The 72,089-nt window shown below is 34.8% G+C and overlaps 4 protein-coding genes across 6 annotated transcripts; 2 read left to right on the forward strand and 2 right to left on the reverse strand.

Annotated features, from left to right (window-relative positions):
* Positions 1-25,979: 25,979 nt before the first annotated feature.
* On the forward strand, positions 25,980-26,978 carry LOC103486179 (uncharacterized). The gene has a single exon (XM_008444050.2). The coding sequence runs from the start codon at positions 25,980-25,982 to the stop codon at positions 26,976-26,978; it is 999 nt and encodes a 332-aa protein (XP_008442272.2).
* Positions 26,979-41,155: 14,177 nt separating this feature from the next.
* Positions 41,156-48,329, forward strand: LOC103486008 (nuclear intron maturase 4, mitochondrial). Of its 2 annotated transcripts, XR_536972.3 has the most exons (4): positions 41,156-41,336; positions 43,713-43,831; positions 44,115-46,921; positions 47,015-48,329. XR_536972.3 is itself a non-coding variant. In XM_008443797.3 (3 exons), exons 2-3 carry the CDS (start codon positions 43,723-43,725, stop codon positions 46,409-46,411), a joined length of 2,406 nt encoding a protein of 801 aa, XP_008442019.2. In that variant the 5' UTR covers positions 41,156-41,336; positions 43,713-43,722; the 3' UTR covers positions 46,412-48,329. The 2 variants fall into 2 exon arrangements, 1 of the variants encoding a protein (XP_008442019.2); XM_008443797.3 differs by having other exon boundaries at positions 44,115-48,329.
* A 1,786-nt stretch (positions 48,330-50,115) lies between these two features.
* Positions 50,116-53,566, reverse strand: LOC103486009 (uncharacterized). Of its 2 annotated transcripts, none has more exons than XM_008443799.3 (7): positions 53,330-53,566; positions 53,108-53,197; positions 52,715-52,869; positions 51,664-51,784; positions 51,358-51,477; positions 50,567-50,637; positions 50,116-50,470 (listed from the first exon to the last, which is right to left on the reverse strand). In XM_008443799.3, exons 1-7 carry the CDS (start codon positions 53,435-53,437, stop codon positions 50,230-50,232), a joined length of 906 nt encoding a protein of 301 aa, XP_008442021.1. In that variant the 5' UTR covers positions 53,438-53,566; the 3' UTR covers positions 50,116-50,229. The 2 variants fall into 2 exon arrangements, with proteins under 2 accessions (XP_008442021.1, XP_050944417.1); XM_051088460.1 differs by having other exon boundaries at positions 53,113-53,197; positions 53,330-53,362.
* An 11,110-nt stretch (positions 53,567-64,676) lies between these two features.
* LOC103486007 (probable inactive leucine-rich repeat receptor-like protein kinase At3g03770) lies at positions 64,677-70,623 on the reverse strand. The gene is made up of 8 exons (XM_008443796.3): positions 69,518-70,623; positions 67,704-69,220; positions 67,028-67,161; positions 66,139-66,379; positions 65,825-66,024; positions 65,678-65,730; positions 65,401-65,512; positions 64,677-65,236 (listed from the first exon to the last, which is right to left on the reverse strand). The coding sequence occupies exons 2-8, from the start codon at positions 69,037-69,039 to the stop codon at positions 64,967-64,969; spliced, it is 2,346 nt and encodes a 781-aa protein (XP_008442018.2). The 5' UTR covers positions 69,040-69,220; positions 69,518-70,623; the 3' UTR covers positions 64,677-64,966.
* Between the last annotated feature and the right edge of the window lie 1,466 nt (positions 70,624-72,089).

The raw sequence follows: 72,089 nt of genomic DNA on the forward strand, positions 1-72,089 counted from the left end.
ATGTCAAACCCCATAAACTCTCTTCCATCATAATCTTTTCTCTTTCATTCCAAACACCACCAAAACAAATCTAAACAAGAGAAATTTTCATTCAATTTAACAAAAATGAATATTATAATAGGACAGATAATTTTAAAAAAAATAAAAGGAAGAGGAAAAATTTAGTGAAATGGTTAAATACCCGATTGCATAAGAAACTAGGTCAATACATTGTAGCTTCCAGAATTATCAATCCATCTAGTACTTCGTCTAGTAAAGAATCAGGCTATAATCCAGTAACATTCAAAAGTATACACCCACAATTTGATACCTTATCGAGTAACAAATCAGGCCATAATTCTCATGGAAAAGGTAAGACATGCGCATCAAAATTAAGGATAAAAAACGTACTCTAATTACATATAATCTAATTAGAAATTGACATGCATGGACATAATTAAATTAAATTAGGGTTTTTAGTAACACATACCTTTGTAGCTCCTGAATTGCTCGTGATCTTCTTACAAACATGAATCAGACTACCACTAATGTTAACCATCTATTCTTCGAACTTAGAATCGGGTTGTGGGATCCAATGAGTATAGGAATTGAGAGAGAGATAAATGGAAGTTTGAGTGAAAAAGTTATGAGATAATCAATATATCCTCTAGTTAATTCTAAAGTAATTGACTGATGTATTAGCTAGAGAGACAGTAGAAGTAAATAACACAGAAAACTTTGGTAACCCAGTTTGGTAAATAAAACCTACGTCTGGAGAGCTGCGCACAACTCAGATGAGTAATATTATTTAGATTCACGTAGTCAATATACATCAATAGAGTAAGTGATATTCGACTCAAGCATATGACTATATTAAAGCACTTAATGACTTAAGAGTTCATGCTCCCCCTGAACATACGAGTGAATCTACTTGAAGATGTCTTCATACTCCATCTGAATTGAAGATGATCTCTTGATCATTACTTCTTCTTTCATATTACTCATCATTTAGTTCATCACATATCAACACGTTGAGATCATAGATAGATAATCGCACTACCTTTTTCCGCTCACAGCTACTACAATAATAGTTTCGACTAGCATAACCAAATACTCTTTTTTTCATTAATCGTACCGAAACCCACAAGTTCCGCAGTGTATATATATATATATATTCTCAAGAATAATCTAAAAAAGATATCGTTACAAGATTCCTAAAATAAAGGAAGATCTTTTATCTCTTTGGAACTAAATAACTCATTAAATAAAAGATAATCTCATTAAATCTTTTTGACAAAATCTTAACAAAGAAGGATTGGTAAGACTTTAGGAATAAATTTCTTTTGTGTAAATATTTTAGAAAGTAAAATTAATTAAAAAAAACAAAAAATTTTCCAACATTTAAACATTTTACATGCAACTATTGCATGTTTAAATTCATCAAAGTTGAATACCTCCCGATCCATTAACTCTTAGTGGGCTTTAGTAGACTTGGTGTCAACATCTCATGCAAACACATATCCCACTAAGAAATTAGTGGGATTATCCAACAAGCTGTTGGATTTTGTCAATAACTTTAGTCAAAAGGTAAAATGATCTTTTCACTCTTTTAGTTAAAGTCAAACTTTGACTTTTGAAATCAAAAGTCAACATTTTGACTTTTAACCATTTTGTCTTCTTTGACTAATCTTGACCTTCCGAGCATGAATTTGCATTCACTCCTCTCAAATTCAAATCACATTTTAATATAAATTTGATCAAAGTTTGACTTTTCGAAGTCAAAAGTCAACCTTTGACTTTTTACAACTTTAACTATTTCCATCATTTTTGAGCTTTTGAATACGAATCCACATTCATATTCTTGATATTCAAATTAACATAAAACTCTATGATGATCGATAGCTATATCATATATATACTTGTTAGTTTTCTCTCCTTTATTAATTCAAATTATTCGAACTAGTCCAACATATTGTCTAAGTTTATTCCATATGAGCTAGCAGGGGAATCTAATGGACCTATAGATCATGGACTCCAACCATCGGAAATTAACTGGTTAAACTCTTTTAGACCAAGCTCACTGCTAAAAAAATAGACGCTCTTGACGTTTTTTAAATGTTAAGAATTATTATTCTTGACGATTTTAAAACTGTCATTGAGGCCAAAATTAAGAAAGTCGAAGTTTCTACAGTTAATAAAACATCAAGAATAGTGAACGTTGACGTTTTAAAAACGTCAAGTATACAAATATTCATGATAGTTAAAAACCGTCAAGAGTATAAATGTTTATGACATTTAAAAATCATCAAGAGTATGAGTATTCATGATATTGAATAACCGTCTTATTCTTTACTTGATACGGAGAAACTGTCAAGAAATTGGTTGTTTATGACATTGAAAAATCGCCAAGAATGTACTTGTTTGTGATATTTTAAAAACATCAAGAATGTACTTCTTTATGACATTTAAAAACTATCAAGCCTGTTTTGGATTTTTTTTAAAAAAATTGTAATTGAATTATATTTTTGTTCTTGTATTGTGCTTCCATAGTCCCTATATAGTGGTCAAGTAACAGTTCCATAAATATATATGAACAACAATATTCATTAAACACAGTTTCAAAAATCAACATAAATAAAATCTTTCACCATACATATATAATTATTTCCAAAACTTCACATATACATGAATATTTCAGATCCTTTATGTAAAGCCCTGATCGCATATCATTAACTTGATGAAGATCCTCCTATAAGAATAATGCACGAGGAGTCTCTTGTTAGTAAAGTGCAATCTCTAAATGAGTTATGTGATAAGAATCCCTACTCGGAGAAGGTACACGATGACCAAACGAATAAGAACCTACTTCACATAAAGAGAGTGATATGATGCATATAACAGTAGGTTGGTAATTGATGGTACCCAACCCCCCAATATGAGTTTAGGATAAGGGTAGACAGAGGTATGTGGCGTTTTAGGATTGGGCCATTTTTCGCTGTCGATTAGAGAAATCATTTTGGTATGGAAAAACTCGCTAGAAAAGTCTATAAATAGAGAGTTAGGGTCATTTGAGATTACTTTTTCTTACCCTTATTTTGCTAAGAGAGATAACTGGAGAACTTTCAAGCATTTGAGACAAGGAATGAGCTCATTTTCGATTAGAGATTTCATAACGAGCAGGGAGACTTTGGCCTGGAAAGCTAAGCTAGGAAAACTAATCGACCGTAACAGTGAGTGGTTTTTTTACTAAGTGTTTCCTAATAAAGAAATGAGTTTCTAAATTGTGTTTAGAATTTTAATGCCCCTCTCCGAGTCCATGAATCAGATGATTTTCAATATACTTTCCACTCACCAACGTAAGTGATTTTACCAATGTAAAGGAAGTATTTCAGGAATAGTTTGGAATAGAAGAAATGTTGTGATTATGTATTCCCTGAATATTGTGTTGCTTTATGATTAAAATTTTGAGATTTGATGTTATTTTTTGAAGTAAGTTGACCTTGTTCCCTCGATGATATGATACCTTATCATTGCTGTGCAATCTTGAATAAAATGCTTCAAACTTGCTGTGTGATCTGGTATGAGATGCCCCATACTTGCTGTATGATCTAGTATGGGATGTCCTTTGCTTACCGTGTGATCTAGAATTGGAAGATGCATCGTGCGTAGAGGAATTGATGGAACTTGCTATACACGTTGAGTTTACTTTGCATAGCTGCAACTTGGTAAAACAGTGTGGTAAACGCTTGAGCCGAGGAAAGGGTTCGCGGATGTAATTGAATATGCAAGATGATTTTTTGAAATGACTATCTGGTATGTGAGAAGCTTTCAGTGTGATAAACTGTAAAATATGAAGTTGCGTTTTGCTATAACACCTACATTGATAACTGATTTTGTGACAATAGAGCAAAAATGATTTATATAAAGTGACTGATTAAAGACCCTACTCACTAGGCATTTTCGTCTAACCTTTTAAATGTATGTTTTGTTCCCCCCTTCCTCTAGGTAGCGAAGGACATCCAGCGTTAAATTTGTAGCCTTGATCGCCTTCTGTGCCTTATACTCGCATCATTTTGGTAGTGACCATTGTCCTTCTACATCACATGTAGGAGGTAGGCGAGTAAAGTTGAGTCATTCTTTTGTACGTATTTTGTCCCTTTTGGAGGACTTGTGTACCAATGATCAAATGTACCCTGGCTGTTCATTAATGAAGTATTCATTTTTCTCTCAAATTCTACTTTCATGTTTAAATTTGTAATTTATGAAGTTTTTTTGCTTACTAAGCGTTCAACATGCTATCTCATGAGGAGACGCATGATGGGCGACTAGGCGGCATGCCCCCACTTGGTCGCATGAAGGGACCTTTGGAGCAAGGCGTGACAAGTGGTATTAGAGCATAAGTTCTTGGGAACAGTCTCAAGTAAAGTCATGCATGTACCGTTGTATAGAGTAATAGAATAAAAGTCTAACATACTGATGTGATATACGAACTATGGCACCACGAGGAAGGTCGAGACAAGTCAGGCAAGTAACAAGAGATGTTCCAACAACCAGGAGCTTTAATGAAGCGCAAGCATCAGACGAAGTGTCAAGTAACCCACACGGTTCGGTGGGAAAAAGGCATAAGGAAGGAATGGTGGATCGCCTCCTTCAGAAGATAGATAAAAGGTTTAGCATCGAGAGGCTAAAAGCATTGGGGGCAGAAACCTTTCAAGAATCACTAATCCGGCTGATGAGAAAAGTGGTTAAGTTTGATAGAAAAGTGTTTTGGGGTGATGGACTGCACTGAAAAGAAAAAGGTGAAATTAGCAACGTTCTTGTTGCAAGAGGGTGCGGAAGACTGATGGACTCTTTACGGGGTTGGGATAGGCAAAGAAGGTATTAGCGAATGGGATGATTTCAAGAAGGCCTTCAGAAACAAGTTCTACCCTCGTTCCTTCTGTGACACAAAGAGAAGCGAATTCATGAACTTGGTCGAAGGCAACATGATTGTCATAGAGTATAAGAAAAGATTTACTGAGTTAGCTAAGTATGCCTTAGCCTTCTAACCAATGAGCACTACAAGAAGCAAGGGGTATATCGACGCTGAGATGTGTTGGTAGAAGCCAGGAATGCGTTGGCAAAGGCTACGCAGACATAGAAATAGACATCGGCAAGAATGTCGTGAGACAAGCATTGTGAAAGGCACTCCTGACATACGATCGGATCGACATTGGCAAAGGTTACTGATGATGCAATGTTCGTCGACATGGTCAACACGTCGGTAGTGGGTAACTGCCAATGTCTGGCAATGATGTCGCAATTACGTTACTTCCGACGTCGTCATGTATGTCCGCATACATGAACCATCAACATGGCATCGAAAGACCTTCTGATAATGCAGCATCGTCAGAACGACCATTTGTGATGCGTAGTATGCATCGCAAAATCTTTATTATAATATATTTTTATTTTATTTTATTTTTTAGAATTTTGTTTGCAAATTGGAATGGAATTTGATTTAAATTCATTCAAATACTAAAAACAATAAACGTAAATATAATAAAATATTAAATAAAATTTATATTAAAAATAATTTAAAAATACATGTTCGTAGTTAAGAAATTACATACATAGTGAAAACGAAAAACTTAAAACTGAAAACATAAAACTAAATGCATAATCTAAGGCCGGTGTCCCATGAAAGTTACCCATGCTTTCGAACTTACAATGACACGAAATTAAGTTTAAACATATATCACCAATAATATGAAACTAAAGATTGTAAATTTGAAAATTACGTACCTCAATGAAATTAAGGTCCTTTCGAAGCCCGAAAGAGATCTTCAATCAGTTTCCTCATTTCTTCCATTTGTCGAGCATGTTCTTCCATATGGCAAGCCTAAGCTTCTATCAAGCGAGCACTTTCTTCGTGCGTTCTGTGGCTCTCTTCTTCTATTACCTCAAGACGAGTTTTTAGCTAGTTAACCTCTCTGACATGGGCCAACTCTCACTCGGTAGATGTAAATGAAGAACTGCTAGCAATGTGTCGGGACTTTGGCTTGGGGCCCCAACCAAGACCTTTTGAGTAGATATGTGCAAGCGATTTAAAGAAGGCATGCAGATCAAAATTAGAGCACCAGTTACGACCAGCCTGGATTGGTATGAATTTTCTAAGCTGGTCGAAGTTGCCATGAGAGTGGAAAGGTGCATGGCAGATGATAAGAAAAATAATTTTTTGAAAAAGAACTAAGGGGTCTGGGTTTCAGTGGCTCAAGAGGAGATGAGCTACACGACGAGGCCAGACGACAAGCATCAGGCGTCCAACAACGGGGAAATTTCAAAACTCGTTCTTATAACCCCTCCAATTCAAAGATCAATTATGCGAAAGGATTCTAGAGACAACAACGAGACCAAGGAAAATAGGGTACCTCAATGTGGACAAAGAATGGGCCTCAGCGAAGGCCAGCAGAGGGGCAAAATTGAAAATTTGAGGAAAAAATTGGCTTTCCAAGGAGTTGTTTTAACTACGGACAACAAGGCCATTTTGCCAGATACTGTCCAAATGTGGGAGCTTAAGGCAACCCACAGACTATGTCACAAGTGGTTAATCAACTCACCGACAAGGCAAAACTGAGGCTGGACCCAGTGGAGTCAAGGGCCAAAAAGGCCCAAGTCGCAAGGAAAAGTTTGTGCTATGACTTGAAATAAGGCTAGGGACAACCCTCACGTAATCACATGTTCGTTAATGTTTTGTAGTTCTTCTACTTCTATGTTATTTGACTCTAGGGCTATACATTCTTTTATTTTTATTTCGCACGTTAAAACTTTAAATCACCAAATAGAACCACTAGAAAATGGGTTGTTGATTAGTACCCCTTCCGGTAACTGTTCTTATTAGAACAAGTATGTAGAGATTGCAAAATACATGTTTGAAGTGTCACGATTAAAGCCGACTTATGTCTTTTTGAGCTTGATGAATTGGATGTGATTAGTACCCCTAAACTGGCGCATTTCCGAACACACGCAATCCAATGATCCCGTAGGAACATCTCTCGTCTTTCGTGAGCCCAAAGGAACACCTAGGACAAAACTGGTCTTCGATTATAACAACCCAACTTTCCAGACTAAGTTGAGGTCACTACTTACTACTAAGACTCGATAGTAAAACGCACAAACTCATAAAAGACATATTACGATTCATTTAAAAGCATTCAAAATATCACAAAAATAATTTCGGACCCTATTTTAGATCACTTTCCCAAAAGTTCCAAAACATAGTTCACAAAGTCGTCAAAATAAAACGGTAAAATAGATGTTCTAACCATGACTTCATCTGATAATTAAAAGAAATAGGAAGTAACAAATACATCAGCGGAAGCATAAAGAAAACCAGACGCGTCCATATGACCTTCACACATCCTTCTTACCTCTCGCTGGTCTGCCCCTCGCGTTACCATTACCTAAAATGTTAAAGAGAAAAGGGTGAGTATAAGAATATACCCAGTAAGAGACCCACTACTGGTCCCGTTAGGGTAATAACAATTAGCTTCCTATTAAGGGGTACCCTACATAAACAGTCTAGTGGTTCCGTAGAACGCAAATATCAATCAATCTAGGGATCCCGAAGGATGCACATATTAGTCTAGTGATCCCGAAGGATACACATATCAGTCGAGTGATCCCGAAGGATGCACATATCAGTCTAGTGATCCTGAAGGATACATATATCAGTCGAGGAATCCCGAAGGACACCATGCCTGCAAGGTACACTACCCCATAGATAAAGCTAACTGTTACCCCTCAGCCCATACTAAACCGTCTATAACAATCACATTACAATAACGTTCAAGCTAACGTTTATAAGCTTAGCTAGTCAGACAGTTTAGGTTTAATCAACAGTCTCCTTAGTCGCTATACGTATATCCAATTCACACGTCATCGTGACATTACCTAAATCCAGTCAACTAGTCAAATCATCACTTTATAAAATCACCTGACGGTAACTTCATCTCAGTTCAAACCCTAGCACAACTATAGGTAATCTATGTTATGCATAACGTCCATATTATGCATAACGGTCGTATTCAGTCTACAACATTGTCCAACAGCGAATACACAATCTACATATGAGGTTTTCAAACTCTTTATCCCTCCACAACCTAACTCAATAACTAGTAGCCCAATAACATACTTCAACTATACATAACATTACGAATTTTCACAATCCATCAACATTACTATTTCAGTTAACAGCACAGCCCATCAACATAACTACATTACACGGAACATCTGGGCATCTGTGCTCCATCCGCAGAACAACTCATTCACATATATAAATACGTAGGCTACAACTAACGATCATGTCACCTTTAATCAATCCAAGAGTGCATATTGGTAATGTTTTCTAGGCAAACATGTATCAATCAATTCAGTACAGTCGCTATCGTATAATTCCCATGTGGGTTACTACGTTTCCAGTCTTGGTCTGAGGTCTAGTAGTAAGAAATCCCTTACCTGAAATGTTGCTAAAGTCCTTGTTCAATTCAACGTCCAAACGAATCAACCTAAACACAAACATAAGGGTTTAAATGATGGCATTACCAACATCCACATTTAAAACGTTCCAAAGCAACATCCGCCGATTTACCCGAGTAAAGGAGCGCTATCTCCAACTAAGGTTGTCGTGAAACCCAAGAACTTGAGCGCCACTTCTCTAACACCTTCAAGGAACGAAAGGTAACACCACCCGATAAGTTCCACGTTTTATTCCAATATCTATACTTGAATCAGCTATAGCAACGTTAGGAAACTCACTAAATAATCCTTACCAAGGACTTATCATGACTCGACGTGTGGGGAAAGTACCTTCGAGGCTCGGTTCGGCTCGTGGCTCGACTTGGTTCAACTCGCGGCTTGACTCGACTCGGCTTTCGACATGGCTTGGTTCGACTTGCAGCTCGGCTCGACTCGAGACTCAGCTCGCGACTCGGCTTGGTTCAACTTGCAGCCAGCGCACGCGAACGACTAGTTTCGACTGCACGCGACGACAGACGAGAAGAACGCACGACGATGGCGGCGACTGTCCGCGATTCAACTCTGTTCTTTCGGGCTGCGTCGGACGGCGTACGGAGGAGGGGAACGTGTGGTTGAGGCAGAGACGATCGACAAACCTATGGACGGTGAGAGAAGGAGAGAGAACGTGAGATGGGCTGCCGCGGTAACTGCACGTCGTCGTTGCGAAGCCGACGACGAAGAAGACAGAGAGACTACCGCAGAGACGGAGATGGAGGCATGCGGACGCGGTCGATTTTCGGGGCAAGAAGACGACGATGGGGCGGCTGTGTGTGATGAACGAAAGAGAAATGGATGGAGGAAAGCGGCGGTGGTCGAGCGAAGGAAGAAGAAGAAGAAAACAGAGAGAAGTCGAAAGGGGGGGCTAGCGGCGCGGGAAAAGAAGAGAGATGTTTTAGGGTTTAAAAAAATAATATATATATATATATATATATATATATATATATATTAAATAATAACAATAATAATAATAATAGTAATAATAATATAATCTATTATTATTATTATTATATTATTTTATATTATATTGTATTATTAAAAATTAATACCCTTCATTTTCTTTTTCTTTTCTCTTCTGAACCAAATACATTTAACACCCAAAATTTTAAATCCCCAAAAATTAACATAAAAAATGTTAAAATTTACCTCAAAATTTGGAGCGTTACATCGATGAACTCGAAGGAACACCTATGACAAACTGGTCTTCAGTAAACCCGAAGGAACACTTAGAACAATTGGACTTTAAGTGACCTCGTCAGACCATTCATATACATAACATCTCATGAGGCTGGTGATTCTGTCGAACCATATAGTCATAAAAAAAGGTGGTGATCCCGAGGGACACCCATATGTGTACGACCCTAACAGACAAAGTTAACAGAATACCCAATCCATAGCATGTAGCACATCATAATATCATAAACATGGCACAGATATTAATCATAACGCTCTCAATTGGGAGATTAATATTTCATGCATCACCATTAACATAAATCAGTCATCATCATCAACATAACTCAGTCATAGATATTAGTCATCAACATATGTCATCAATACGTTATGCATTTTATGCATAATACAGAAATCACATGCAAACTCTTGACTTTAGTACGAGGGTCTAGTAAAAGAATCTTTTATCTCAAGATTAGCTTAACCAAACTATCTTAACAGTCACAATCAAGCTTTCCAAAAAGTCCAAGTCCTAAATAGTAAGGGAACCCAATAACTAAAAATAATAATTTCAATGGTTACTTAAAGTCCCAAAACTTACCAAAAAATAGGAAAGTGGCTCAACTTGGCTGGCTCAGTTAAGAACTCGGCTTGGGTAAAGGAGAGGTGGCTCAGGTGGCTCGGACACAGAGAACGGCTCACTAACATGGTTAGGAGGTGGCTTTGAAGGGTAGCGGCTCACGAAGAATCCACTCGATTGGACTCGGTTAGGATGCAAATAATGACTGGATGGATGGGTGAGCACGATGATTGGCGACAACCGACAATGATATTGCACGGCATATAAACATGGCGGAGATGACGATGTGCGGTAAGGGATTGACGAAAGAAGACGGCGACGACTATTAGTGACTAATAACAGTTGAGCTCGCGATTGGCTTCGATGGACGGCAAAATGGACGATAAGAATAATGACGGTGAACAACGGAGAAAGAAACAGGCGAGTGGACGTGCGGTGGAGGTACGCGACGGCGGCTGAATCTTGATTTGGCGGCTAGGGTTTTTAGGGACTCTTTGAGGAAGAAGAAGATGAATATGGTGGTTTTACTTGCACGCTTTTTGAGGGGTGTATTTAAATAAAATAATAATAATAATATTATCATTATTTTTATTTTTACTTTTTCCTTTTCCCATAATCTTTTCCAAAATAACCAAATCACATATTCTCTCTCTTCACTTAAATACCAATCAAATAATTCCTTTCAAAATTCAAATATCCTCTTTCCTCATTAACTCTTCCTATCAAATCTTCTTTTTATCTTCTTTTTCTCTTCTCCCAAAATAATATATATTTCCTTAAATAATTATATTATCTTCATAATATAGATAATATAACTATCTATAACCATCAAAATTTAATTAATTATATAATCACATATATATATATTTAACTACCCATAATCTCACCAATAAAATCAACCAATTAACAACTTAAATCAAAACTTTTTACAACACCAAAAATTTCAAATCTCTAAACTAATTAAATATTCTCCCAAAATATGTAATTAATCCTAATTTCCTTAAATTTTGAGCGTTACAAAGTGGATGTAGGTCGAGTTTGACCGAACCACTATAAAATTACGGTGTCTTCTTCTCTAACTCTTTTCTAATTATTTTTGCATTTAATTTTAATTACATATTCTTGTTGGTTAAGTTAATTTGATTGCATACTCTATTTCATACTTTTTATCAATCTTATTATTTAACATATTTTAGCTAATTTTCTTTGTTTAATTTAAAATTTATCTAATTAGTTTAATTTAGGCTTATTTGTTAAAAAGTTTAATTAAACCCTATTCACCCCCCACTAGGGTTGTCATACTAGTCCAGCAATTGCTATCAGAGCGAGGTCGCTCGTCTTGAAATTTCAATTTCTTGATAAACTTTATTGTTAGAGTATTATGGCAAACCTATTGGCAAATGGGATTGTTGAAGGCCAATCTACTTCATGGCCTTCTTATTTTGATGATTCAAATTATGCATATTGGAGAGCTAGAATGAAAATTTATTTGCAATCTATTAACTATAATATGTGGTTAATTGTTGCTAAAGGCCCTTATGTACTTATGAAAAAGATTGATAATGTTTATAAGCCTAAATTAGAAGAAAAGTATGATGAAAATGAAATGAAAAAGTGTTCTTTTAATGCTAAAGCTATTAATTGTTTATATTGTGCTTTGAGTAAAGATGAATTCAATATCCATGTGTTCTTCTTACTCAAGAAATTTGGAATACTCTTGAAATTATTCATGAAGGAACAAATTAAGCTAAAGAGTCTCAAATTAGCATGTTTGTTCATAATTATGAGTTGTTTTAGATGGATGCTAATGAGACTATCACCGATATGTTTACTAGATTTACTAAGATCATAAATGCTTTAAAGGGTCTTGGTAAAGTCTATACAACTTTGGAAAATGTTAGAAACATTTTAAGGTCTCTACCTAAGACTTGAGAAGCTAAGGTAACGACAATCCAAGAAGCAAAGGATCTCACTAAACTTCCACTAGATGAGCTTATTGGCTCACTCATAACTGAGATCATTATGAAGGAGCACTTGGAGAATGAGTCCAAGAAAAAGAAGAGCATTGCATTAAAGACCATCTCCTTAGAGGTTGATCCAAAGATGAGGATGACCTTGACGAAGATGACATTGCTTATTTCTCATGTAAGTACAAAAATTTCATAAAAAGGAAAAAATATTTCAAGAAATAACTATCAACCTAAAAAGAAACAAAAGGTGAAAAAAGAAAAAGGATGAGGTGATTTGTTATGAATGCAAAAAGACGGGTCACATAAGAACGGATTGCTCTCTCCTCAAATCATCTAAGAAATGCAAGAAGACGGCAATGAAGGTGTAACGCCCCAACAATTTGGAACTTAATTTATCGTCTTAAGTGTAATTATGGGAACGTTGGATGTAATTGAGGAACTTGATTATTTATATTTTGACTTTGTGATTAACTAAGTTTTGAGGAATATAATTATTTTATTTGGATGATAAAATGGTAGAAATATTGTTTTTAAATAAAGAGGTTTGGTTGGTTGGTTGAGGAGAGAGATGTGATGATTTAATTGGAAAAAGAAAGAAAAATTAATTAAAAGAAGAAAAAAGGAGAATTTTGGTGAGATTTGGAGGAGGTGAGAGAAGGTTGGGTTATTGGGTGTTTAAATGAGGCATAGGGACCCGTGCTCCATAAAAACCCACCATCTTTTTCAAAAAAAAAAAAGAAGAGAAAAAGGGAAGCTAACCCTATCATTTTGTTGGAAACCCTAGCCTCCGACGGACTCGTCGTCGCCGCCACTGTCGCCACCTCCCTTACGAAGTGTCGCAGCCACCGCCGTAGCCGCACCGCGTGTCGCCGCACGTCGAGCATCGCCTCCGTCTCCAGCCATCCGCGGGCGTTGGGTCGTCTAGCCAAGGGTAGCCGTCGACCTGCAGCCACAGTACGCCGTCGAGCGCCAACCACGGATTCAGCCGGATCGCCCAGTCGCCTACTCAGCCATGTCGTCGTATGTCGAGTGCCACCCGTCAAAGTCGGCGAAGCCAAGCCGCGATCGCACCTCCGCAAACCCCCCAATCAATCCGCACCGACTCGTGACCCAACTTGACCCGCACCGACCCGAAGACCCGCTCTGCATCGCCACCCGCGCCCGCTCCACACCGCGAGCCACGCCCGCGCCCTCCTTCGTAAGCCGATTCCCAGCCGAGCCGCGTTTCCCTCCTGCCGCAAGCCGAGTTGATTCTTGCTTTCTAGCCGATCTGATTTGTCTGTCTTTGAGCCGTCAGCCTGCTCCGATCCTCTGCACCTATTTTGGTAAGTTGAGTGGGTTTTTGGCACACCCAGCAAGGACTTAATATTTTTGGAAGCTAAATAATTTATTTGGATTAAATTAAATTGTTTTTCTTAAAAGGACAGCTTGGACCAATTGATTTGTGGAGCGTAAGATTTTTCCAGTTGAGGGCCATCTCCTTGTAACCCGACCACGAGTAAGTTATTCCAACTAAATTCTTGAGTCCTTGGTCGTTTAATGCTCAAGTTATGAAAATTGGCGTTATTAATCATTTAAGACCTCGCTGCGTGGAAGGCGTGTGATTTTACTGTTAAAATACGCCTGAGCAAATCTCCAGGTAAGAGATTTGTTCTACTAGCTCTACGATTAGAATCATGAGACTGCATGCATTCCTAGTTATGCATGTTAAGGATTAGACTGTATAACGATATGTCAATTAATGAGGACATGATGTGACTGATGATGTGATTTGATATGATGGCATGGTATAATGTAATAACGTGGCTTGTTATGACTTTATGTTTGGACATTGTGATGAGATGTGATATGATTACGTGATGATGTTATGCTATATGTATGGTTAAGGTGCATGTTAACTTACCCTATTAGAGTCGTACCTGCATGGGTGTCCTTCGGGATCACCACCTATTTGGGACTGTGTAGTCCGACGGGACCACCAGTCTAGCATTGGTACAGAGATGATTCGAGCGATTCGACGGGATCCTCGCAGCCCGATTATCTTAGCGCTTCCTCCGGGTACGCTACAGACTAGATTTTCCTAGGTGTTCCTTGGGGTTACCGAAGACCAGATTTTGTTCCTACGGGATCACATGTTGCACGTGTTCGGGAACGTGCTAGTTCTTGGATACCATTTTCAAGACTCTAATAGGAAGTTAACAGATACCTAGTGGGACTAGTAGTGGGTCCATTACTGAGTATTTTATACTCACTCTTTTCATTTCATGTTTTTCAGGTTGAGGCAGAGGTAAGGGCAAGGACAAGCTAGCGAGCGACCAGAAGTGACCGTGGCGAGCCATGGGATCTCTGCTTCCGCTTCACACCCCAGTTTAAACTTTTAGTATTTGAATTTTTATTATTCTTTATTTGTTATTTCGTTTCTTTAAAAGTAGATAGGACCCGAGTAGGATTTTAATACTTGTTTACATTTCGCACATTACCCTGATTTGGTTTTTAAATAAATAAAATTTTGAGGTTTGTCCGTTTTAGCCAAACTTTATAACTTTATTTCTGTCATTTACATTTAGTAATGGCTTCGACTTAGTATAAGGAGTTGGGCCGTTACAGAAGGTTACTTGTGATGATAATAGTGAAAGTGAAAGTGAAGTTGAAGAAATGGCAAACCTTGGCCTCATGGCTCATAGTGACAAAGAAGATGAACATGGTGATGTGGTAACTCTAGAACCTCCTTCTATTGATGAATTGTTTGAAAATTTTGAAAACATGCAAAATGACTTAGAAAAACTTAGTTCGAAGTATGTTGTGCTTAAAATGAAATACAATGTTTTAACTAGTAAAAATAAGTCTTTACTCGATAAAATTGCTTCTTTTAAAGAGAATGAAAATGTTGTGCAAATTGAAGAATTGAATGTCTCTAGTGATAAGCATGTTTGTGATTGTAACGAGAAAGATGCTTTGCTTGATAAAGTTAGATTTTATGAGCATAATAGTTGTAAAAAAGATAACTTGATTAAAATGCTTAAAGAAAATGAACTAAATGTTTTACAAGATATTGATAAAGCTACAGAGACTATTAAAAAGTTTATAATAGGTGCTCAAAAATTGGACAAAATTATTGAAGTAGGAAAATCATTGGTGATAAGAGAGGTTTAGGCTATATTGATGAATCACTACTCCTTTAAGTTCTAAAACTACATTTGTTAAAGCATCTCCTATTGTGTCTAAGCTTAATATGCCTAATGATGTGCCTAATCATTTTAAATCTAGTTTTGTACCTACATGTCATAATTGTGGTGTTGAAGGTCACACTAGACCAAAATGCTTTAAATTGAAGTATGCTCACACTACTTCTTCAAGAAGAAATTTTTCACAAAAAGCAAAGTTTTACAATTCTCCAAGGAAGAATTTCTCCGAGAAAAATAAAGTACATAAATTTGTTTGAAAAATAAATCCTTGCATAATGTTGTTTGTTTTTCTTGTGGCAAGTATGGACATAAAGCTTACTATTGTTACCTATCTAGATCCAATGCTTCTAATGTCTATTGAAAAAAGAAATGGATCCCTAAATATGTAAATGCTAACATTCTAGGACCCAAACAAGTATGGGCACCAAAGAATCAAACTTGAACTTGGTTGTTTTTAAGTTTGTTTGAAAGCCTTCAAGAAAAACAAACGGTACTTGGATGGTGGTTGCTCAAGACACATGACGGGAGATCAATCCAAGCTTATCTTTTTCTTCAAAAAGGATGGAGGCATGGGAACCTTTGGTGACAACAAGAAAAGTAAAATAATTGGTAAGGGTAATATAGAAAATGATTGATTGAAAATGTTCATTTGGTTGATGGCTTAAAGCATGATTTGCTTAATATTAGTCAATTGTGTGATAAAGGATTTAGAGTAATATTTGATAAAAAGAATTGCATTATTGAAAATGTTAGTGATAGAAAAGTTTTGTTTGTTGGAAATAGGGATGAAAATGTGTACACTCGTGATTTGAATGATTGTCTTATTATTGATAAATGTCTTTCGGTTTTGCATGATAATTCTTAGTTATGGCATAGAAGACTAGGACATGCTAGCATGCACTTAATTTCAAATAATTTCAAGAATTGTTTGGTTAGAAGTCTTCCAAATTTTAAATTTGAAAAGGACAAAGTTTGTGATGCTTGTCAAATGGGTAAGCAAACCAAGTCCTCTTTCAAATCTAAAAATGTGATCTCTACTTTTAGACCCCTACAACTGTTACACATGGACCTATTTGGTCCTTCTAGACTTGCTAGCTATGGAGAAAATTATTATGCATTTATGATAGTTGATGATTTTTCTAGATTTACTTGGATTTTGATGATAAAACATATGTATGATGCTTTGAAAAGTTTTATTACCTTTGCAAAAAGAGTTCAAAATGAAAAAGGATTTTTTTATTTCTAAAATTATGAGTGATCATGGATGAGAATTTGATAATGATGCTTTTAAAACTTTTTGTGAAGAAAATGGTTTGTCTCTTAATTTTTCCTCACCAAGAACTCCTCAACAAAATGGTGTGGTTGAAAGGAAAAATCGTACTTTGCAAGAGTTTGCTAGATCAATGTTGAATAAGTATGGTTTGCCTAAATATTTTTGGGCGAAAGCCATTAACACTGCTTGCTATGTTTTAAATAGAGTTTTAGTTAGACCCTCTCTAGATAAAACTCCTTATGAACTTTGGCATGACAAAATTCCAAATATTGGGTATTTCAATGTTTTTTGTTGTAAATTTTTTATTTTGAATAACAAAGAAAAACTTGAAAAATTTGATTCTAAGATGGATGTAGGTATTTTTCTAGGATATTCCTGTACTAGTAAGACTTATAGAGTTTAAATAAGAAAACTTTAGTTATTGAGAAATCTATGCATGTTGTGTTTGATGAATCTTGTAATAATGTTTCTAATGAGTCTATTTGTAGTGATGATTTAGAAAAAGATTTTGGAGATTTACTTGTTAGTGATAAAAGTAAAGAAATTGTTCCAAGTATGCAAGATGTGAACATCATAGAAAAGAAAGAAGATGATACTTCATCCTTGCCGAAAGAGTAGAGATATGCTCCATTCCATCCCAAAGATTCAATTCTTGGCAATCCCAAACAAGGTGTGAAAACTCGTTCTTCTCTTAATTTATTAAGTAATCTTTCTTTTGTGTCTCAAACTGGACCCAGAAGTTTTAAAGATGCCGAATGTGCTGAGTTTTGGACTTTAGTTATGCAAGAAGAATTAAATCAATTTAAAAGGAACAAAGTTTGAGAATTGTTCCCTAGGCCTTCTAAAACATCTACATAGGAACCAAATGAGTTTTTAGAACTAAGATGGATGAAAACGGAAATATCATTAGAAATAAAGCTAGACTTGTAGCTCAAGGTTATTGTCAAGAAGAAGGTATAGATTACGAAGAGACTTTTGCACCAGTTGCTAGATTATAAGCTATTAGAATGCTGCTTACTTTTGCTTCTTATAAGAATTTCATTTTGTATCAAATGGATACAAAAAATGCTTTTTAAAATGGTTATATTGTAGAGGAAGTTTATGTAGAACAACCTCCGAGCTTTGAAAGTTTTTATTTACCTAATCATGTTTATAAGTTGAAAAAGGCTCTTGTGGAGCTTGGTATGATAGACTTAGCAATTTTTTACTTGAGAATGACTTTAAGATGGGAAAAATTGATAATACTCTCTTTATTAAGGTTAAAAACAATGACATGCTTACAGTGCAAATTTATGTGGATGATAATATATTTGGGCTTTATAAATTCATCCTTGTGTGAAGAATTTTCCAAGTATATGCATAATGAGTTTGAGATGAGTATAATGGGAGAACTTAGTTTCTTCCTTGATCTTCAAATCAAACAACTCAACGATGGCATCTTCATAAGTCAAGAAAAATACACAAGGGATTTGCTCAAGAGATTCAAATTCAATGAGGGTAAAATTGCAAAAACTCCTATGAGCACTACCACTAAGCTTGACAAAGATGAAAAAGGTAAATGCGTGGATATAAAGACTTATCGAGGTATGATCGAATCCTTACTTTATTTGACCACTAGTAGACCCGATATCATGTTTAGTGTATGTCTTTGTGTTAGATTTCAATCTACTCCTAGAGAATCACATTTGCATGCCGTTAAAAAGGATACTTAAATATTTGCTTGGAACTATTAATGTTGGATTATGGTATCCTAGAAATGTTGAGTTTAATTTGGTAGGATATTTCGATGCGGATTTTGCCGATAGTTTACTTGACCATAAAAGTACTAGTAGGACTAGCCAATTTCTTGGTAATTCCTTAGTATCTTGGTTTAGTAAAAAAAAAATTCCGTTGTTTTATTCACTACCAAAGAGGAATATATTGCGGTTGCTAGTTGTTGTGCACAAATTCTTTGGATGAAACAAAATCTTTGTGATTTTGGATTCAAATTTGATAATGTGCCATTAATTTGACTAAGAATCCTATACATCATTCTAGAGCTAAGTATATTGATATTAGACATCACTTTATTAGAGAGCATGTGCAAAATGGTCATATTACTCTTGAGCTTGTGAGCTCTGATAATCAATTAGCGGATATATTTACCAAGCCTTTGAATGAAGAACATTTTTATAAAAATAGGCTTGAGCATTGTATTATTTGTTGTGAAGCATCTTGATTTTATATCTTACTTGATATCGTTACCGAATGCATGTTGATAGGGGAAGAATTAGACATTTTGTATGTGTGTTCATAATTTGTTAGGAAGAATTTACTTCCTAGTTATTCTTTTTTATGATTCCAAAGGGGGAGAGGTATAAGAAAAATATGTTTATTGTGAATTTGTTGCATAATTGTTTCTATTTAATAATGCATATTCCTTTTTAGAGGAAGAATTAATTAAGGGGGAGAAGTATCTATTTTCAATTATTTTCAAGTTTGATCTTTGTGGTGAAATAGATACATGTACATTATGGTGATATACATTCTTGATATACATAAACTTGATAATATAATTACTTGTTGATTATGTTTGTTCCTATGGTTATGTGTGTTTCAAGTTATTTTTCTTTAATGATTTGTCATCATAAAAAAGGGGGAGATTGTTGGCTTTTTGGCTCTTAATCTCAAATTAATTAATTTTAATTAATTAATTAATGTTTTGATGATAACAAATCTAAATCTTTTTATTGATAATTTTATTACTTTGAATAGTTCATTACGTAGAGCTCGAAACAATGATTCTAACGCCTCTTGAATCACCCAAATCGAAGTTCAAACGAAGAAAATATTGTTGAAAGAAGCTTAAATGGAATAATACTTGAGATGGTGATGTGGGAGCGAAATAATCAATTTGATCCAATTAGAGAAAGCCACATGGAGCAATAGAGAAATAACACGTGGTTTTTGTTTTTATTTTTGCTTTTGTTTCTTTTATTGGCTTTTATAAAGAAAATGAATTTAATATCGTTATTTATCTTTGTGTCTAACAACTAGTTTTTTTTTTTTAAAAGATTGTGAAGTTGTTTTATTCGACTTTAAACAAATTATTTTTAAAAGATATATTATTATATTATTATTTATCTTTGTGTCTAACAGCTAGTGTTTTCTTAAAAGATTGTGAAGTTTTTTTATTAGGCTTTAAACAAATTATTTCAAAAAATATATATTATTATACCATATAGCCTCGGGCTCAACATCTCAGTCATGTAATTAATAGAAATTTCAAAAAGTAATATGAAAACTGTTGAAATGTAGTTTGTCTAAAAGAATATCTTTTAAATTAAAGGAGAAGATATATTTGAGAGAAGATAATCAATGAATATTTGATTCTCCTATATTTATAGAATCTCTCTAATTATCTCCAAGAATATAATAAGTTCCTATTCTTTAGGGATCTCATTAAAGATACAAAGCATATACATAGCTGGAGATATATGTATATATTGGTGTCTTGAAGATCGGCTGGTGCACGCAGAAAAATAGAGAGAAAAGTTTTTGTTGCTGATACGAAGAAGTAACTTCCGATTTATCATTGAAGCGCCAGCTACAAAAGGTAGCTTGACCTTATGACTTCGAAAGCAACATGATTATCTAAAGTTGAGGTTTGCGGATGAGTAATATACAGAATGAGACTATGGTTAGTTTGATTAATGATTGAGTCACGCATATATTCAGGGGGAGCCTGACCATCAAACGCTGTCGACGAGAGTCTTTTTTATTCCAGGGGGAGCCTGGAGTCTGATGTTAATTCGCAAGTCATATAGCTATAGTATTGAGATGTATACATAAGCTATATTGATGTTTTGATGTTTATGGTGACTATTAATAAAATTACTCATCTGAGCTGTGGGCAGCTCCCAAACGTAGGCAATATTGGTCGAGCTGGGTTACCAAAGTCTCATGTGTTATTCTCTTCTGCTGTCTCACTAGTTATTACTTATATTATTAGTTGCAGTCGTAACTGAAGGGTCCTTGATTATCTTTTACTGTTTTTCATTTGGTATCAGAGCTGGTTGAGAGATCATAGAGATAATCAGAGGAGGACCATCTGCATCTCGTCCTCCTGTTTTAGATGGTAAAAACTACTCATATTGGAAACCTCGGATGATCTTCTTCATTAAGACGTTAGATGGAAAAGCTTGGAGAGCTCTTGTGGCTGGTTATGATCCTCCTATAATTACCGTGAATGGTGTCTCAGTTCCAAAACCTGAAGTTGATTGGACCAATGCAGAAGAGCAAGTTTTTGTTGGGAATGCCCGAGCTCTTAAAGCGATATTTAATGGTGTTGACCTGAATCTTTTCAAGTTAATAAATTCCTGCAGTACAGCCAAAGAAGCTTGGAAAACCTTGGAGGTAGCGTATGAAGGTACCTCCAAAGTAAAGATCTCAAGACTACAGTTGATAACATCTAAGTTTGACGCATTGAGAATGACTGAGGATGAATAAGTGTTTGATTACAATAAGAGAGTTCTTGAAATTGCAAATGAGTCCTTGCTGCTCGGTGAAAAGATACCTTATTCTAAGATGGTTCAGAAAGTACTTCGATGCTTGCCCATAAAATTCGATATGAAAGTTACTGCAATTGAGGAAGCTCGTGATATTACAACGCTGAAACTTGATAATTGTTTGGCTCGTTGCTTACGTTTGAGATGGCCACTACTGATAGAGAAAGTAAGAAAGGCAAGGGAATTGCTTTTAAATCCACACATGTAAGTGAGGAGGCTGGTTGCGATACTGAAGTAAATATGGATGAGTCAATAGCTTTATTAACCAAACAATTCACAAACGCCCTTTGGAATTTAAAAAGTTCGAATGCCACAGGTATGAATGTTCAAACTGCTAATCTGTACGAAGAAGGAATGATAATGGTCGTACCAGGAGAAATAATGAAATTCTGATAGAAGAAGTGATGGTTATCTTAAGAAAAAGGAAGGTGACAGAAAGATTTTCAGGTGTAGAGAATGTGGAGGAGTTGGTCACTATCAGGCAAAATGTCCCACATTCCTGAGAAAACAGAAGAAAAACTTTTGTGTCACACTGTCAGATGAAGAATCTATTGATAGCAGAGATGATGATGGCAACATAAATGCTTTCACGATACGAATTACTGATGAGAACACTGATGATGATAGTGAATGTTTGGTAGAAAGAAAAAATGATGAATTGTCAATTGAAAAGCTTGAAACTCTATGGAAAGAAGATTGTGAAGCAAGGGCAATACAAAAGGAAAGGATTCAAGATCTTTTAGAAGAAAATGAACGGTTGATGTCTGTAATATCTTCTCTAAAGTTAAAATTGAAAGAGATTCAGAATAAGAATGATCATATTTTAAAATCTGTTAAAATGCTAAATTCAGGAACGGAGAATCTAGATTCAATACTTAAAGCTGAACATAATGGCTCTCATAGATATGGGTTGGGATTTGTGGCCTCTGCAAGTAGTTCTAAAGCTACATCAGAAATCAAATTTGTTTCTGCCTCAATGAGAGTTGAATATGACACGATTCATACAGAGACTGACATTAGGACTCTAGTTAAATCTTTTAGGAGAACTTGTTACTATTGTGGTCGAAAAGGTCATATCAGGTCAATTTGTTATAAATTAAGGCAAGACCAGTTGCGTCAACAGAAACACTGAAATAGAAGCCGTGCTCAACCTCGCATGGTTTAGAGAATTAAATCTGCTGAAAGATGTAAGATTGCCTTTACATCCATTCAGACCGCAGATGATGCGTGGTATTTTGATAGTGGATGCTCCAGACATATGACTGGAAACAGATCCTACTTTACGAACTTAAACGACTGTGTCACCGGACATGTTACCTTTGCTGATGGTGCAAAAGAAAAAATTATAGCTAAAGGTAACATAGACAAAGATGACCTACCACGTCTAAACGATGTTAGGTATGTGGATGGACTAAAAGCTAACTTGATCAGTATAAGTCAACTATGTGATCAAGGCTACAAAGTTAGTTTTGATGATATTAGTTGTGTTGTTATGAATAAATAAAATCAAATTTGTATGGGTAGTAACGACAAGCCGATAGTTGCTATCATTGAAATTCAAATATGTCTGACACCTGTCAGTTGATAAGATCAAATCAAACATGGCTATGGCACAGAAAGATGGGGCATGTCAGTATGAGAGGATTGGAAACAATTATTAAAAATAAAACAATTGTGGGAATTCTTGATTTAAACGTCAATGGAAATTTCTTCTGTGGATGTCAAATTGGTAAGCAAACAAGGTCTACTTATAAAAGTTTGAAAGAATGTTATACCAATAGAGTCTTGGAACTGTTACATATGGACCTCATGGGTCAAATGCAAATAGAAAGTCTTTGAGGTAAGAGGTATGTGCTGGTTGTTGTTGATGATTACTCAAGATACACTTGAGTTTATTTTCTTAAAGGAAAAACAGATATGGTTGAAATATGCAAAAATGTGTGTTTGAAGCTACAACGTGAAAAAGAGAAGAAGATAACAAGAATCCGAAGTGATCATGGTAAACAATTCAATAATGAAGGCTTTAACAGTTTTTGTCTGTTAGAAGGAATACACCATGAGTTTTCTGCACCGATAACTCCTCAACAAAATGGTGTAGTAGAAAGAAAGAACAGGACATTACAAGAAATGGCTCACGTTATGATACATGCCAATTCATCTGACGATCCAGGCAAAAGTTTGAAAAAATCATCAGAAGAAATTATCACTAAAAAATCAGAACTAATCCCTTCAGCTTATGTAAAGAAAAATCATCCAACAAGCACTATCATAGGTGATCCATCAGCTGGGATGCAAACCAGAAGGAAAGATAAGATTGACTATTTGAAGATGGTTGCTAATTTGTGTTATACTTCCACCATTGAACCTTCAACTGTTGACTCTGCTCTCAAGGATGAGTATTGGTTAAATGCTATGCAAGATGAGCTACTGCAATTTAGACGAAACAATGTCTAGACATTAGTTTCAAAGCCAGAAGGTGTAAACGTTATTGGCACCAAATGGATATTTAAAAATAAGATAGATGAAACTGGATGTGTGACGAAAAGTAAAGCCAGATTAGTAGCTCAAGGGTATACTCAAGTTGAAGGTGTTGACATTGATGAAACATTTGCTTCTGTTGCTCGACTTAAAGCCATTCAACTTTTACTTGGTATATCATGCATACAGAAATTTAAATTGTATCAGATGGATGTAAAGAGTGCCTTCTTAAATGGGTACTTGAATGAGGAGGTTTATCTTGCTCAACCAAAAGGTTTTTTTGATTCCCAGCACCCGAAGCATGTGTATAAGCTCAACAAAGCCTTATATGGACTAAAGCAAGCTCCGAGAGCTTGGTATGACCGACTAACTGTATACTTGAGAGGTAAAGGATATTCCAGAGGAGAAATTGATAAGACTTTGTTCATACACAGGAAATCTGACCAACTGTTGGTGGCTCAAATTTATGTTGATGACATCATTTTTAGAGGATTTCCTCAGGATCTAATAAATAATTTCATTAATATTATGCAGTCAGAATTTGAAATGAGCATGGTTGGAGAGCTTTCATGTTTTCTGGGACTTCAAATTAAGCAAAAGAATGATGGCATTTTCATGTCACAAGAAAAGTATGCCAGGAATATGGTCAAAAAGTTTGGTTTGGAACAGGCTCGAAATAAGCGGACTCCAGCTACGACACATGTTAAACTTACAAAAGGCACTGAAGGTGCTGAAGTTGATCACAAACTTTACAGGAGTATAGTAGGCAGCCTATTATACTTAACAGCAAGTCGACCTGACATAGCTTATGTTGTAGGAATATGTGCTCGTTATCAGGCGGATCCCCGCATCACTCACCTAGAAGCTGTTAAATGAATTCTTAAATATATTCATGGGACCAGTGCTTTGGAATGATGTATTCCTATGATACCAATCCCACTCTAGTTGGATACTGTGATGCTGACTGGGCAGGTTCAGCTGATGATCGTAAAAGTACATCTGGAAGTTGCTTCTTTTTGGGAAACAATTTAATCTCATGGTTAAGTAAGAAGCAAAACTGTGTTTCTTTATCTACAGCTGAAGCTAAATATGGCTTTGATCAGGACACTATGACGTTGTATTGTGACAATATGAGTGTAATTGATATATCTAAGAATCCTATTCAACATAGTCGAACTAAGCATATTGATATAAGACACCACTTTATTCAAGAACTAGTTGAAGACAAAGTAATCAAGTTTGATCATATTCGTTCAAATTTACAAATAGCTGATATCTTCACTAAACCCCTGGATGCTAGCTCATTCGAATACTTACGTGTTGGTTTAGGTGTGTGTCGCACTTAACTTCGTGATTAGCTATAAAGACGGTGCATGTCTCCATGTTTCAAATCTTTAAAGTTGTCAGCGCCGTTTTTGGAGTAAATGGAGGTCTTTTCAGCTGATGGGGTTCTTCTTTCATTCATGTATGTTTAATTTCTGACTATTTGAATTTTATTTTGGTTATTTAAACTGAGATCATCTTAAGTCGTTACACATTCTGGAGTTGATACATCAGTTACTCGAATCTTTTTCGTCATGGTGAATACTCGCAAGGGGTCTTATATGCCTAAGCAGTCTAAAGATGCATCTAATGTCATCACCTCTTCGCCTCCTCCAGTACAACATGCAAGGGTCAAAGGTCGCCGATTCAAAAGCACTCCTCCCCGTAGACCCTATCGGCTTCCGTTTGAGAAAGTGTTGGATGAGGCCTCCAATAGGTTGCAGGAGTCTTTACGTTCTGAGGCAGTGTCTGAAGTTGGTGAGTCTGCTGCTCCTGTTTCTCCTACTGTGCATGCACAACGAGCTTTTGAGGCCACTATATCGGATATGGATTAAGATGATCAGGATGATGTTCCGTTAATCTGATTGTTAAAGAAACCCTCAGATCCATTTATAACTGAGAGGCTCCCTTCTGATCCCCCAGGTTCCATTCACTCTCAAAAGAGCTCATCAACCGAAGGGGTATTCATTCCAACTCCAGGAGACCCTCGATGCTTACCAGCTATACCTTCAGGTCATTCTCCCTCTGTTCACCCTTCTCAATCGAAGCTACTTACTTCGCAACCGGATGCGGTGCCTGCACACAGTCCTGAAATCACTACTACTGCACGTGAGGAGCAAATTGATGGTTCTCAAAATGATGATTAGTGTGCTTCTTTTAACCATACTGAGATACCTCTTGAAGACATTCCTCCTTCTATTGATGATCCCATTGCACCATCTTCTGAAGGAAGGCCAAAATCTCCCTAAAGGTCATAAACCCCCAAAAAGAAAAACTCAACAGGCTAGGAGAAATGTTACCACAAAAACAAGTCGAAAGAAAATTCCTACGAATGTTCCATCTGTTCCCATTGATGGAATTTCTTTTCACCACGAGGAAAGTGTTCAACGCTGGAAGTTTGTGATGCAGAGGAGAATTGTCGATGCGGTAAATATATCTGACAAATACCAATCTTGCATGAGTATCATGGACCTTATCCATAAGGCTGGTTTGGAAAAAACTATCTCGAATGTTGGCCCTTTTTATCCCCAACTAATTAGAGAATTTATCGTCAATCTGCCTGATGAGTTTAATGATCCGAGTAGTGCTGATTATCAGACAGTGCACATTAGAGGGTTCAAATTTGTGATTTCACCTACTGTGATAAATGGTTTTCTTGAAAATACTGTTGATTTTGACTGCTCTCCATCATGTCCTATTACTGAGGTTCTAGCTACTGTCTTATCTGGAGGGACCTTGTCCACATGGCCTGTGAATGGAATTCCTGCGGCTGCTCTCAGCGTCAAGTATGCCATTTTGCACAAGATTGACATTGCCAATTGGTTCCCTTCCTCACATGCCTCAAGCATATCTGCTGCCTTAGGTACATTTTTATATCAAATTTGCAATGATGATAAAGTAAATACGGGTGCCTTCATTTACAATCAACTATTGAGGCATGTTGGGTCATTTGAGGTCAAGATTCCCATTGCTTTTTTGAGGTTGTTCTCCAGTCTGCTGCTTCACCTAAATGGAGCAGTGCTTACTGTAACTGATGCTCCTGGACCTGAACCTAAGACAATTGCTCTTAGCCACAGACTCTTTCAAGGCAGTCATGTGCCTGATATTGACCATGATGTGCATCCAACTCGAGACCCACGTATTTTGACACTACTGACTGGGATGAGTCTGCTGAAGGCTTCTATATGGATCGTGAGTTAGCTACCCGCATTGTTAATTCCTTAACTGTTGAATCTCATGCACTGACTAACTCCATCACTCTGTTGTATGAACGTCGATTAGAGGTTGATGCTCTCATTCGACATCTGAAGTCTTCGGCACCATCTACTAGTCGTCAGGAGCCACCATCTGGTTAATGTCATTACTTTTCCAGTTCAAAGGGGAAGTGGATGTAATGAGGAAATATTATGGGATTTTTTTTAATGGTTTTAGGTAGAAATGAATAATATTTGTGTTTTGGCCCTATTTTTTTTATGACTGTAGTTTTTTATTTTTGTGACAGATGAAGTTTGATAAATTCTTTTGTATTATGAATGGAATATCTTCTGAATGAAATGACATCTGTCTTACTAAGAATTGAAGGTTGCGAGTGAATGAAATGACTCTGTGGTACTGTTGTTGTTGAACCAGAAAAGAAATTCCTTGTAGACAAAAGGTGGAGTTTGTTGAAGTGTAGTTTGTCTAAAAGAATATCTTTTAAATTAAAAGAGAAGATATATTTGAGAGAAGATAATCAATGAATATTTTATTCTCTCATATTTATGGAATCTCTCTAATTATCTCCAAGAATATAATAAGTTCCTATTCTTTAGGGATCTCATTAAAGATACAAGGCATATACATAGCTGGAGATATATGTATATATTGGTGTCTTGAAGATTGGCTGGTGCACGCAGAAAAATAGAGAGAAAAGTTTTTATTGCTGATACGAAGAAGTAACTTCTGAATTATCATTGAAGCGTCCGCTACAAAAGGTAGCTTGACCTTATGACTACGGAAGCAGCATGATTATCTAAAGATGAGGTTTGCGGATGAGTAATATACAGAATGAGACTATGGTGAGTTTGATTAATGATTGAGTCACGCATACATTCAGGGGGAGCCTGACCATCAGACGCTGTCGACGGGAGTCTTTTTTATTCTAGTGGGAGCCTAGAGTCTGATGTTAATTCACAAGTCATATAGTTATAGTATTGAGATGTATACATAAGTTATATTGATGTTTTGATGTTTATGGTGACTATTAATAAAATTACTCATCTGAGCTATGCGCAGCTTCCCAGACATAGGCAATATCGGCCGAACTGGGTTACCAAAGTCTCATGTGTTGATCTCTTCTGCTATCTCACTAGTTATTACTTATATTATTAGTTGCAGTCGTAACTGAAGGGTCCTTGATTATCTTTTACTGTTTTTCAAAAACATTAATATATGTCTGCTTATCTTTTTATCTGTTGTAAAACTCAAGCTTACTTAGCTTGTTCATGGAAAACTTAAAATCTATAAACGATACTAGCTTAAAATGATATGTTTCAATTACTTTTGAGGAAGCCAGTAATAATGTGATCATGTATAAATTTCATTATAAAACCTAAGCTTGTAACTTATGTTTGGAACCATTAGTAGAAATCGTGTATCATAGACTCAGATTCAAGCATAGAAAACATCTAATCATAAATAATAGTTTAGAAATTATTTTCAAATTTTGGTTTGTCATTCATAACCTTATATAGGCCAGTTCTCAAGTAGGTAAACTCAGTCTATTTCTCTTGAACATATAAAAAAATATGAGAAGATAATGTGGCAGCAAGTGGACTATCAAAGTTACTTTTCATACTAATAATATTCGACCAATTTGCAAATGTTAAAGCAAACAATTGAAATTTTTTTATACTAAAACCATTAATCGAAGATTATGAATAAGACGGATATAAAAGAAAAGTAGGTCAAGAGCCAAATGAAGTGGCCACCACTTTTATTGATTTATAAAGAGTAAAGCAACCAAAGCGTAAAGATAGAGAGATGTAACAATAACTACTATAAGAGGAAAACAAAACATCAACACTTTCATGCTGCTATATTAACTTTAACGCTGAGTTTGTAATCCCATATTTCAATCTCAACAAGTAAATTTTGAAGTTAAATATGTATATTTAACGAATGCTTCCTTTGTAAGAGACAAGATTGGCCAAATTCTGAGAGCAGTGAATTATCAGTTCATAACCACACCTCCAAAATAAAAGGTAAACGATCGTTCATGTACACACAAGCCTAACACAATAATACCTCAAAAATTTCAACTCGCAAATGTGGTGAATACTAATAGCATGAAGTTAGATAATAAGTTAAAGAGTGAGACGTCAAAAGGTGTAGACATTTTGGAGTGAAATATTATCACTTAAGCTGCCACAAAAATTTTAAAGTGAAAACAGAACTTTCAGCAACTTGTCCCAGGAAAATTTGACTTTTATTAATGTTATAGTTGATTTTCCAAAACATAGATGGTCAAAAGAATTAGAGATTTTAAATTGAGAAAGCAATCATACAAATTTTGAGTATACTAAGATTAAAATTTTATCCTTCGACCAAAACACCAAAACACCGTTACAAAAGCAATTAAGAAACAAAAAACGGAGGATGTACTCTACGAATGAGGTGAAGGAAAGTGTAACAACCCAACTTCTTATACTAATTTGAGGTCCTTACTACTTAAAGGAAAATAAAACTTTTTTTAAAAAAAATGAAAAATAAAACTAATTTTTAAAATCAAAACCTCAATTACTCAATAAATTCATAAGTAAACTAATGTATGCAGAAATAAATCTCTAAAATAAAATCCTACCTCAGGCGCTATCTAGTTTTAAAGAGTAATAATGAAAATACAAAAATACTGAAATCAAAACTGATAACATAACGACAGAAGCAAAACGTTTCCCTATGGCACACCACGATCACTTCTTGTCATTTGCCAGCTTTCCTTTACCTCTACCTCTACCTCTGCCTGAAAAATTAAACATTTAAAGAGTGAGTATAAAAATATACTCAATAAGGGACCTACTACTAGTCTTGTTAGGTATCTGTTAACTTCCTGTTAAAGTCTTGCAAAGTAGTACCCCTAAACTGGCATGTTCCCGAACACGCTGCAAATTGTGATCCCGTAGGAACATCTCTGGTCTTCGATGAACTCAAATGAACACCTAGGACAAAACTGGTTTTTAGTGAACTCGAAAAAGATACTAAGACAATTGGGCTGTGAGTGACCCCTTCAAGTCACTCATATACATATCATCTTATATCGGGCTGGTGATCCCATCGGACTACACAGTCATAAAAAGGTGGTGATCCTGAGGGACACCCATATAGGTAAGACTCTAATAGATAAGTTAACAAAACATCTTATCCATAGCATGTAGCATAACATAACATCATGGCATGAATATTAATTATAGCATTCTTAATCAGGAGATTAATATTTGATGCATTAACATTAACAACATCAGTCATCATCATCAACATAACTCAGTCCTAACTATCAGTCATCATCATCAACATAAACTCAATCCTAACTATCAGTCATCATCATCAACATAAACTCATTCATAACTATCAGTCATCATCAACATCAATACATTATGCATTTTAGCTACGTCAATGCATAATAGGAAAAATCACATGCAAACCCTTACTTCAGTACGAAGGTCTAGTAGGAGAATCTCTTACTTGGAGATTAGCTTAACCAAAGATAGTCCTAACAGAAATAGCCAAGCTTTCCCAAACAATCAAGTTCTAAACAGTAAGGAAAAATACTAAGTTCATTAATTTAATTAAAAGTTGCCTAAAGACCCAAAAATCATTGAGTTCAACTTACCCAAAGTTGAGGTTGAATTCTAATTCAACCTTGATTTGGGAGAAATCAAAGTTCTCAGTTCTTCCAATTAGAGGTAACCGGCCTTCATGAAAAAAATAACTCACTTTAATCTAAAATTAAGTTATTTATGGTCGAAAATTAATATCTCATGGGTATTACCCAAAACCCATTAAATACTTACAAAAAAAAAAGGAAAAGACCAAAATACAAGCTTGTAGCTTAGCTAAAGGGATCGGATCATGTACGGCTTGGAAGATAGGGAGCGGCTCGCGTATAGCTCAGACACTGAGGACGACTCGCGTGCAGCTCAGGTTGCATGACTTGGACCTAAGGCTAGAAGTTGCTCGGATAGTGGTTCGCGAATGTTGGCTGGATTGGAGACATTGGAGGAGATGACATTCGAACGATGGCTCTTCAAACGTTAGTCAACGATGGCTACTGATCAGTGCACGAGACGATCAACGTGGAAGAGAGCGTGGTGGCAGAGATCACGCAAGACGGAGGACCTATGTGCGACGGCTTGCGAACATAGGGGTTGGCTTCGATGGCTTGGATCATGAACGAAGGGACGACGTGCAACACGAAGGAGATGGTGACAGCTAGCATTTGCACTAGGGTTTCTTTTGGATGAAGAAGATGAATAGTGAAATTTCACATTTACCAAGGAGCCTATTTAATGGAAATAATAATAATTAAAATTATTATTATTATTTTCTTTTCTTATTTTCCTTATTTCAAAACAAAATTGAAAATCTTCTCAATCTTCATTTACAACCAAATTTCCTTTTTAAACTCATATATTCTTTCTCTTCAATAACTCTTCCTATCAAATCATCACTTTTATCTTCTTTTATTATTTTCTCCCAAATAAATTATATCTTTTCTCAAATAATTATATTATTCCAATAATATAATTATTCTCATACATACATACATGCATACATACATGCATGCATCTACATACATACATACATACATACATACATACATGCATGCATCTACATACATGCATGCATGCATCTATGTATGCATACATACATGCATACATACATGCATCCATTCATACATACATACATGCATCCATACATACATCCATACATACATCCATACATGCATACATACATGCATACATACATGCATCCATACATGCATCCATACATCCATGCATACATACATACATGCATTCATACATCCATACATGCATGCATCCATGCATGCATCCATCCATACATACATACATACATACATCCATACATACATACATCTACATACATACATACATACATACATACATACATACATCCATGCATGCATACATACATACATGCATGCATACATACATCCATACATCCATACATACATACATGCATCCATACATACATACATCCATACATACATACATACATGCATCCATACATTCATACATACATGCATGCATCCATGCATGCATCCATCCATACATACATACATACATCCATACATACATCCATGCATACATCCATCCATACATACATGCATGCACATGCATGCATGCATACAATTCTCTCAACTTCACCAAATATAGATCCACCAATCACAATTCACTTAAATCAAATCTTTCTACCAAAAGTTCCAAATTTCAAATAATTAATTAAATATTTTCCAAAAAATATCTAATTAATAAATTTCCTTATTTTGGGGGCATTACAGAAAGTAAGGAGAAATTCATGAACATTCGATGACAATGCATCAGAAGTAGTGTCTGGAAGAGTTTGGGCGCTGATGATAATTAATTTTTTTATAAACGTAGAAAATTTAATGGGCATACTGGAAGAGTTAGAGGCGGCAACTGTGCGACACTAGAGGATAGCGGCAGCACCAAAAGAGATGAGGTAAGTGGAGGACATCGGTGGATGGTCCTACAAAACGAAGCGACAAGGGATTATAAACGTTTTCGTCACAGGTTGAGGCAATGTGTAAATGTTTTCATTTGAACATTTTTGTTAAGGGATTAGAGCTACGCGTTTTCATTTTCGTTAAAGCATTAAGGATCTGCGTTTTTGTTTTCGTCAAGGTGTACAATATTTTTCTTTTTATATTTCCAAAATTAAGTGAAGACTCTTAAATTTTTGTTAATAATAATTTTTTATATATTTTTAAAATATTACTTTTATATTGTTAATATTCATTAATTTTTCATTACAATATTAAATTTTTTTACATTTTTAATTCTACTGCTTGTAATGTGATCGTGTGTGCAACATTTGTTCATGATTATATCGTGTAAGCTCTAAGTAGTTGACTTAATAGGCGATTACAATAAGATCATGCTATAAAAAGTGTTTCCTACCAATGTGTTGTTGATTGACAGATGATAAACGTGTAGTACAAGTTTTTCTATCGCTTGCCCATGTATAAGCGAAACGATAGGTTTCCTAGGTAAGCCAAGGTCGTACTCAGGGAATTCCCATCAAACCTTAGTTATAAAGATTATTTTTTATCTAGACAGTAAACAATATCTATACAGTATAACGTAAAAGTATATATATGTACTAGACCTAATATCTACACTAAGGATTTTGTAAAGGTGGAAAGAAGTGGGATAAGAGTGAAAAGTGAACTAACTTGTGTTAAGAAGGTGTAAAGGAAGGTCTCCACGTTATACACGGTTAAGCTATGCGGTAAGCTTTGATGCGATAGAGAGTAGTTAACTATCTTTGAAGTAAGACGAACACCTCTTAGTGCCTTAAATGTGAGGTCTTGATTGCGTATGGCCAACACAATAAAGGGCTAATGACTAGGAATACACATGAGGCCTTGACCCGAAAAAAGGAGGTTTGAGTGAAGAAGAGTATAGGACATCCTGCGAGAAAGTATGAAAAAGGGAGGAAGCAACACGAGAATATGTGCTTAAGTTTAAGTTCAATTGCAAGAAGGCAAGTGATGCAATGAGAAAAAGAAGTGCCTACGCCTAAGAATATAGGCAAAAAAGTGTCTTGTCAAGATGACTTGATCACTCGTTGAGAGGATATAAATGTCTGCTACTTCTCGAGAAGATAAGAGGGTCAGACTATTTAAGTGTTTGGCTTTCCAAAGAGATAAGGTGTGAAAGTCCAATCGCCACTAACAAATAGCCCACGTGTCAAGTTTGGGTTGGATGCATGATGTGGCGAGTTGGTAAGAAGACACGTGTAAAGTATTGAAACGACCCTCTTGTTGGGTTTTATGTCCTAAAACTCGTAGATAGTAAATATAATCCATTTACCGTTATTAATAAAGTGTTTTATTATTATAATTTCAATAAGTGTTATTTATTATATTATTAGTTTTGTCTTAATAACCTAAATTCAATAAACTAACAATCCTAAGTTGTTTGATGAGTCTTGAACAATATATAGAGACATATGGGGATCAATGTTCAAGATCAGCTTAAAGGGTCTATAATATAAGGTTAAGGTTGAGTACCTTATCCTGGTAACGTTGTGGATACGACTCACTCTGTATTTAATACAAACACATTGATCCAATGTGTTCATGTATGCGACATGCAAGTGAGAGTATCCTATGCAATGAGTTTGCATAAGACCAGACCACGAAATAATAATCACTAAATATAACTCCATTAACTAGTTGGGTTTCTATTTCATTAGAATGACCTGGGTAACTTAGTCTTAATCTTGAGTGTATTATGAACTTCTGTTCGCGAGAGATTGTCCTTTGATTTGTACGGGTGAGAGTGATCTGATTGCTAATATCATGTAAAGTTTTGAAAATGATATGAATAGATGATGTTGAGTTGCCATTTGATGAATATTGTCGTTTATATGTACTTAAAATGGAACAATTGTTGGACCACTATACAGGACCAATGGGAGCATAATACAGGAACAAAAATATAAATAAATTACAATTACAAAAATAGAAAAATGTTTGACGGTTTTGAAATGTCATGAACAACAGCTTTCTCAACGGTTTTAAAATGTCATAAACAACTTGGAATCATTATTTAAAATGTCACCCCTACAAATGTCATAAACTCAAACAATTTTCGCATAAGAACTAAAAACTGTCAAAAATCATTAAAAATGTCATAAACAACTTGGAATCATAAGAACAAAAATTTAAAATGTTTGACGGTTTATAGTTGCCATTCTAAGTGTTTCCAATTTAGCAATTTTCGCATAAGAACTAAAAATGCGTTATAATCAAGAGTTATCAAATCAAGACTAGTTAAAATATGAAGCCACTACTCCCATCAAGATCAATGAAGCAAGTTTACATGAAAAATTAATTCTAGGATCAATTTTAAACAAAAGAAACAAGAGAGGATTTTATCAACATCTATTTCTCAACTATGTGTTTAGCACACTTGCAACTAGGAGTGTTCAAATTACCCAACAACCCAAACAACTCGAACTATCCAACCCAAATTATAAAGGTTTTGTTGGGTTAGTTTTCATTTTCGGTTGGGTTGGGTTGATTTTTTAATGTTTTTTTCGAGTTGGGTTGGGTCGTTCGGGTTACATTTTAAAAAATACGGGTTGACTCAATCCAACCTGAATTTCTAATATTATTAAAATATATATTACAACTTATAAATACTATAATTCATACATATTATTATTAAGTTTTTTTTAAGTTTGTAATCGATATGTTGAATTTTGATATTTAACATTTAAGTTTCATTTGCGTTTTATGAAATTTTAGTTATTAAAATGTGTTTTAAACAAATTTAAGTATTTTAAGTTAATAATTAATATACTTTAAAAAAAATAACTCAATTAGGGGTGAGCATCAACACTCGAAAAATCAATCAGAATGATCGAAATCGACCAAACCGACACCCGAGGTCGGTTTTATTAAAAATGCGATCGGTGGTCGGTTTAATTAAAAGGTTTCAAAATTCTGATCAAAATCGACTGCCTTGTTACCCGAAATTGATCGAATCTAAAATATTATATATATATATATATATATATATATAAATGTAATATAAATATTGTTTAATATTACATTATATAAATAAATATAATATAAATATTTGAAGTAAAAGAAAGGTTGTCAGCTAAATAGGCCATTAAGGTCTTAAAAACAAGGAAAAACTAGCAAGAAAACTGAAACCAACCCGCGGTTCGGCCGATCGAAAATCGTTCTTGGACATCGGTTGTCAGTTTCCCTTAGTATAACTTGACTAGGTCGGTTTTCTACTCCGATTTCTCTTGAAGAGTTACCTTAGCCAAGCAATTCAAGAAGAATTTTGCCAACAATTGATGAAGAAATTGTAGAATCTTGGAGAAAAATAGAGTTTTTATTGATGGCAGAGAGAATTTTGTACAAGGAAATCGATTTTTGAAGTGAAAATTGCAGGCTAGGGGCGGACATCTTATTTACGGAAATGTCGTCATTGAACTTGTTTTGGTCCGTTCTCACTTGTTTTAGCTCCAATTTAAGCAATTTTTGTTACATTGAACTTGTATCGATGTCTAGATTCATATTTCTTGTAAAAATATAAATTTATTGAGTAAATGGGATACATGGAGAAAATGTTAAGTACAAAATGTTTGGTCTATTCTAGCCCTAACATGTATGCCTTTATAATTAAAGTTGTTTTCATTAAAAGAAACTACTCTCGTTATAGGAAAAGTAAGAGCCTATATTGGAATGATCTCCACATATCATAATGCTTCAGGCAAGGTATTCGTGCCCTCTTTAGTTTCGTAGATTGATTGAAATTTTGGGATTCTCTAGTTTTACAAATGTCCATGTTTTTTTAATTGAATTGAATTAAACATTTTGTTTGGTATAAGATAACCAGATTAATTCCTCTTTACCAAGTAGGGCGATAATGGATAACTGTTCTAGTCTAACGTGAGAGTTTAAAGAACTATTATGTACTTTACTATAGAGGCAGATCTAGTTGCTTCCCTCTTCATGAGTTCTCTTATTCCATCAACCTTACTGATGTATTCAGAGAATCTGGTAATATTATTCCCTACATTAAATACTACTAGTTGTTTCTATAGTTCAGTTGCCATGAGAAATGCAAGTTTAATTACAGGGGAGAAACTAAATGGTCAGAATTACTTCTCTTGGTCTCAATCCATTAAGATTGTGAGGCCTAGATCCAAAATAGAAAAGTCATTTCACGAAGAAGGTTAATAATCCTTTCGTCAAAGAGGATCTTTGATGAAAGGATTATTTTGGCTAAGTGTAAATAAGAGGTGTTTCACAAAGAAGGTTTCGTTTTAAGGAAAGGCGACACGGGGTGAAAGCTTTTGTCTAAGTGTTGTGGTTGGGAAGTAGACATTTTATTGCAAGAGAAGTAGATGTTCCGTTGTGGTAACGCAAAGTGAAGTCAAGAAAAAGAAGTGGACATTTGTAGTTTGTCGAGAGAAGAAGTATGCGAGGAAGAGTTTAGCCTCCCAAGAAGATAAGGTTAGCATTTCAAGGGAATGTCTAATCTTGAGTTGACAACTGGCTACGTATTGAGCTTAGATTGGTTGCATGGCCTGAGGAACTGTACTTTGACACATGTAAAGTTATAAGTAGGAATTTATGGATAAAGAGAGTTTAAGGGTGATTAACCGAGCCAAAGGATTAGTATAAATAAGATCGAAGGGATCAAAGAGGTTGTGGTTATCCTGTTAAGTTGCAAAGGAAGAGCTAAGAGTTGAACTGTTTGCTGAAGAAGCTAGGCAAGAAGAAGAAGTGAGCTAGGTGCTCTGAAAGAAAGAAAACTAAGCATTTTGTGTGAGACTCTTTCTTGAAAAGGAGGTAATTTAGTTACACGATCATTTAAGAACACTTAAACGATAATGTAGGGCATTAGACGATTGTATAAGAAAAGCTAGATGATCGTATAAGAAGGAAACAATCATTTAAATGGATAAACGATCATGCAAGGGGAGTGAACGGTCGTACAAGAGGCTAAACAATTGTGTAGAATGCTAACCAATCATGTAGGAGATTTAATGAGATTCTCGATCAGGGTTAAATATTAGATTTGTGAAGTGGATTCTTGGTGTCATGGCATGCAAAGACTCAGAATTTAATTAAGTAGGAGTTGGCAAAATTATAAGAGTTTAAGGAATGACTAATCCAACTTAAGATTAATATAAATAAGAGAAGATGACAAAAAGGAAATGATTATTCTAAAATTTTGTTAAGAAAAGCTAAGAGATTGGACGCGTTGCAGAAGAGGGCTGGACATTCTGAGAAAGGAAGTTTATAGTGTGAGTGAGTTTCCAAAAATGTTTATAGATTTTTAAAGCTTTCTTCTAAACTCATGCTGATTTGTAATCATATTTCATACATGAATGTTTACAAAGAGATTTCAAATGAAAGCTTATGTGAAGTTTTATGTGTTTTAAATGAATGTTAAATTGTATTCAAACCATTAGTCTTCTTCCTATCAATGAGCTAATTAATTATGTACACGTAATGAGTAAAGGAAACCATAAGGTGAAAGGACCACATGGCCGCTTGCTTGCTGATGATTGTGAAAGGACATCGTAGTAGTCTATGTGAGGGATGGTTCATATTCTTACTGTGATTAATGAAAAGAAAGCGTTGAGCTTGTGTAATGAAATGGAAATATTTTATGAATTGTATTCCCAAAAGGTTTTCAAAAACATCACTCATTAAGTCTTTTGACATTCGTTTTAATTTTTTCCTCCCTAGGTTTAGAAAGGTAAGTAATCGTTGAGGATGCTAAACGATCGTGTTTGAAAGGGTAAGCAATTAGGGCTAAATGATCGATCAAGAAGCTACACAATCAGACTAGGAACCTAAATGATTGTTGAGGGCTGAAGTTTGTGAAGGCCTTTGGAATTTCTTTGTTAAATTTTGTTGTGAAAATTTGTATCATGTCATGTACTATTGTAGAAATTGTTCGGTTTGAGTTAATAAGAGAAGTTTACTGATTTTATTTTCGTTGCATGGTATTTATTTAAGTTAGTTGTGTTTAGTAATTTGGTATAGGATGTGACATTTTGTGAGTGGCTTTCATAAAAATAAAAGAAGTATTTTGCAAATGACTTTCATAAAGAAAATATGTGTTTTGAAAGTATTCTTTTTTAGTCTGTAGTTATGCATAACCCATTTTGTATATCTATATATTGTTGTGTTACTATTGATGTTGTTACTTGAAAAGAGAAAACTATTGATAATTTATGTGATGATTGTGATGCTTGTGTGCAAGTAAACCATTAGTCTTATCCCTATCAATTGAGCAGCTATTATGTGGTGTGCACATAATGTGTAAAGGCATTGTGTGGACGACTTGTGCAATGAGAAATGAATCAAGAAAATTCTCAATTGCTGTGGATGGAGTGAACATCACAGTAGTCTAAACATAGAGTGCTGGCGAGAGTGAATCCCAGTAGTCTATGCGTAGCGAATGGTTCATGTTCTTGGTGGAAATGAATAAGAGGAAACTAATGTGTGATTTACATGATTTATGAAATGAGGCACTAAGAACCCGTGTTTGTGAAAATGAAAATGAATTTATGTGACTGTATTATATTCCCCAAAAGGTATTTCTAAACTCTCACGTACTAAGATTTGGCTTACGTGTTGAGTTCCCTTTCCCTAAGTGTTTAGGCGTTGAGGCCAAGTAAAGAAAGGTATGATGAGTTGCTACGCGTAGAAGCTGAGCAAGCAAGATGTGTCCTTTTATATCGTATTTGCATGTAATAGGAAAATTATTATATTTATAGAAGCCTTGTACGCAAGCAGAAGGAGCCGCATCTCAACTTTGTGAGAGTTTGGCAAGGCGTTCAAGATCAAGATTTGTCTTTGTACTAAGGGAGTAAAGAAAGTGAAATTGTAAAGCATTGGTCCGAGTAATAAAAGATGTCACGTTTATCAGTTACTTGAAGTTGTTTACTTTGTATTCTGCTGCTTTGTATGTGTTTATCGCTTGGTAGTTAAAGAGCTTAAGTAAAGCTAAGTTAAGTGAGTTTGGTTGTTATTTTCGCTGTGTTATGTTGTGAATATCTCTTGAGTTCAAAGTTGGAGTTTTACGTTAAGATTGATTTAAGAAGTTGTTTCGCTTACTAAACGTTCAACGTTTATCACGCGGTGTGATACACGTTAAGTATCTAGGCAGTACGCCTTTACCAGGTTGTAAGGAGTGACATTTGGGGTAGGGCATGACATTTGGGGTAGGGCATGACAAATATGACTCTTAAGGGATGACATAAATTTTGGTATTTGATAGGGGAGATATAGAAACCTAGGTCGGGAGATCCTCAAGAATGAATTTGAAAGGGGAAGGACTCTCTTCTTCGATACATGTTAATTAATAATATAGAACCACAAATTGGAAAACCATTATTGTATGCTGCTACAACCCAAGACATTTGAGATAACTGTTCGGAAATTATACTCGAAGCACCAGAATACTTTTTGCCTCTACACTTTACGAAAATATGTTCATGAGTGCAAGCAAGGGACTATGGACATTACATCCTACTTTAATAAATTATCTTTAATCTGGCAGGAAATGTATTATGTAGAGAAATTGTCCATGGATGTCCTTGCGAAGGTGTTCAATACTCCAGAACAGAGGAGGTTGACCCTGTGTATGATTTCTTTGCTGGTTTGATTTCCAAATTCAACTTTGTTCATGGTAGAATACTTGGTGAAAGACTTATCTCGTTCTTAATGGAGGTGTGCTCAAAAGTTCGTTTAGAAGAAGATCATATGAGTGCAATGAACACCATAACTGCTTTTTCATCTATTTATTCTGCTACCTTCGATGCAAAGTCCATTTATGACAGTGACTAGTAGAATGGAAAACCTGTCTCGATATGTGAACATTGCAAGAAATCGTGGCATACAAAAGAGAATTGTTGGAAGTTACATACCCAATCACCGAATAGTAAGATAGGCTCGCCGAATGATAAGTACAACTATGATATGACCTTTATGAGTGATTCTGTCGGTGCCCCACCAACCTTAATTCTAGTAATCCCGGTACATCTTCACTTGCAGCCATTGCACAATCAAGTAACTCGCAATCATTCAATCTTATTAGTATCGATGGTAGGAAAACCTTGGATCCTGAATTCATGTGCAACTGATCATCTTACTAGCTCATCCAAAAGCTTTATATATAACAAAAATTTTGGTCTTTGTCAATAGTTTTTATGTCAACGTAAAAAAATGTGGGTAAAGTTATGTTGTGTCCACTCACATCCTCGTTTTTACTGACGAAAATATATACAATTTTTAAGTTGGATTTTTAGTACGTTTAATTTAGTATTTGGCCACTCCCTCTATGGGTAAATGTTTTAAAATTTGCCGACCTAATTTAGGTGGGGAAAAAGCTTTTAACCCATATTTTTTTAAAAAAACTTTATTCTTACTTATTTTTCCCCACTTTCTGAAAACCCCTATTTTTCCCATCCTACCAAAAAATAAAAAATAAAAAATAATCTTTTTTTTCAAGAATTCCCCTGTTTCTTTCTTGTTTTTTTTTTTTTGCAAAGGAAAATTCCCCTATTTCCCCCTTCCTAAAAAAACCACTTTTTTTTTTTTAATTTCGCCATTCCTACAAAATTCTTTCTTTCTCTCATCTCTCTTCCTCCGATTTTGTCTCCACGCGAAAAGCATCCACCGGCCGCCGTCGTCGCCGCGCTACCAACCGCCGTCGCACGCCTCCAGCCGCCGTCGTGCGCCGCGCGCCTCCAATCTTGGCCTTTGTCTTTGTAAGTGGTTTCAAATCTCCCTTTGCCTTTGAAAGTGGTGTCTTCCATTCACGAAGAAAACACCAAATGATTATGTTATGTTTCAATTTTTTTTGGAGATTTTGAAAGTTGCAGTGGAACACTTTAACAAAAGGAAGAGAGTGGATGAGTAAACTTTGGATTTAGTTTGTTTCATTTGTCCCAGTTGACTAGTCATTTTGGAAACCATTGTAGCCTTTCTTAATCTCACTCACTTATTTAAATTAATTGGACATTGTTTATTAATCTTATGACATGTTGGTTTCAATTAGGCTTTTTATTCTTTTTATTCTTTTTCATGATGTTGTTTATGATGACCATGTTGGCCACTACCTATTTCTTTAGTCATAATATATCAAGTAATAATGCTTGAGGTAGGGCTTACTATATTTTGAAAAATTGTATTTAGTAAGTATTTAGTAAGCATCTTAGATTTGAGTTTGATAGACACAATGATCATTTTAAAGTTGCTTTAGTAGTGAAAGTGTCACACTTAGAGTTGTAATTTGTAGGTGGTTATGAGTTTAAAAGTCACATTTAGGCACTTCTTGGATACTTTTTAGGTTGGTTTGAGAGTAAAACGTTTCACTTACACATTTGAAAGCTATCTTGAGATTTGATTCTCACTTTTAGTGAACTTTGTATGTTGGTAGAGTTTGAATTAATACTTAAGTATTTTAAATTGTTTTGAGACTTAAACTGTAACTCTTGATAGATTCTATAGTTGATTTTGAGTTTGATAGTCACACTTAATTATTCGTAAGTTGTTTTGAGGGTTAAGACACATTTTAGGTGATTTTTAGTTTGAAAGTCCAAGACACTTTTTAACTTGTATTGAGAGTTAAAATACCACTTAGACACTTTTTAGAGAATTTGTGTTTGGTTTCGAGTTTGGAAGGTGCACTTAGCCATTTTGAAACTTGTTTTGAGAGTCAAGACAATTTGTAGGTGATTTAGTTGGTTTTTAGTTTGAAATTTACATTTAGGGAGTTTTGACTTGTATTGGGATTTAAAGTGTTACTTAGACACTTTTTTAATTTGTTTTTAGAGTATATTGATATTTCACACTTTTAGGAAGCCTTTAAGGTTGACACTGATATTATGTGCGGTTATCCTTCCGCTGCGATAACCAATCATGTATGTATTTCATATTTATTGTATGCTTGAGATGTATTATGTTGTGACTATCCTGCAACTACGGTAGTCAATCATGCATATATTTCATACTTATTGTATGCTTGAGTTATAATATGTTGTGGCTATCCTACATATATTTTGTAGGTTTGAGTTTTAAGTCATACTTAGGTAGTTTTAACTTGTTCTGACAGTTAAAGTGTTACTTAGACACTCTTTAGATACTTTGTAGTTGATTTTGAGTTTAGAAGGAACACTTAGACATTTTGAAGTTGTTTTGAGAGTTAAGACACTTTTAAGGTGATTGTTAGTTTGAACGTCACATTTAGGCATTTTTAACTTGTTTTGATAGTTGAAGTGTCAAGATTGACCCTTTATAGAGATTCTGTGTTTGGCATTGAGTTAGGAAGGTACACTTGAACATTTTGTACTTTTGAGAGTTAAGAGTTGAGACACTTTTTAGGTGACTTTTAGTTGGTTTTTATTTTGAAAGTCACATTTGAGTAGTTTTAATTTGTTTTGAGAGTTAGAAGTGCCACTTAGACCATTTTTTAGAGATTTTGGGGTTGGTTTTGAGTTAGGAAGGTAGACTTGGAGATTTGTAAGATGTTTTGAGATTTAGGACATTTAAAAGGTGATTTTTAATTGGTTTTTAGTTTCCAGGTCTCACTTGAGTAGTTTTAATTTCTTTTGAGAGTTTAAGTGCTACTTAGACATTTTTTAACTTGTTTGACATTTAAAATGCTACTTAAACCCTTTTTAACTTGTTTGTTTGAGTTGAAGTGCCACTTAAACACTTTTTAACTTGTTTTTTGAGTTAAAGTGCCATTTAAACATTTTTTAACTTGTTTTTTAGTTAAAAAGTGTCACTTAAACACTTTTTTTGGATATTTTGTGCTTGGTTTTGAGTTTGAAAGGCACACGTAGGCATTTTGAAGAGAGTTAAGACACTCTTTAAGGTGATTTTTAGTTTGAAAGTCACACTTAGTCATTTTTAAATAGAAAGAGTTCTGGTTCCCTTCTCGTAAAGATTCAACAAGTGTGTTATTCTGTCTTCTTCTCCTTTTATTAATTTTTATAGTTACGAGAGATTTCATCGATCCTCTTGGTTGACAAGAACTGAAGCAATCAGGGTTAATGGCAAATTCTGATTGTTTAATCTGCTCGTATTTGGCAAAGTTCTGAATTGCATTTCTGATGTTTTTTTCTCGATGTTCTCTACAGTTCAGCAAAAATGCAATTTGGGGGGCTTCGAAGATTTTGCAAGATCAACAAGCGGAACTTTTCAAATTCGCAAAGTGTAAATGTTTGCATTGTCAATTCATCCTTTGTTTCTGACATTGGTAAACATCCAATCTACTCAGCTGCTCCTTGGTTAGATTTTCTAGTTCATTTTTTCAGTGTTCATGGTATGAAATGTTTGATTTTATTCTTTGTGATGTTCCGAATTTTATAGAATGCAATGATGCAACGAACCTTCTCTTCTGCAATTGATCTTTACTTTCTTGTTGAATAATCCGTTTAAAAGTTTTAAAATCAGACATTTTATTTGTATATTTCTTCTAACATCTGGTAAATTATGTGACTTGTACGTGATTGTCTGTGGACCTTTATTACTTTTGGCAGGAAAGTGTTTTCAAATAGTTCAAAGTTCCGAAAATTATTCAACTCTTGCCCGTGCTGATGATGAAATTGACAAGGGAATGGAGAAAATGAAACTGGCCATGAACTTGGCCTCGCTTGTTGAAGAATCTCTTGATGTTGATCTGAGAAGATCAAAGACTCGAATGGAACTTAAGAGATCACTTGAAATTCAGATTAAGGAGAGGGTGAAGGCACAATATTTGAATGGGAAGTTTTTGGACTTGATGGGGAATGTAATTGCCTGCCCCAATACTCTTCAGAATGCTTACGACTGTATTAGAATTAACTCAAATGTTGACATTAAGTCGAATGATTGTTTGATCTCATTTGAATCTATGGCCGAAGAGCTTTCTCATGGTAATTTTGATGTCAATACCAATACTTTCTCCATATTAAGTTCGAGAAAAGAAGTACTAATTTTACCAAAGATAAAATTGAAGGTTCTTCAGGAAGCCATTAGGATAGTTTTGGAGTGTGTGTTTAGGCCACATTTTTCCAAGATATCTCATGGTTGTCGAAGTGGAAGAGGACACTCAACAGCATTGAAGTACATCAAAAAAGAGATAAAAGATCCTGATTGGTGGTTCACAGTTGACTTAAGCAAAAAGATGGATGACCTTGTGATGGCTAAACTCATTACAGTAATGGAGGACAAGATCGAGGACCCCAAATTATTTGCTGTTATCAGAAGTATACATTTGGCTGGGGCACTGAATTTGGAGTTTGGGAGTTTCCCAAAAGGTCACGGTCTTCCACAAGAGGGAGTTCTGTCTCCTATATTAACAAACATTTATCTAAACCTCTTTGACCAAGAATTTTTCAGATTATCTATGAAATACGAGGCTATTAATGAGTATGGTAATACTGGTCAAGATGGGTCACAATCAAAGCTGCGGAGTTGGTTTAGGAGACAATTGAAAGGAAATAGTTCTGATTATCCAGGTGAGGAGAAAGACAAGATAAGAGTATACTGTTGTCGCTATATGGATGAAATCTTTTTAGCAGTATCGGGTTCTAAAGATGTTGCTCTTAGTTTTAGGTCTGAGATTTTTGATTTCATGCAGAAGACTTTGCATTTGGACGTTAACCATGAAGAGGAAATGGTATCATGTGAGACTCATGGAATTCGTTTTCTTGGTTGTTTGGTCAGACGAAGTGTGCAGGAAAGTCCTGCTGTGAAGTCCATCCACAAGTTGAAGGAAAAAGTTGAGCTATTTGGTTTACAAAAGCAGGAGACTTGGAAATCTTGGACAGTGTGGTTGGGAAAGAAATGGCTCGCTCATGGTTTGAAGAAGGTTAAAGAGTCTGAGATCAAGCATTTAGCTAAAAATAGCTCTTTGAATCAAATTTCCAGTTTTCGTAAACCTGGAATGGAAACTGATCACTGGTACAAGGTTCTATTGAAAATTTGGATGCAAGATCTAAATGCAAGAGCTGCAGAGAGTGAAGAAAAAATCTTATCTAAGCATGCAGTGGAACCTTCTCTTCCTTTTGAACTTCGAGATTCCTTTTATGAATTCCAAAGGCGTGTGGAAGAATACATTTCTTCTGAGACAGCTTCTACTCTTGCTCTTTTACCAAATTATGATCCTTCTGTCAAACCTACTTTCATAACTGAGATTATAGCACCTGTCAATTCTATCAGAAAACGACTTTTTCGATATAGATTAGTCACAAATAAAGGACATCCATGCTCCTCTCCTTTCCTCATCTTACAAGATAACACTCAAATTATTGACTGGTTTTTAGGAGTATCTCGTCGTTGGTTTAGATGGTACAACAAATCTTCTAACTTCAGCGAGTTATTCTTAATTTTCGATCAAGTTAGGAAATCTTGTATCCGAACGCTAGCAGCAAAGCACCGGATACACGAAAGTGAAATAGAAAAAAAATTTGACTCAGAACTGAGTAAGATTTACTCCTCTCCTGAAATAGAGCAAGGAAAAGAGAAGTCAACAGATACCCATGTTTTAGACCATGATGAGGCACTAAATTATGGAATTTCATATAGTGGTTTGTGTTTGCTATCTCTTGCTAGAATGGTCAGCCGATCTCGTCCTTGCAATTGTTTTGTCGTTGGCTGTTTGGCTCCTGCACCAAGTGTTTATACTCTTCATGTCATGGAGAGACAAAAGTTTCCGGGATGGAAGACTGGATTCTCGAGTTCCATTCATCCTAGCTTGAACAAACGACGATTTGGGTTATGCAAACAACATTTGGCGGATTTGTATTTGGGTCGCATTTCTTTGCAATCTGTTGACTTTGGTGCATGGAAGTGAATTGTTTTTGTTCTGCTTATGATCTCATTTAACTTCTAAATTACTTGCTGGGATAAGATTTGCTAAGAGAAATGTCATGACTGAGCCTTCATGGTCCATAATTTGCGCTAGCATACTGATTTTCTGGTCTCAATGGTTTCTGAAATCCTAATTGGAATGTTGCGCTGATTGAACATTGTTAAAACCAATGTGAGGACCAGGCTGGAACAACCCAATGTGAGAATGGTTAGAACAACATTCAGTTGAATGGGTGATGTTTATATCGATATCTTGGAAACCTTTTCAATTGCACGGATGGAGAATATTAGTATGGGGATATGAACATTTGAACACAGAGGAGTACATGCCAACTGATATATCATCGAGATTATCAAAGACAAAGTGATGGTCGTTATACCATGTGCTTCAAGGTGAGAATTGAAATGAAGTATAGGCGTGTTATGTCAGGAGCTGAGAGGACATTCTATTAAACATGACAGTTAGATACGTGCCTCTTGTAAAAATACAAAGGTTTGATTATAAGTTTAATTTTTGAGGTTTACGTCTATTAAGTCTACGAAAATTTAAAAGTTTCTAATAGATGTCTCATTTTGTGTCCAATAGGTGCTCAACAAATTCAGGAGTCTTCTACTTGTGGGATCAAATTTACTTCAATCTATATTGATCCTAATCTACATAGTCTAGCACATCTTTCTAATGTAGTTGACATGCTACGTCTTTTTATATGATAAATCGATGAGTAGCCTAGGAGTACTACAAACTAAACTTTTTGCAGCGAGTCTTTAAGAGGTTTGGCAGGTCACATATGCAAGCATAGTGTCACGTCCTACAAAAATGACCACAAAAGTTGCACCAAAATAGTGCCCAAGGCTCCTTTAGCAAAGTCAAAGAGGACCCCAATGTTTTATCTTGATAGCTCATGTATGGCTAAGACACATGCACATGACACTGGCGTTTGCCCATCCAAGGTAGCCAAGCCTCGCAAGTGCCAAGATAGATGCCCATGACAACCCATATGCGTGTCAAGACGCATAGCTCCATAGGCATGCTCAGATGCCCATTAGTGCATGGCACCTATGCGTGTCAAGACAACCCATATGCATGTCAAGACACACATCTTTCTAATTCTTCATGCACAACACTCGCGCACAGTCATGTGCGCATGGCTAGGTGGCAGTCCAGACATGTGCACACACAAGCACATGCTCAACCCAGATGACTGCCCATGTTTGCAGATGCATGGCATGCGCACCAAACACAGACCCATAACATGAGTGCCACCTCGCGCATACACATAGCATGCTCCCTTCCTGTGCCATGACATGTGTACTACCTCGTGCATACTAGACATGCACGCCCAACGTGCATGCCCTACAGTCGTGCGTGACATCGTGTGCCCAGCCCAGCGCACACAAGTCTCAAACGCCTGCGGCACCTTACGTGCGCACCTATGCATTAGATGCCCCTAGAAGCCTCTGCAAATCTCTCGAAGGCTTTAGAAGGGCCAGCACGCCATGGTTGTGCTGTAGCCCATCCATGGCCTAAACAATCTTGAAAGGCTCTAGAAGGCTCGAGACAGTATCAAAATGTGCTAGAAGCATTCAAACCACTCAAGAAGGCATTGGAACGTGCGGGATGATACTAGGCAGCGTTGGAATATTCCATGATGGTACTTTTAACGTTGATCTCGTATCTACAACGGTCTAGAAATGTCATGAAAGGTCTAGAATGTTCTAGGGCTTAATGTAAGGGCTAAAACTTATTGAGATGGTTATAGAAGAAGCCATTATCGACCTCAATGCCCTAATGTCGGCTATGTGAGTCTATAAATACCCCAAGGGGGCCTTATTTGTACTCAACTCAACTTAAGCAATTCAAAGGATTGAGTTAATCGAAGCTAAGTAGGAGTATTCTTTTCCCTCCCTTGATTGATTGAAGAATATTTATCTACTTCAAAGTTATTGTACTTGTAGCCAAAGTAATTTTAGCTCAACAATAATTGACATGATCTTCTTTTGAAGTTGGTTTGATGCCCTATTCCTTACTAAAAAAATGTTTTTTAAGAAAAAGAAAAACTAACCATTGTATCTGTAAATTTTATGTGCTTAATAAGACAAATAAAACATATGATGTTGGTGTTAATATGTGGTTAAACGATGTTGAAAGAGTATTCTTTTGTAGTCACCTCATCCCTCTTTTTTCAATTACATATTTCTCATAACCATTTAAAGGCTTTCTACATTCACATCTTTTGTGGCCTCGTGTATCTTTTTTATTCAACAAACAATTTTATGTACACTAAGGTGTTTAGCCACATTACTCAATTTTCCCGTTTGTCATTAAAGCTATCTATCTTTAAGGAAATACAATAATTTTGTCCTTTGCACCTTGTGCTTTTCCTTGCCCTCCTTCAAGGATTTTGGTGATAAATTGGTGGAGTAAGATGCTCTGGCAGCCTAAATGAATTGAAAGGCAGATAGAATTTAATGCAATGGGTGACATTTTGTTTAGTTATTTCTGGTTTATTATGATACTCAAAGCTGTGTTTTCACTTCTGCAAATCCTGATAAATATGTAGTTTTTGCCGACCAATTATTCTTATGAAACAAAAACAATATCTATATTAAAATATATAAAGAAGATATCTATAGTATTAAATTTTATTCATATTTCTACTGATATCTTCACATTTTGATGAGTTTGACATCGATATGAGGGATAAATCAATATTTCCATTGTATTGTTGAGAAATTTACGAAACATACATCTTGATATAAATATAATAACTAAAATATGTTAATTTATGTAAAGTGGTTATTTATTAAATTTATTTCTTGAATTTTTTGTTTTCATAATTCTTTTAAAAGATATTTATCGACATTTTAATGATTTTTTAAAATTATCGTTTCGATATTTCTACGAAGCCTTAATTACGTTTGTTTTTATTTTTTTTTGGGTCAAGTTTCAAAATGTTAAAATTTAAGTCATTAAGTTTTGAGTTTTAACTCAATTATTTCGTAAGTTTGAAAATGTTATAACTTTAACTTTAAGATTTTTCAAAAGTTTATGTTTTTAAGTGAAAAACTTTGATAGAGAAGAAAATATCAAAACTTAAATTGAAATAACATCAAGAACTTAAGTATTATAAAATATAACTTATAATAACGTTTAGAAATATAAGGACGGAATGAATAAATAGATCCAAAAGATCAAAAAAAAAAAAAAAATCTTCCAAAGCAAAGAAAAACTAATACTAAATGACAATGTTCTTTTGGTAGTTCATAGGACTCCACTTTGGTAAACATGAGTTAATCATTTGATCAAGCATAACTCAAACTTACAAGTCAAACCAACGGACTCGAACCTGGAACAAATTTTGTGTGTTCAATTTTAAAATATTGATAAAAAAAAAAAAAAGAATATCGATAAAATATCATTATTGATGAAATTTTTTAGAGAAACCGATCAACATAAAAAGTTCAAATTAATTATTTAAATCAGTTAATAAACATTATATACTTCAAATATTTAATATTTTAAATTATGTTAGATTTTATTGCCTTTTCACGATTTTTTTTACGATCAACTCATGAAAATTTGATACTAATGAAAATATTGACGTATCAGCAAAAGTTTAAGAACCCCTTATGACCATTGCTAAGGCCAACGAAGAGCCAACAGACGGGAAAGATATTTGAGAAGGCTTGTAGTTCAACAGCTTAAGACATCTCTACTTCTCTAGTAAGTCAAAAGTTCGACTACTTCGATCCAAATACAATGTAATGTTTAAAAAAATAATAACATTTTAAAAAAGTCTACTAATCATTTGAGGAATCTTCTTCGGGTTTTACAAAGAACTCAATGAAAGCAATTCTACTGGGTTGCTGATAGCCAGCAGAATCTATATGTGTGTGCGAAGTTGATGGTTTTGCAACAGAAACAAGGTGTTGAACTTTTAGCAATCCTCCTCTCCCAATAGTCAGTTTGCTTCCTCTATTTTCTCTTATCACACTGCTTGGTATGTTCGAAGTTGTCGCACGGAGAAACTTGTATTTGTACCTAATTCATTGAAGATCAAACAAAAACAAAAATTGTGGCGGAGTGAAATATGTGTTAGGATTTGATATGTTTAACTTTGTGAAGGAACCGTGTTACCTGTAGGATACTTGTCGATCGCAATGGAACGAGATTAGAAGATCGGTATTTGCATAATACATGAAATCCACCTGCAAAGGAAGGATTAGGTTGTATTAATATATACGTTTTACAAAAAATTTTTAGTTTCTAAACTTAGAAGAAACAATTTAGTCCTTAAATTTTCATTGGTGAGGATTTAGTACTTATACTTCAAAATCTATAACAATTTAATAAGTAACAATTTTCATTATATTTTAATAAGTAACAACTTAGTCATTATACTTTGAATTTTTTAATAATTTGGTTCCTATCTCGAAAAATTGAAATCAGATGTCAAGCTTCAATATACATAACAGCTAAGTATTTATAATTCATAAATAGATTTGTTTCCGATTAGTTTATGGATCCATACATGTAAGTAACTTCATTAAATCTTAATAATATTTTTCAAGATATAAATTACAAGATTCAAAGGATGAAACGGGGTTTGCATCCACCCCAGGGTGGAGTTTGAACGTAAAAATCGTCTTATTGCTAGGAAAACCTAGATCGAAAGTTAGGTGCGAAGCAAGAAACTGAGTTCAAGAAGTTTTTAAAAAATTGAAAATGCGGGACAAAAAGTGTTTTTTAAATCTTTTTAACCTAACTCCTAATATATATATTTATATTATTTTTTTCAACAATATGTGTGGTGGGAGGACTGAACCTCCAACCTTGAGGTTAATAATACATGTTCGAAGTTGAGCCATGCTCATTTTTACCCACGTAACAAGAATTTGACATTTCAGTTTGATTACGACAAACCATACCTGCAAGTCTCCATGGCCTTCAGCTTTGAAGGTGACAGAAGGGGGAGACGGTTGTAGAGCTATAAGGACACTTGATCCAGGCCATTCAAGATCATCAATAGCTTCCTTCAGTGCTGCAGACTGGTATTTAAACAACAAGCTCCAGTTATTTTTCTTTGATGATCTGTAATATAATATTTAGATTCATAACTTATTCCTTCTCATTATTCTCTTGCCTTCAGCTTTATGTCTTCTAGGAACCATATCAGGTGTCATCCTTGGCATATATAAAAAGATTTCAAAGTTAATGACAATATGAACTTATACCTTGACGGTGAAACTGAGTGGGCTGCTTCCAGCAGGTTCAAAATTGTAATCCCATGAGATCGTATCTGGGATTCTGGTTCTGATCTCCGCATAAATGCAAGCATCTAATGAATCAACCGTCCTGATAATAAACTTGGAGTAAGTTACTTACGTTTTGAAGTGCCTTTTCTCTCCTAGATCTGCATAAAAATTGTTCAATCATAGGAAAATAAACTAAAGAGAATTTCTAATTAGTCCACCTAAATTTGTTTCTCAATTCCAAAGTTTTACGAAGATACTAACATTTTCTTGTTAGGGTGCCACCTAACAGGAATCAAGATCTGAAGTATATTGAAATATAGAAGATTAAGAACTACATGATAAACCAAATGTAAGGCACTGGAACCTTCCCTCTTGAGTATACTAACTCAAGCCCAAAACCACTCAACAATTATTTGTTCTCTCCACCCCTCCCTCTATTTATTACAAAATACACCAACTTCTAGTTAAATACCCTTATGCGTCTATGCCCTTACTAATACCATATGACTTGACTTATAAACCTCTGTTAGTAACCTTAAAGAATTCGGAGACGTAGTTTTATAAAAAAGAGAAAAAACAAAGCTACTAGGGACATAGCTGGCAAATATAAGATGATCAATTACATTGCTCACAGTCAATAGACTCATAGCAAGTCTAAGGATTAGTTTGAGATTGCTTTATTTACAAAACGTTTGTTAGAGAGAGATCAATTTTTTTAGGAAGCATCTCCAAAACTACGTTAACTAGACTTGACAATTCAAAGCAATTTGTTTAACCAAATAATAAAATCAATTAAATTTCCCCACAATCAATTTGTCACTATTAACGCCTCTAAAATCAAATACCAAACGGGGCCTAAAAACCAGAAACAAATTCAATGCTTACCAATCAAATTAACTAAACATTAGAATAGTTAAAAGCTTTATCGCTTGGTTTTCTCTGCCAATATAATAAGCCAACAAACATAGAGTCTATAACAGAGATATAATAGAGATGGAAAATAATGCACAGAGAAGCAAAGTGAACATACTTGAGAAGAAGTTGCATGTCAGGTCCTGGGTATTTGAGTTCAATGGTGCTTAAACGTCCAGGAACAGAAAATGTATTCAAACTATCAACAAAAATCCCTAAGCTCACTCCAAATCTGGGCCGAGCTTGTGCACTGTATTCATAGCGAATGAAAAGCTGTGGCATGTAGAAAAGCATTAGATCGAATTTCCTTCTTCGGACATAAATTCTTATGATAATGTGCGTTTCAATTGAGTTAAACAAGATATAGTACTAATTGAATCATAATTATTCTTCAATTTCAACTTCACAAACACGAGATTTCTTTTCCCAACCAAACTATTGGATTAACAGTTTATAATCAATCTATCAATCTATTACTAGGAGACTGAATGTCAAACTCAAAATCCAAAACCTCACGCTGCAGATACACTTTGGCCTGAAGACAGCCGGATTCTTCAACGATCAAAACGATGCCATGTTCCGATAGTTCGATTAGGGCGTCCTAAGTGATAAACAAGCAAATTAATATTAATATCCTAAACAAACGAGTATGAAGATTAATCCAGATAAACAATCTGTAGAGTTAGAAAAAGGGGGGGAAATGAAAGTGAAGTAGAAGGAAAATGGGAATGACCTGATGGCGTTTCCATCGAACGGCAGTGAAAGCATCCACGAGACCTTGGACGTTGTCGAAGTGGCAAACTAGATCGGGCGCCTCCGTGTCCACTGCCGAGGAGCTCATGATTTCGGGTTTCCCGCCAAATTTAGCGGGTGAAAATTTTCTCCGTCCGTTTTCTTTTATTTTCCTTTATGAATGTGTTTTCAGTGGAAAAAAGGGGTGTGGCCACGACGCCACCGTTTGAGAAAAAAACAGGATTTTGGACACCCAAAGTGAAAATTGGCCACTTTTATTTATTTATTTAATATTTGATATTTTGATTCAAATCTAATATATTTATTTGTGGAAGTCCATTTAATGATAGATTATATCACTTGCAGCATTAGTTGAACTCTATTACTAAATAATAAATTTAAGGTTCTTCTAGTTCTATTTCGTCACTCAAGTTTTAGGGGGCGATATTTTGGTCTTCGAATTTTTGAAAATAAACTTACTGTGGTTTTTGTTGTTAGCTTTCTATTAATTCTTTAACAGAATTATGGGGTGGCTTTATATATTTTGATGATTAGGCTTTAGATTTATCATATTAATTAAATTGATAAATAATCAAGAAATTTTGCTAATTTATATTTATAGTATATATAAAAGTATGGATGAGGAGAAATTTTTTGTTTCCAATTTTGCGCTTCTTTTAATAGATTTATTTGTTTCTTACTTTTGTTTTATTGTAATTTGTTTATTTATTAATTTGAAATTAATTGTAACGCCCAAAATTAAGGTAATCTTATTCTTAATTATCAAGTTTAATTTTGACAATTGTTGAAATTATTTTGGATGTTATTTGATTTAATTGTTGAAATATTTGATTTTTAGAAATTAAAATTTATTAAATATTTTCAAATTTAGAATTTATGATTGCAATTGGTTGTTTTAAGTGATTTGCGCTTACGGGAATTATGTGAAGAAATTATAATTAATTATATATGTGATTATATAATTATTTGAATTTGAAGTTAAAATAATTATATTATGAATATATTATAAGTATTGAAGGATATATATTGTTTTGGGAAGATAAAGAGAGGTTTTGGAGGGAGAAGTTACTGAAGAGAGAGAAGATTTGAGTTAAAAAGGGGGATTGATGGTTTTAAATAAATAGGGAGTGTGAGATTTTATTTGGAAAAGAATAAGGAAAGAGAAAAGAAAATAATAATTATTATTATTTTTCTTTTAAATAGGCCTCAGTTTACGTGATAACTATTCACCATTCTTCTTTACAAACCCTAAGCCCTAACTGTCGCACTTGCTCCATCGCCTGTCATTTAACCACTGCATCCCTTCCGTCGTCCTTGTCGAAAGCAGCCAACGACCTGAGCTGCTTCTTCGTGCATGCCATCTGCCTGATCCGTGTAAGTCGTTTATCTTAAGTTGCGTCAGTCGTCCGTCTCTGTCTCGTTGTCGCAAGCATCGCCACGCCGTCGACGAGTCGTTTGTTCAGTTGTTGCTCCGTGTATGCAAACCACCACGAGCGTCACTGCACATTACTTACGTCGTTGGTCGTTCTACCCGTTCTCCACTTTGTTCTGTAGTGCAAATCGCTGCCAACAAGCCGTCATCCATTGTCGATCAGTGCGTCTCGTCTAGTCCGATCGTAGTTTGAAGAGCTGTCGTTCACTCAAGTCGTTGTCGAGACTTGCAACGTCTGGGCCATTCTTCGCGTCGAGTCACTTGCCAGTCGTACGCCAGCCGCAACTCTCCGCGAGCTGCGCTTTAGTTGAGCCAACCGAGTCGCTTCTTCGTCCGAGTCATTTTCCAACACCTAAGCCGTAGCGTGAGCTGACCCCTCTACCCAAGCCGACTTGTCCTTTTGCGGTCGAGCTGCTTAGTCGTTTCCCCTTCTAGCCAAGCCATTTTGAGCCGCCAAGCTTATTTTTCCCCCTTTTTTCACCTATTTTTGGCAAGTTTTCGTAAGTTTAGTTGGATTTTGGTTGATGCCCAACAATGATTAATTTTAGACCCTAAATAATTTAATTTTTGATTAATTTGGTTAGATTTTAATTGAAAGTTTGAGTGGTGGAATTTTTCCAACCAAGGGTAATTTGGATTCGACCTCAACTTTGGCTAAGTTGAATTAAATGGATTTTGGGTCTTTAAGCAACTATTAAATTTATTATCTTAGTATTTTACTCTTACTGTTTAGAATTTTCTTGGAAAGCTTGATCTTGCTGTGAGGATTATATTTTTGGATTAAGCTAATCTCCACATAAGAGATTCTCCTACTAAACCTTTGAACTTAAGTAAGAGTTTGCATATAATTTTCCATTATGCATTGATGTAGCTAAAATGCATAATGAGTTTATGTTTATGATGACTGATAGTTATGACCGAGATATGTTAATGATGATATTTGATGATGTTGATGTTTATGCATGAAATATTAATCTTATGATTAAGAATGCTATGACTAATATTCATGTCATGCTATGGATAGGGTGTACTGTTAGCTTTATTTATTAGAATCGTACCCACATTGGTGTCCCTCAGGATCACCACCTTTTTATGACTGTGTAGTTCGACGGGATCACCAATCCAGTATGAGATGATATGTATATGAGTGGTCCGATGGAATCACTCACAACTCGATTGTCTTAGTGCTCGATTGTCTTAGTGTTTCTTTCAAGTTCACTAAAAACCAGTTTTGTCTTAGGTGTTCCTTGTGTTCACCGAAGATCAATTTTGTCCTAGGTATTCCTTTGGGTTCGCCGAAGACCAAAGATGTTCCTATAGGATCACAAATTGCGCGTGTATGGGAACGTGTCAGTTTAGAGGTACCACTTTACATAACTCTAATAGGAAATAAACAAATACCTAGCGGGACTAGTAGTACGTCCTTTACTGAGTATGTTTTTATACTCCCTCTTTAATGTTTAATTTTTCAAGTAGAGGTAGAGGTAAGAGCAGAGGAAAGTTGGTGAATGACAAGGAGTGACTATGGCGGGCCATAGGGAAACATTTTGCTTTCGCCTTTATGTATTTAGTTTGATTTCAGTATTTATGTATTTTCATTATAACATTTTAAAAACTAGATAGGGCCCTAGCTAGGATTTTATTTTGAGTTTTATTTCTACTTACTTTGGTTTATTTATGGCTTTTAATGAGTACTTAAGGTTTTGATTATGAACATTTATTTTATTTTCCATATTGATTTAAGAAAGTTTTATTTTCATTTAAATAGTAATGATCTCAGCTTAGTACAAATAATTGGGTCGTTACATTAATTATTAACAATTACTAGGGTATTAATGATTTAAACTTTTATCTCCAATTAATTATATCATTAAAATTTCTCTAAAACCATTCACATTCCTCTATCTCCCACCTATTCACATTCCACACTTTCATATTAACTATTTTGTATCTATCTAATTTTTCAAATTCTTTTTCCTTTTCAAAACTTTGGGTATAAATATCTCATTCTTTTTCTTTTCTATTCATGTTTACAAGTCCCAACAAAAAGTTAAGGATGTGAAGAAATTAGTCTTCCAACAAGTTTAAACGCAAATTTGTGAGCCAAGGCTACAAAAGCTCATGAACCTTCATCAGATTTTTGTGATGCCCAGGACCAAGCGAGCCCAATAAAAAAGATGCAAAGAAATTGATGAGGATTCAAGGATGAAGAATATAAAAGTGGGAGACTAAAGAGAGAATGACGAGAAGTGTTATTTCAAAAAAAAAACAAAGTGGCACGAGGATGCCCAAGAACTAGGTTTTTCAAAATTTAATTATTGCTTTGTAATTAAGTATACTTTTGATGTAAAGATGTAGAATGTGCTTACCACGATAATATGTTATGGATCTTATAATTGAAGGATCGAAGGAAAAAAAATTGTCTTCTTTATTTGTATTATTTGAATAATACATTTTCATTCAAATATAATTATTCATTTCAAAACAATAACTAAATATATTTTTTGGAAAATTGGTTAAACAATTATACTTCTTGAATATGATAGGAATACAAAAAAATATATAGAATTAGCCCAAATGTGCAAATAATAATCAAGTCAATTTCGATGTCCAAAATTATAATCCATTTATGTAACGCCCTAAATTTAAGGTAATTTATTTGTAATTATCTTAAGTTAAATTTTGAATTTTTGGTGTTACTTAATTGTGGAAATATTTGATTTGTAGAAATTAGAATTTATTAGATATTTTGGAAAAATATCCAATTATTGTATTTGTGGAAATTTGATTAATTATATATTTGATTGTATAATTAATTGATTGTGAAGTTAAAATAATTATGATATGAGAATAATATAATTATTTAAGATTAGTAGTTTCTTTTTTGAGAAAAAGTTGATGTGATTGCAGAGAGGGAGAATAATTGATTTAAAAGGGAGATTGAATGGGTTTTAAATGAAGTGAGAGAAGATATAGTTGGTTTATTTTGGAAAAGAAGGAAAAGAAAAAGAAAAATAATAATAATTTATTATTATTATTAAATAGCCTTGGAAAATGTAGGAACCCTATTCATCTTCTTCTTCCTTGAGAAAAAAACCATAGCCTCCCGAGTCTATAGTCGCCATCACCGCCTCCACCTTCGTCGCAAGCCGAACCGATCGCCGTCACCGCCTTGGTTTTTCGTCCCAACTGTCGCGTCCGCCAATCATCCTCATCGTTCGCGTTTTGCTCGTCGTCCGCCTTCGTCGCCCATCTGTAGCCATCAGCGTCTCTGTCGCAAGTCGTCCATTGTCCGCTTGTCGTCACGATTCATCGCTCGCCGTCATTAACAAACGTACTCCATCCATTCGAAGAGCCGTCTTCACGCACAGTCCGAGCTGCATGCATGCCCCAACCCAAGTCGCTAACCCGCGTAAGCCGCGAATCTCAACCCGTGTCGTCGACTTCTGCTTCGAGTCGCACGCAGCCGTGCGCGTGTCTTCGCGCGGAGCCGCCCACAACCGCACTTCCTTTTGTTGCAGTCTCAAGCTGCCCGCCAGCCGTTCTGCCTTCTAACCGAGTCACCCTTCTCTTCAGCCTTGAGCAGCCAAGCCATTTTCAAGCCATCTAGTTTATTTTTGGCCTTTTTCCCCTAATTGTGGTAAGTCTTGGTAAATTTGATTGGGTTTTTAGCATACCCAACTAAGGTTTATTTTTAGACCCTAACTAATTTAATTTTGGATTAAATTGGTTAGATTTTTAACTGGAAGTCTGAACTATAGAATTTTCCTAAACTATAGGCAAATCAGATTCGACCTCAACTTTGAGTAAGTTGAAATAATTAGAATTTTAATCCTTAAGCGACTGTTAATTAATTTATTACTTTAGTTATTAGGTTCTCTTGTTGTTTAGGACTTGAATGTTGGAAAGCTTGACTGTGACTGTTAGGATAATTTTGGTTTAAGCTAATCTCCAAGTAAGAGATTCTCCTACTAGACCTTCGTATTGAAGTGAGAGCTTGTATGAAATCCTTTTGTTATGTTTTAATGTAGCTGGTATGCATAATGTGATCGTGTGTGTGGTGATTGATAGTCAGGATTATTCCATGATTATGATGACTGATAGATCCGATTGAGATATGTTTATGATGATAATATTTGAATACGAATGCTATAATTGATACATATGCCATGTTTGTGATGATGTGATGATATGTTCATGCTATGGATAGGGTGTACTGTTATTTTTTTCTATTAGAGTCGTGCCCACATAGGTGTCCCTTGGGATCACCACCTTTTTATGACTGTGTAGTCCGATGAAATCATCAGTCCAGTATGGCATAGACATGATTATGAGTGATTCGACGGGATCACTCACAACCCAATTGTCTTAGTATTTCCCCCAAGCATACTAAAGACCAGTTTGTCCTAGACGTTCCTTTGGGTTTACCAAAGACCAGAGATGTTCCTACGGGATCACAGATCGCACGTGTTTGGGAAAGTACCAGTTTAGGGATACCACTTTACAAGACTCTAATAGAAAGTTAACAAGCACCTAGTAGGATTAGTAGTAGGTCACTTACTGAGTATATTTTTATATTCACTCTTTCTTGTTTATTTTTACAGGCAGAGGTAAAGATAAGAGCATGAGGGAAGCTGGCGAATGACAAGAAGTGACCATGGCGAGCCATAGGGAACACTTTTGCTTCCGCCTTATGTTATTTGTTCAGATTTCAGTATTTATGTATTTTCTTTTTATTTTTCTCCTTTTAAAACTAGATAGGGCTCGAGTTAGGATTTTATTTTTTAAAATTTTTATTTCTATATACATTTGTTTATGATTTCCATTGAGTAATTTAAGGTTTTTGCTTTATTTTCTATTTTAATTAAAGAAATTTTATTTATCTTTTAATTAGTAATGACCTCAGCTTAGTATAAAGAGTTAAGTCGTTACAATTTAAACATTCGATATGTAATTGATACATATAAAAAAAACCATACTCATCGATCTAAAGTTTGATTGAATGGATTGTTTCATAGGCATACTATCAAATTCTTTATATCATTTAGCTCATTCAATTTATACACATGCATATAATAAGTCTTGACTAAGAGATCTCTCAAGAAATTAAGCTAAAAAATGTATTTCCAAAAATCATGGGTAAATAGATATAGCTTCATACTATTTGTGTAATTAATTACTCTCTTTTTATTTAGTCAAATATAATGAAAAATTAATGTGCATAGCACATGTTTCCAACTAGTATAGAAAAATGATCAACACACACTTGTATTAAATAAACCCAAATTAAAAATTAATTTTGTTCTTTTTCCCCAAAACTTAAATCTCTTGCATCTCCTCCCGACTCTTTACCTTTTGTTTATTTATTTATTTATTTTTCAAATTAAAATCTTGAAGCAAATCAAAGAACGACATTCAGTAGAATAAAAAATAAAATAGAACTCATGCATCTTCAACCTACTCATGTTGCTAATTATTCATTTATTAACATGTCAAAGTCTAGCATGTCAAGTATTAAAAGAAGACAACATATAAGCAAAAGACTAAAAAACTTATTCATTTCAATATTAAGCTTAAGCATTCCATCGGTTGCATAACCTTCACCACAAAGACAGTATTCTTATTAAAAGTAAATAAATATGCTCCTATTATAGTTTTAGTGAAGTCCGCTTTGTTGAGGAGATATCTCAAGCCTAGATTCTCCTTTATTTTTAGGGTGCGCATAACTTCCTTCAAAATGACTGTCTTTTCGGAGGTAAACTTTAGCTCCACTTTGTCAATTTAGCAACCTTTGTGTGATAATGCCCCAAAAGTATTTTTCTATCCTTAGCTTTGTTATAATTTTTAAATAGACTAAAGTCATGACAAACGTGGCACCATGTCTAGCCACCAACCTTCAAAATCCCCAATCACATTTATTTCTATGGTCATGGCACAAAGTTCTTCCTCTGTGAGGTTCGCCTACGCAGCTGGACGACTCATGTTCCTACAATTTCTAGATAAATGATCAGACTTATTACAATTGTAGCAGAGGATTTATACCATACCTTCATCTTGTTTTCTTTTGGCTTCAATCCAAGTTTTAAAACAGTAGTGAAAAGTGTTCTAGAAACAATGTTCACCTTCTCCTTTTGGTCATGTTTTCAACTTCCTCCTCAATCATTAGGCATATTATCAAACTTTCTAAGGATAATTTTTGGTCTTATGCCTCATGTTTTTTTTAAATTCCTTCAACATAAGAGGTAATTTATCAATAATAACAACAACTTGGAATTTTTCATCTAAAATCATACCGTCACTTATTATTTCATGAGCAATTTTCTATCGTTCATGGATTTATGCTTCTACAGATCTTTCATCTGTCATCTTCTATTGTAAGTATCGATTGACCTCTATTTCTTTGAACCAACATCTTCGATGTCATACTTCTTTTGTATTGTATCTCATACTTCTTTCACTGTGGACATTGTACTGTACTAGTCATATAAATCATCGGCCATACCATTGAAAGTAAGATTTTTATAGTTAAAATCATTTTTCTTCCATGCTTGAGATTCTTGAGTTGGTCTTCGGTTGGATAATTTTTTAGGGCTTCTGGTTTTTCAATGGTGCAGGTGGTGACACCTTTCTTAATAGTTAAGAAAAACAACATGTTTCATTTCCACAGCTTGAAGTGTGCTCCTTCAAACTAAAATGGATGGCTGAGATCACTTGAGAGAAGTTGCCTTGAGATGAATCGACCATTGTGTAGCAGAAAGGAAACATCTTAAAATTGTTGGAATTGGAACTGGATAATGTGGTAAAGTAGGTATTGGAAGCAATAGTTAGGCATCTGGATATTTGGACGCCTATATCCAAAGAAGCTTGGAACTTGATTTCTTGGTTAGTTAGTCGCCTGATTAAGGATGTCTAGAATGAACGCCTAAACTGATAGGCCTTGGATTGAACACCTAATTGCAAAATAGAAACTTATAAGATGAAGGTTGAGTCCTGAATCATACTTTCTTTAAGATGTTTTGTTGCTCTACTCAAAGTGCAAATATTTCTTGAATTGCCACGTCGTTCCCTGGATAAAACAACCAAAATACTCGACAGAAGCTGCATTGAAATCGATTGGAAAACAAACACTCTTAAAAGACTTTGCTCGAAAACTAAAAGGAGAGAAGAAGTTTTTAAGAGAATACGATTTTCAGATTGATCAAAATGAGACAAGGAGGAGAATTTTTTATAGTGATAGGTTTTGTAACGCCTCAACAATCATAATACACATTAATGCATGGGATATGTAACACCTCAACGATCGTAACCCTCTAACAATCATGTGAAAGCTTAATGCCTCTATGCATCATGATCTCATCACCTCACTTCAATGCATTGAATAACTTTTGAAAAATAATTTATGGGGATATCAACAAATCCATATTTGTCTATCTCTTCACTTCAACATTTGTCGCTCACCAAACTCCTTTGACTAGGGGACGTGGCACCTATGTGGCTTGAGATCGTGGACTCGGTCTATGGTTTGCTTACCTAATTTTTCCAATACTCTCATTTTATTTTTTTCATTATTTATTAAAATAATATTATTTAAAAAATACATTTTCAAGTATAGCAAAATGAACTAAAATATTTATAAAATACAACAAAATTTCGTATTATATCATTAGTAGACTTCTATAAGTATCTATCAATGGAAATATTTTCTATAGTTTTTCCATTCACAAAATTTTCCTAAAACGAATCCAAAATTTTACTTTATATTTGTGACGGACCCTGTACACTCAGATAGACATCTATCACTTTAGTGATAGACACTGATAGATGTTTACTTGAGTCTATCAATAACAGAAAGTAAAAATTTGTTATATTTATAAATATTTTCCATAGTTTTGTTATTTTAAAAGAAAATCTTTAACTTTTAAATACGGAAATTTTCATAAATATAACAAACCGGCAAAATATTTACGGCTCGTATAACAGTCATTTTTTAAACATTTTAGGTTTGTTCTTCCGTCCTTCTTCCCCTCTTAGTCTTTTCCATCGTCTTTCTTCTTCTTTGTTTTTTCCTTTCTTCCCTCTTTCTCTGTTTCATCGTCTTTTTTTTTTCAAACAGTTATTTGGTTCATCGTGTATCAAATATAAAATATCTGTTTTTTTCAAACTTTTTTATTTGGTTGTTTAAGATCATGTAACCATAAAAAAGCGACGATTTGGATAGCCAAATCTAAACGATCATGTACAAATAATCCTAAAAAATCATTTAGATTGGGGTAGTCAAATCTAAACGATCGTGTACGAAAAAATAAATGATCGTGTAAACAAAGCTAAATGATCGTGTACCAAAAGAATCTTAAAAAAATCGTTTAGCCAATCTAAACGGTCATGTACCAAATCTTGAAAAAAAATGTTTAGATTTGGGCATTTGGCTACCCAAATCTAAACGATCAAATCTAAACGATTGTGTAACCAAATTAAACAATTTTAAAAATAAATCGTTTATATTTGGTTATCCAAATCTAAGCAACCAAACCTAAACAATCAAACCTAAACGATCGTGTACTAAACAACAACCAAATATAAACGATCGTTTATCAAATATATTACGTGCGTTGTTAACGGGTTAATGAAACATTTTTTGTATTTTCTACGGTGGGCCTATGGGCTTTTCCCGTTTTCAGAATTGTTATATACAATATAAATATTTTTCCGGTTTGTTTTATTTTTTAAAATACCCCTCTTAAATATGGGGCGTTTGCAAAAAAAAAAAAAAAATTATGATAATAGGGCCTATATCACTACATCTCTTAAATTGCAAAAGTAGCAAATTTAAAAGTGAATAGTCCTCTAATAGTTCTTTGATAGACGTCTGATATATCTAATTACTTGTCATATTTGCAATATGTAAAAAAAAAGTGCTATGGACTGTTTTCTTTCTAATTTTTTTTTGTCATATGATATAATTTCTCTTTAAATATTAAGAGAAATAGATGTCTTTTAAAAAATCAACATGTCTAAGTTCTTTTAAAAATGAATCAACTTAACTTATAAAAATTATAAGATAGATTAATTTCTCTGAAAAATATAGATATGTAAAATAAATGTTAATTTTAAAAGATAATATTAAAAAATAAATAAAAGTCTGTCTGAAAAATATAGATATGTAAAATAAATGTTAATTTCAAAATATATGCCATAGTTTTGCCATTTTCAAAATTCCTAATAAAAGAATCTAAAATTTTACTTTCTTTATATTTGTGATAGACCTTATACATTTAGGTAAACATCTTTCGTTTTAATAATAAACACTAATAGATGTTTACTTGAGCCTACCACAATCTATGGTAATAGAAAGTAAATTTTATTATACTGATAGATATTTTCAATAGTTTTATTATTTTTTAGAAAAATCTTAACTATGAAGAGAAATAGTTGTGGCTACATTCTTTTAAAAATGAATGAATTTAACTTATAAAAATTAGAAGATAGATTTGGCTCGCTGAAAAAAAATATATGTAAATAAATGTTAATTTAAAAAAATATTAAAAATCTATAATGATTTTAGCAGAATCTAGAAAGAGTAAGTTGGGTGAGAAATACATGATTTTTAAAAGATTTCATCCCAATCTGTTCTACAAACACACACACACACAAAAACACAGTTTAGATTCTCTTATAATCACTTTTATCCCTCATGGTTTGGTGTCTCCATTGAGGTACAAATAAATTCTTTCCTCTTTTCTAATCAACCAATTTACTACAATATGTCGAAAAAAAAAAGTTATGTGGAAACTCGAAAACGTTCTATGTTCTTGGTTCCTTAAACTTAAAAATCATGAATCTAATTCTATTTCTGAAACCCAACATCTTGCTTGGCTTCCTTCTAGGCACCCACTCATCAAGTACGAATAAAACATATGCATAAGCTACATTTTTGTTTTTACACAATGTCCAAGGACTTACATGGACCAAAATATTTATGAAGTTCAAGGACTAAAAGCTTAAACTACAATGTTTTCTTCTATTAACTTCATGCAACCTCAAACTCAACTTTGTTAATTAACAATGCTAAGACTAAACCAACCAAACTGTTGTTTTAATTGATTGAAGCTCATGCCAGCAGAAAGAGTCTATGAAGATCCAAGAACTGAGATGGATGTTATAAATATGAACCTCTCTTTGCGGGAATTAGCAGATTGAGAGTTTAGGTTGAGAAGGAGAGATGGGAGACCCGTCACTGCTACGGTATTCTCCACACCACGCATCTTGAACCTGAGCAGCAAACTGCAAATTCCAGAGAACATCTTCAAGGGAAGGTCTGGTGACTGGATCCTTGAGCAGGCACCTGACACATACTTCCATCATTGTCTTCAATGATTGATCTAAGCATTCGTTTTGAATGCTCGAATCAACTATGCTCCTTCGAGCAATGCTATCTGATGAAATGGCTTCTTGTAACTGCATACATTGAGAAACATCAAAATCCGAATATAACAAGTAACAACATAGAGAGTCATGCATACTTTGTCATATTCGAAGATAAATTTCATTTAGCTTTGTGGACACATGCAACATGCAAGCGCTCATATTGACGTATCGAAATGCAAAGTAACCTCTACTACCTTCTCTCTTAGAACATTAATTTCGCTTTTCGATTTGAGTGCTCGCCCACGGATGATTTCTAGTAATATTACTCCAAAGTCGTAGATGTCAGCTTGAGCTTCCTGATTGATCCTGTGAAGCAACAAAATTGAGAGTCAATTTCATAGAGCAGTATGGAAGGTGGACAAGAGGACGGAACATGTAAAAGAGTTGGTTTGTTGGATAATGCAGTCCATGTTTTTATATAACTGTAGTATTTAAAAGAGTGAATGTACACTGAATATAATCATAGACAACCTTTCATGGCAGCCAGAATCTTTGGATCCACCGGAAGAAACTCCCCGACCGACCTGAGAATTTAACCGGGTCATTACAAACTAGAGAGAACAAAAGGGCCAAGGAGGTGAATAGACTGCACAACAGAAAAGTACTTCTTTATTGTACCTTAGCCATGCTCTCAGCCATTAGAGGAAGGTTGTAGCTGCTAATTTTAGCAGCAAGATTTTGATCCAGTAGTACATCTGTTATTTTAATGTTATTCGAATATACACCTGCAACCGTATGCAAAAACTGGATGCCTTTTGCTATTCCTACTGCTGCTGCTATACGTTGAGTCCAAGTAAGTGATCGCCTCGAGTTCCTTCCTGCAATGCATTGTGTGAAAATCATATAAGTTGAATAGTTAAATGCAAGAATGAAGTCAGCATGAACATTGGTAATTTCCATCTCCATTTATGAGAAACAATGGCATAGATTACCAGAAATCCAACTTCTCAGTGTGCCATTCGGAACATATTCAAAGACGAGAAATATTCTGCTGACACTTGAATCTTCCAAGTACAACTCGAAGCAGTGTCCAAGAGCACTAACCAAATGGCGGTGTCTGAGTTTTGAAATAAGGTCTATATGATGTGTGAAGTTTTGTGTGCTATATCTTTTTTTCATTTTAAGGCATCTAATGGCAACTAAAGAGCCATCCTTCAGCTGACCTCGGTACATCTGATAATGAAAAAGGAAGGACAAAGTCTTTGATGAGTAGATCTTTTAGTAAACCAACTGAAAATGCAAGAGACAAAGTTTACAAAGAGCATTTCATCCACAACAAAATTTGCAAACCAACATAAAGGATTGTATGATTTAATAACTGATAATCCAGTTTTGTCTACTGATAAAAGAAAAAAGAAAAAAACTGCAAACCGATATTCAGTTAAAGAAGAAAATGTAATGAGTTTAGATTTGTATATAGTAATTGTGTTCTATTACTCTTTTGTTTTTGAGTATTTTTTATTATTTCCTTTTATAATTAGTTGCGTTAGTTGGCTCTTGTCTTGTATTATATTTACCCATTAGTGGGGACCTTTGAATAAGAAGAAACATTGATTAAAAAAAACTCCTGCAATGTTATTTCCACTCCAATTAACATTGATGCAGTTGTTAATCCTTCTACATATTGTAACCCTACAAGGACATGAGAGTGTTAGATGATATAATATTAAATTTATCTTTATTCATTGCCTTAAGCGTTTTGATCAATGAATGATTTAACAATGAACAAAGATTGGAGCTATTATATCAATAGTCAAATTTGAGTATTATTCATAATGAAAGAATAGTGTATGATACGTAAGATTTTAGAGTTTGTTATACCTGTCCTTGAGAACCTTCACCCATGAAAGCAGAAGAGTCAAAATTTTTAGTAGCATCCTCAATCTCTTCATATGAGAGCAATCTATAAGTTGAAAGGCCAAGTGGTGCAAACTGCATTGTTTGAGATATATACCCTGAAGGTGAAGGAGAAAGAAGAAAAGTTCAGAGTCAAATTTTCGTAAGCTAATATATCAAATTGCATAAGGGATTCTTAGCTACTACACTTCTTATCTTAGTCATGGAACTTCACAAAGTACATAAATAAGCATCCATATGAAGCTCAAATGTAATCATTTTATAAACCTTGTATAAATATAAGATCGTTTATTATTGTGATCTTATGTTGTCAACTTGGGACAGAAAGTTTCTCCGTCACAAGAGAGCATTTTGAATAAGTGAGAAAGTAAGAGTCCTGAAAAAGACAGTCTCTCTAATATATCGTGTGCATTTTAGTTTGTTGCTTGTATGGTTTTAAGCTCCAAGGCATTGGTTGAGTAGTAGTGTTTATTAAACCCAAGTTTATCTAAGGTTAGCTTGAAATATCTCAAAATTTGTGCTTTTGTGGAGGTCTGTAGCAAGTAGAGAGAATGTTTTTGGTCACAAGAACTAGTACACCCTGTTCTCGAAAGCCAAAAAAATAGCTAATCGAAAGGTGGATGAGAAAAAATGATCTTACTTGCATCCGAGAGCAGCTTTGAGGTGTACCCAGCAGATGGATTCTCTACTATTAAATTTGTTGGAGGTTTCTTCACCGTATTCTTCTCATTCTTTCTTCTTACAACTATACAAACTATACCAAGTAAAATGATCACTCCGACAACGCCACCAACTATACTCAGGGCAAGAACTGCCTTACGTGATTGGTCTTTTTTCTTTTCCTCGGGTACAATGCCCACAGCTAATGCTTCATTTTGGCAATAGGAAACCGGATGCTGTTGTTGTTCTCCAGTGACAAAACAATTTCTGAGATACAAGACAACCCTGTTCCTCGTATCTGCTTGAAGACATTGTGGCAAGCTTCCAGTCAAGAGATTTGAGGATAAGTCCACAACTTTAAGTTCATCATTGCAAGAAATATTATCCATAAGCATTCCTGTGAGCTTGTTCCCTGATATATTGAGATAGGAAAGAGATGGCAGAGAAAAGAATGCTGATGGCAATGGCCCAACCAAAGAATTCAAGGAGACGTCGAAATACTGAAGTTGGTAAAAGGAGCTAACTTCAGGAGGGATACTAGATCTGAGCTTGTTTTTACTCAGTTTTAGGGTAACCAACTTATTGCTAAGTTGAGGGAATTGAGGTCCAAAACCATTGTCTTCCAATTCAAGTACTTGAAGGTTGGTCAAAGTGCTGAGGTCAGGCAACTCTCCATAAAAATGGTTATGTGAAAGTGAAAGAACTCTAAGATTTTCCAACTCATTTAGTGAATTAGGCAATGATCCATTGAGATTGTTATGTTTCAAGCTCAAAACGGTTAGAAGTGGAAGCACGTGGAACCAGTCAGGAAGCTGTCCTGCAAGCATGTTATCATCAAGTATAAGTGTCCGTAAGCCTGACAGCAACGAAATCTCCTGAGGGATGGCACCATATAGGAAATTAGAGCTCATGTTTAATATTTCCAGTGATGATAAATGAGCAATTTTGCCAGGTATCGACCCCCATAAACCAAGGGAAACTAATGTAAGGACTTTCAAATCTGGAAGCTTAGAAAGGGTGTTAACGAAAGATTTCATCGAGAAATTATGAGGTAGTAAAAGAGCTCCTTTCTTCCCAATTATATGCAACTGGGTCAAGTTTCCCTCATAGCACACAACAGTCACATAGGAATCTGGTTCCAAGTTGCAAAAATCCGTGCTATAATTCCAATTACTTAATACAGCAGGGAAGTTCAGAAGTTGCTGTATTCTTAACAGCGTCCGAGTCTGCGACAGTTGTAATTGCTCCGAAAAGTTGACTCGAACAAGAAGGATGAGAATGGCTAGACACAAAGAACTACGAAGTATTTCAGCCATTGGTTCTATGAACGGAACCAGCTGAAGGATGACAGTGACCTAGATTTCACTTTCCAGAAGCCAGTAAATTGGAGTTGCTTGTATCACATCGATACTGCTTCAAACAACAACAATGTTCTTCAGTCAAGTTGTTTCAGTCAAAAATATCTAAACCCGAGGTTCAGTACCAAATGCAGATACCCTGGAGCAGAAAAGTTCAAGGAGTGCCAATAAGCATATGATAACAAGCAGAGCTAACATAAAATATTCTTGAGAAAACAGAAAAGAAATTTCCCAAAGAAGGATGTGAACGACTCCATCTGTCCAGAAACAAAATGCCAAAATCCTCCCAACTAAAAAGATCAGAGAGAGAGAGAGAGGGGGAAAAAGTAATGTAGAATGATGAGGGAAATTTATTCTGTGAATTCAAATGTTTAGAAAAGCATAAAAGGTGTGACAAATGTTTAGAAAAGCATAAAACGTAACAAGAATTTCTCACCTTGACAAATAATGTAAAATGTGAATTTCAGCGTCTGGGAGAACAGTATTTCCCTCACCAACAGCCAAGACTTGTAGGTTCACCTAATTGAAATCTACACTCGAGTACTTCATGGAAAATGAAGAACAAGCAACCAACTGAAGTTGACTGTATCCTCTACATGAAGTAAGTCACAACAAAACTCCAAGATCCTCAACAAACAAAACCACAGTTTCTATTACCAATCTGACACTTTGCCAAGTTCAAACCCAGCAAAAAACTCATAAAATGACCCAGAAAGTACACTTCAAGTCAAAACACCTCAGGTTTTGCAGATATCCCAATTGAGTAGAACCAAAAGAACTTGAACCATACATTCACAAAACACCCCAGAAGAAGCCACAAAATCTCACTGACACGATTTTACAGAAGAAACCATTCAAATAGAAATCAGTTCCTCTAATAATAATACACTCCAAGACAATTTAGTGACATGGGTACACAAAAGTCCATTAAAACCCAGATGTCAAAAACAACAAATTACACAAACAGACACAGCATTAGCTCATTTTCCCCACATTCAAACATCATAAAGCCAAAAGTAGGGGGAATAAAGAAATTTCAGAGCAAAATGGATCATACCCAGATGGAGTTTTGAGTTAATTAACAGAATACATGCTTTATCATAATTATTAGGAGTCATCAGATGGTCTTAAAGACAAAAGGGAGCTCTGACTGAGAAGAAAAAGCAAAAGTGAACGAAAGATTCCTGCAGAAAAAGAAAGAGTGGGTCATCTTTATTCCTTCTGTGAGTGATATAATCACAAAGTGGAGAAGAAATTAGAGAAGTGAATTTAAAATTAGAGAAGAAATGTATTGATTTCGTGATGGGTGTGATGAAACTTTGAAATTTTTGTGGGTTTCTGTCAGATTTTGGAATGGAGGGGAGGGTGAAGAAGGGGAAGAGGGTGGTCCCTTGGCGAAGTCTGTTGCTTTTACCGCCTTTTCTTTTGCTATTCTATGCCATTGTCGTTGTAATGCAACTTTGCAGTTACTGCACATTTCTTTTCCTCTTTTCTTACAAAGTTTATCCAACGTTCAAAATTTCGATGTCCACAGAACGAACTATTGAAGTCGTAATTTTTACGAAAATGTTCATGAAAATATAAATACAAAATGTTGATGTCAACAGAACTGTAGATGTTTGTCACTGTAGGAGAATGTTAAAAGAAATATCGGTACAAAAATGTCAATATTAACAAGAATGTAGATGTAATTTTACGAGAATATTGATAGGAAATAGTCCATACAAAAAGTCAATATCCACAAAATCATAGCCATTGTAATTTTACTGAAAATGTTGAAGAAAAATTTGGGACAGTTGTTCAAAGTACCACATCTTAGAGTGAGGGATTTGGAAACAACATACTATTTTTTGAAGTCGTCATACAATGTTTCTTTTCGATCTGTCTCAATCGGAATCGTCCCTGAGATTTTTTATATAGTTTGGATAGGCCGAGATTCACCTACGTGTTGGTGAATCTAGCGAAATCTACCTAGAGATTTTTATGTTGATTGTGACAAAAATGCTCTAAAATATTATTATATTATTTATATGTATATATCATAATAAAGATAAAGACTATTGAGAAGAGTTTTATAACAACTCCGAATAACATTTCATACTTTCCCAAAAAATTAAGCAAAATAAGGAGAATATAATGTTATTATGTTTAGAAATTATGTTTTCCTTGTTACTTGCATGCTAATAAGGCCAGTAATTTTTGTTTTCGTCATCACTTACATAATATCAATGCTAAGTCAAAGGTCTCGACCTACTTTCTTTATATTTACCTAAGATTAGTGTAGGATTTCTAATCTCGACCAAGTTTGTAATAATTTCATCATGAGATTTTGATTGTTTTTAATAATGTTTTGTATGTATTTGCAGGATGCCTCATGTATTTGTTGGTTTTGGTGGTGAATGGAAGAAGATGAGAAAGAATATGTTGGATGTCAAATGAAATGCCTGAATGTGGATATTAGTATAAAGTTTGGGAACTTTTTAGGTGAAATTTGCATAATTAATGGGATAAATTCAGCCGAGTTCGATTCAGTTCTAAGATGCTTGTCTAATGTGAAACCTTTTATACCTGCTTTTGATATTAATAATCAATAAGATCTTTAGTTTTTTCTAACCGGTGATGATGTGTGAAGTTGTGGTTATGATTTCTAAGGTACCAATAGTAACCTGTCAATTTAGGAGTACTTCATCGTTATTTACTATTCAAATGGCTCAAAATGTTAATTTATCCACACCTGAGCCTGATCTTCAATTTATCCTCGAGTACTATGTTGTCTTTAATGAGGTTTGAGATTTGAGGCCATTAACTAATAACATGTGTTTGTAGAGTTAGAAGGTGATACAAATGGATTCGTTAGAATGGAACATGTAGAGTTATTGAATGATGATGTTAATGATAATGAGAATGCATTTGACATGGAGATGTCATCAGATTTTGATGTTGATGTAAATGTGGATGCGTTGGAGGTATCTGAGGCGGATGTTAGTGCTCATCATGCACATCGTATT

The sequence above is a fragment of the Cucumis melo genome, chromosome 8 (genome assembly GCF_025177605.1).
Source record: "Cucumis melo cultivar AY chromosome 8, USDA_Cmelo_AY_1.0, whole genome shotgun sequence".
Taxonomy (NCBI): domain Eukaryota; kingdom Viridiplantae; phylum Streptophyta; class Magnoliopsida; order Cucurbitales; family Cucurbitaceae; genus Cucumis; species Cucumis melo.

What these genes read in the sequence shown, in the direction of transcription:
- LOC103486179 (XM_008444050.2), top strand. Translation starts at nt 25,980, where the DNA reads ATGATCCCATTGCACCATCTTCTGAAGGAAGGCCAAAATCTCCCTAAA.
- LOC103486008 (XM_008443797.3), top strand. Translation starts at nt 43,723, where the DNA reads ATGCAATTTGGGGGGCTTCGAAGATTTTGCAAGATCAACAAGCGGAAC. An exon ending in ATCCTTTGTTTCTGACATTG is followed by an intron (nt 43,832 to 44,114) that starts GTAAACATCCAA and finishes TACTTTTGGCAG; the next exon opens with GAAAGTGTTTTCAAATAGTT.
- LOC103486009 (XM_008443799.3), bottom strand. Translation starts at nt 53,437, where the DNA reads ATGAGCTCCTCGGCAGTGGACACGGAGGCGCCCGATCTAGTTTGCCAC. An exon ending in GACATGCAACTTCTTCTCAA is followed by an intron (nt 51,785 to 52,714) that starts GTATGTTCACTT and finishes GTTTATTATCAG; the next exon opens with GACGGTTGATTCATTAGATG. An exon ending in CACTCAGTTTCACCGTCAAG is followed by an intron (nt 51,478 to 51,663) that starts GTATAAGTTCAT and finishes TTTAAATACCAG; the next exon opens with TCTGCAGCACTGAAGGAAGC.
- LOC103486007 (XM_008443796.3), bottom strand. Translation starts at nt 69,039, where the DNA reads ATGGCTGAAATACTTCGTAGTTCTTTGTGTCTAGCCATTCTCATCCTT. An exon ending in GATTCTGGCTGCCATGAAAG is followed by an intron (nt 65,513 to 65,677) that starts GTTGTCTATGAT and finishes GTTGCTTCACAG; the next exon opens with GATCAATCAGGAAGCTCAAG. An exon ending in TTAATGTTCTAAGAGAGAAG is followed by an intron (nt 65,237 to 65,400) that starts GTAGTAGAGGTT and finishes CAATGTATGCAG; the next exon opens with TTACAAGAAGCCATTTCATC.